At 36.0% G+C, this 70,491-nt stretch overlaps 2 protein-coding genes across 4 annotated transcripts; both read right to left on the reverse strand.

The window, feature by feature from the left end:
* Positions 1 to 455: 455 nt before the first annotated feature.
* Positions 456 to 1,547, reverse strand: LOC131860300 (dirigent protein 15-like). The gene is made up of 3 exons (XM_059214692.1): positions 1,503 to 1,547; positions 1,088 to 1,352; positions 456 to 817 (listed from the first exon to the last, which is right to left on the reverse strand). The coding sequence occupies exons 1-3, from the start codon at positions 1,545 to 1,547 to the stop codon at positions 456 to 458; spliced, it is 672 nt and encodes a 223-aa protein (XP_059070675.1).
* A 6,548-nt stretch (positions 1,548 to 8,095) lies between these two features.
* On the reverse strand, positions 8,096 to 60,164 carry LOC131066463 (serine/arginine-rich splicing factor SC35). 3 transcript variants are annotated; one of them, XM_058001220.2, is made up of 8 exons: positions 59,988 to 60,164; positions 30,602 to 30,680; positions 30,417 to 30,496; positions 9,669 to 9,735; positions 9,234 to 9,305; positions 8,900 to 9,112; positions 8,657 to 8,802; positions 8,096 to 8,476 (listed from the first exon to the last, which is right to left on the reverse strand). In XM_058001220.2, exons 1-8 carry the CDS (start codon positions 60,061 to 60,063, stop codon positions 8,472 to 8,474), a joined length of 738 nt encoding a protein of 245 aa, XP_057857203.2. In that variant the 5' UTR covers positions 60,064 to 60,164; the 3' UTR covers positions 8,096 to 8,471. The 3 variants fall into 3 exon arrangements, with proteins under 3 accessions (XP_057857203.2, XP_057857202.2, XP_057857201.2); XM_058001219.2 differs by having other exon boundaries at positions 8,636 to 8,802; XM_058001218.2 differs by having other exon boundaries at positions 8,096 to 8,802.
* Between the last annotated feature and the right edge of the window lie 10,327 nt (positions 60,165 to 70,491).

The raw sequence follows: 70,491 nt of genomic DNA on the forward strand, positions 1-70,491 counted from the left end.
AAATCTTTATTTATTAAATTAAATACCATCCTCTTATTAATTTTTTAAAAACAAATATCAATTTGCCATTCTCAACTTTATTTTGTAACTCAATGTTGATTTTGTGCATTTATTTAATCAGCTTATCTCAGAGGAAACCTCATTTTCCATAAACTAAAAGGGAATAACAATTGCATTTTTTGAAAATCATTTTGAATGTACACTTTCTCAAGGCTGGATTAGAAACATATGATTTAGCAAATTAGCATAGTACAAACAAAAGGGAGATCAAAATCCATCTCACATCAAGCAAATGAAGATATTTTTTTATCAAGTCTTGGATAGTGAAACTTACAACACACATAGGACGTACTGTTGTTGACAATGAAAATAGCCATTAAATAGAAGAAGATAAGCACGAAATGAAAGAAACATGGAGCAACAGAGTAGGAGAATTAACTTAGTGGAGGATAACTTCATTTGTAGGTAAGAGTAGCGGTGAGCTTGAGCATTGTCTCATCGACTGTGTGAGAAACAGTCTCGATGAGAGCATGGCCTTGAGCATTGTGGAACACACCACTGCCTCCCACCACTGTGATCTCCCTCTGTGGTAATGCGATGTTGTCTTTGCCTGAGAATTCAATGCTGCTACCTTCATATTCAGAACCTTTGAATCTGACAGTGAAGGCGAGCAAGAGTGTTTCGGGATCTTCGTCTTCAGCAAGGCTGGGCAAGTGAAAATAATATCCCTCCCCCTTTCCAAGCACAGCAGATGAGTGGAGATCAGGCCCTTCTGTCAGGGTGTCCTCGATCACAACCACATTAGTCAGCAGGATACCTGAGGCCCCGCCAAGAGGATTCTAGGGATTTAGACCTCCATTAATGATATTTGTGTTGGGAAAAGAGTTCTGAAGGCCCAAGCCAGGTGCATTAAATCCAAGGCCAGGAATGAGTGAGCCGACGCCCTGCACTCCTCCGTTGGGGATGAGGCCGAGGCCAGTGGTGGAAGAGATGGGCAGTTGGCCAAAGAATGGAGAATCGTTGATGGCTCCACTTGGAATGGTCAATAGGAGAGGACCATTCCCATTCCCATTCTAATTCCCAATGCCATTGAAGTTGATATCATTTCCAAGCTGGTTTGGCAGGCCAGAGATGCCATTGCTAGTGCCTTGAAGTCCTCCAAGTCCAAGTCCAGGATTGGCAGTTGGGTTGGGTCCTCCAGTTAGATGGTGCATAAAGAAGGTGATGGTCTTTGGACTTGAAGACCCTTCCTCTTCTACTTTTGGGCTATCTGTCAATAATTTTCTATTTGCACTCGCATAACTTCTCCAGACAATGAGAAGCATCAGAAAAAAAAAGCTCTTTAGTCCTCGCTGCCATTCTCTTCTCCAAATTAAGAATTCTTTCAACAAACTGAATGAAGTGAGATGCGAATGAAGTGATGGATATGAATGCATACATAGAGTCTGTATATGTAGAGGTGCCATAGGTCCACAGTCCAATTAGTTAGATATTAAATTTACCTGCTTTCCATAGACAATGCAAATGCCCACCACGGTTTTCGTCATCGCTCCACTGATCCACATAGAGGGTTAGTTTTATTTGCAGGGTGACATCATTTTTTAATATGGTTTTGGTTACCTGGCACGGTATCTTCCCTTCACCTGATCGCTGCAAACCTAATTTCCCATTCGTAATAATCATGACCTTTCGTATGCAAATTATTTTAGTTTATGACTCTTGCATCTCTAAATCATTCGTCTTTAAATGATATTTAACCCAGATTAGGTAGTTAGGGGTTGGCTCATCCTTCTGGTTCGGGAGTAAACTTAGTTTAATTTTGATATTATCTTATTTTCATGGATTAGTTGAGATATAAATTTAAGTTATTTTTGTGTGAATTTGGGATGTTTTATTATTAAGCTATCAATTGACTCTTCATCTTTCATGGATAGTTTATGGTGTGGTTGTTTTGAAGGAACTAATATTTCATACTCATAAATGATTAACAATATATTAAAATAATTCAGTAGTCTTATAAAGAAGAGTGTTCTTGTTACTAGTTTTCTTTATTGAGTAAAAAATAAACCTTTGATCATTTGTGTTTCATAAGGTTACAAGTTGATGGATAGTTTATGGTGTGGTTGTTTTGAAGGAACTAATATTTCATACTCATAAATGATTAACAATATATTAAAATAATTCAATAGTCTTATAAAGAAGAGTGTTCTTGTTACTAGTTTTCTTTATTGAGTAAAAAATAAACCTTTGATCATTTGTGTTTCATAAGGTTACAAGTTAGCTAAGTTATCATCATGCCATCAACTTAATAACTATATTGGGACATGTGTAGCTAACTTACATAATCTTTTTATGCATTCAATTCGGTCAAGGTGGTATAATTAGGTACCCAAATTGGCCTGGGTGACATCCAAAACATAAATAGGGTATACATAAGAAGAGCTGAGTTTTATTTGATCATCGTCTTATGAATTTTTTCTACTTAGATACTTTTAGAGGTTTCCCCCATAGAAATGGCTTACTATTATCAAGTAGTTACAACACGTTTCCTATTAAGCCCATTTCTTATGTAAGTTATTTCATTACAAGTGACATTCTAGAACATTATATCAAGATAATTAAAGACTGAAAATAAGAATAAAAATTCTCAAGAGGTCAAATTGTGAAGCACATTCTCTCTCAAATTGGAATTTTTTTCCTAATTTATAAATTAAAAATTAGGTCTATATTGAACCTACTATAATCCAAATTTAATGTTATTTGGAGCATATTTATAGGACATTATAAAATTGGATTTTCCTCTAGATTTTCTCTCAAGGTGACAAATTTCTCAAAGAAATTTACAAAATGTGAGATCTAGGCCCTAGTAAGTTACATTAAAAAAATATTAATTATTTTAATTTTTGAGTAATTTACTGTGAAAACTACTTTGTTGTCACTATGGTAATGCCTGCAACAAGAGGAAAATAAGAATTTTTTCACAATAAATTTCCAGTTAGTGATGACATGGGAATTAAGGAGAGTGGTCCTAAAGATAATGAATTTACAAGGAAGAAAACAACAAATAGAATCAAGTATGAAACCAACAAAATGAAGAAAAAAAATATTTTAAAAATGAAAATAGAGATGGAAAGTATTAAATTGAAGGTTGACCAAATAATTTGTACCCAAGGTTCTAGATATTTCCAACACATGGATCCTCAGAACAAAAGTTTCATCTTTAAAACTCTTTTGTCAAGATGCTTACTATAAGTAAAAAGCTAATTCTTGAATGCTCTATGATTTCTATGCATTATCTTTAAGAATTTCAAAATTGAAGAAAAATTGAGAGGAAAAATAGTGCAACAAGGGAACTATGTTGCAAAAGTGGAATGAAATATTGAATCTAGTTATGGATGAGTAGAACACACTCATGAGCCTCCACAATATGAAGTCTAATTAGTTCATTGTGTCTTTTCCTATTTTTTTTAACATTCAAATTACTATTTTTATTAATTTGGAATTGTATTGGTGCATCAATTAGTTATGTATTTTTCTATTTCGTTGTTAGAACTTTAGGTGTGTGACCCTTTTTCTACCCTATCTAATCAAAAATAAAAGTTAGGAAGAAGACTATTTTCCTATGGGGTATGCTACTTTTAGGTTTGAATCAACTCTTAAGAGGATCATCACAAAAAAACTATATGGCTAGACACTTTGCACCTTGGATAGATATACTCAAGTTTCATGGCAAAAATCCAACCAATTGGCCTACCAAACGGAACAATTATTTGTTCTCCATCATGTTTCATATCAATAAAAGGTTGCAATGGCATCTTTATACATGGAACCATATTAATATATTTGGTATTATTAGCTAAATAAAGATAAGAAAAAGAGGGGATGTGTTGTCACATGAATGGGTTATTTTGTTAGGTAATTATCATTAACAAGATCGGTAAATTTTCTAATAAAATCTCTGTCTAATGAGGTTTATGAGTATCATGGTTGGTGTATTTATTCAAATTCATCATCTCTTGTGTGGATGTGAGTCAACTCTTACTCCTTGATGACAAATTAGGATATACATACCAGATTTTAGTAGGATTTTGTTGGTGATTAAATCTCATCCAAATACTTTGTAATGTGAAGCAAAAAAAAATTAGTGGGATTTTGCTTGTGATCGGGTTATCATTCAAATAATTAGTCATATATGTAGAAAAAACATGAGTCAAATTTAAAGCAAAATGCCCAAATGAGAATTCGTAGGGGCATTACTTATGATTTTAATTCATGAGTTCAATTATTCTTCAAATTTCTCAACTATTATTCAAATTGTTCAACCTTTATCATGCAAAAAAATTCTAACTTCCCATGATGGCCATCTATGATAAAACCTTCATTTGAGAATGAACCTAAGTACATAGCTTCTATTACCCAAACTATTTATACAAATGACCATGAGACAAGTTCCAATTTAAGGGTTCTTCAATTACGTGTTTTATAGACTTTTAATGAGTAGGCTTACATTTTCCACAATATATTAAGGGATGACATGGAACACCCATCTTATTGGATCCCTTTAGGTTACTTGAGCATGTAGCTTGCCCATAAGTTATCTACTACGTATAAATGTTAGTAAACCTATATGTGTAACTTGCATTTGTTACCATGTTGGCACTCATGCCCAAACGAGACATTAAAAATTACAAGCAATAATTATCCTCCTTTTCATTCAAACAATTGTAATCGTTTATATTTCTATCATCTCTTCATGCATCCACATCCTAATTTCTTTCTTGTACCCTCCTTTAGGTTACTAGAGCGTGTGGCTTGCCAATGAGTTATCTACTACTTATATATGTTAATAAACCTAGATTTGTGACTTGTGTGTTACCATGTTGGAGTTGATACCTGAATGAGTCATTAATGATTAAAGGCAATTAATCACCCTCGTTTTCATTCAAACAATCAAACATTTAAACAATTGTAATCTTCTACTTATATTTTTGTCATCTCTTCATGCATCCTCATCTTAATTTATTTCTTGTACTTTGTGGATTCAATTAGAGACATTTCATTACTAATTCAATTATACACTTTGTATTTGCACACCTTGCATGTTTGCATGTATGCATTCAATGGATAATATCACACCACTAAAAAACAAGTTTAAAATATGTAAAACTTGTGATAGTGATAATAACATTGAGCCATTTATTATTTGATATAGCTTTCAAAACTAACCTTTGAATAAAATGTCAAAAATGCATACATAATACATAAAACCACATTTTCTTCATATTTCTAGCCGTTGTTTTAAATGCCATAAAATATTGCAATCTAATTAGCTTGAAATGAAAATTTCAACCTCGACTTAAAATGAAATTTTGGACTTCAAAGCTTGAAAAATAATTTTGGAATTAAAAAGCTTGATATAAGATTTTGCACTTCAATAAAATTATCCATACTAATGAATTTGTTGAGTAAAGTGATTTTGAATGACAAAATAGTTGTCAATACAAGGCACCTAATTAATGGTTTCTAATTGACAATAGTGGTCAATAAAATGTGCCCAATTATTGGTCTCTAATTGGCAATAGTGCACATATGATTCCATTTAATCATTTAAATAGTCTAGAGTGCATAATTCAATCATCTCCCTAGCGCCCATTAGTGTATGATTTGAGATATACCATTTTCCACATAACCTTATTGATATCAAACTTTAAATTGTGTTCCAACATGAAGCTTAATTTCTCCATCCATATGATTAATTGCTTACCATGAATTACTTGCCTCAACATTGACATCCCAAAAGAAAATGTGTATGCACAACAAAGAAATAGAGAACAATGCCTTCAAGAAAGACACCCACTAGTTATAATATATATGATTGCTTGCTTGCTTCTCACAATTTAAGTGCTTCAAATTTGTTAACTAAAAAATGAAACAATGAAGAAATAGAGAACGACGCCTTAGAAACAAAGTCACCCACTTGTTATAATACATATGATTCCTAGATATGATTCCTTGCTTCTCACAATTTAAAATTGTTATTCAAAAAGGATATGTAATTTATACAAAACCAAGAATTAATAAGTAATACTTTACAAATGAAGATGTGCACTTGTTATAATCCATATGATCGCTTGCCTACTCTGATTTAAATGCTTAACAATATTATCCCAAAAGAAAATAATTTATACATTAAAAACAAAAAAAAATGATGAGCAATACCTTTCAAAGGAAGGTAATTGTTATAGTCAATAAAAGGCCATCATGTTTTTGTTAGAACATAGATCTTTTTATATGGTCTATACACCCAAAAAAAAATAGAGAACAACGCATTTGAAATGGAGGTAATTGTTATAGTCAATAAAAGCCCATCATGTTTTTGTTAGGACATATATCTTTTCTCCTAATAGTTCGTAGCCACTATGCCTGGTGTTATGAGATGAAAAACATGCAATAAAAAACACAGTACTTTCTGCGAAAAACTTCACTAAAACTCTCAATACCACTTAAGTGACTTGTGACAAGGACAAAAAAAAAATTGCATTAGAAATTTGTACATCAAAATTTTCATTGCATAAATTAAAAGTTATTTTGGTGTGATTCTTAACGATGCCCATTGAATGATTCCATTGACATAATACAGCCCATTAAAAATCATGTAAAACATAAATATCTACTCAATTACTTAACAATAATTTGCATATTCCAATTTACTTTTCACTTTATGCATACATCTCTTGAAGGGAAACCAAAAATTCCCAAACATGTTGTGTAGGTCTCCAATGTAGACATCAGCATCAAAGTCTTTGATATAGACATGATTATCATCATTTATTTTTCTAGTTCTAACTCCTTTGGTGGGGAATTAAACCAGGGGAGGTTGGATCCACTGACTAATCAATTACTAATAGTGAGATTCGATCAGATAACCAGCCATGTCAAAGTCGCACTGAGCTATTGCAGGGGAAGACATCATTGGTATCATTAACATCAAGTTCAACAAACTGGAAAGGAAAAAAATTAAACTCACCGAGGTGATTAACTAGAATTTACTAAATCAGAAAAAATTGTTCAATTAATTATTTCTAGTGAGAAAAATTATCATAATACCCTATCAAAACTTTAAAATGAGTCCTACTGTTTTAATATAATACACCAGATATTTTATATATTGAGCAATCCAAGCTATTCTTCCAGGTCTTAACCGAGCACTTTAGGGCAACAAGGTTATTAAGATCTACCCTGCAGGAAACCGACAAAACCCTTCAAACAAGAAGCCCCCAGGTTTCAATACGGACAGACGTTAGAAATAACATGTTAGCAAATAGATATTTACAAATTTTAGCTTTTTGAGAAAAGGCCAACACCAAACAACATTTCACCTTGATAGGGAATTCTTGGTTTTCAAGAGGACGGTTCTAATAATAGAACCCCACGTAAATCCATGGCCTTTCTCCAAATTAGATCATCTCATGGTCACATAATACAAGCTCAAATAATGGCTGAATGGAGATCAGTAAGATCACTCGCACCAAAAGGATTACAGAACTAGAGGCTAACAAAGCAGAAATATAAATACAAGCTCTGAAGTGATTCACAAGCAATGCATGCAGGTAATGATATTTCATTGTGATGAAGAATTGAGGCAATGAAATGCTAACGAGAAAACACAAACTCCAGGCAGTCATAAACTAATTTCAAGGAAGCAGTATGATATTCAGAGAAATAAATAAAAGAAAGAACAGAAACGCCTATAAGGTTACAACAAAATTTTAAAAGTTTCCATGTCAGACCCAAGCATTAAAAGTTGTCTGAGAGAACCATACCAAATTCAAAGTTCACAATGAAACCACTCTCTTAAGCGCTTCATTCCACCATTGTTGAACATCATCATTTTAAGGGCAGAATCAAAATCAACAGGAAAACTTGGAAGCATATCTATCTTGTCAGCTATAAACAGCATCACCAAGACATCAGAAGAAATGACCCGAACCCATCATCCTGATGGTCACAGCAAACAGCAGTGTTTCCTCAACCCCATATAACAACTATCACATCCCATCATAGGAACAGTTAAAACCACTAAAACTAACTAGAATTCAATAAACACAGATTGGAATATATATCTCGAAAATTGAGAAAGCAAAAAAATAAAATGAGGTAAACTTGTTACTTCCAGTTAATAAATGATCAGCCTATAGGGAAGCATGATGAATTTTGTCATAAGCCATCAATTTGCACCCCCTCAAGTAAGCAACCCAGCAATGCCGAACAATTATAACCCATATACGTTAGAAAATCCAAGAAATCAATTATCCATCCGACAATAAAAACTCCTCAAACATCAAACACATAATGTGTCGCTTATTCACACAAGAGGATGTCATCAAGACATTGAGAATAAAATTTAACACGCATTAATACTCCGCTGGTATATGAGCCTACCTTGATCTACAACAGTTTTAACTAGATGACTATCCTGCACAGGAAAAATAAATTAATTTCAACATAAAGCCAGAATTCAATGTGTAATATTAAAATTCAACATTTGTACAGAGCAACAAACTCCATTCTGCAGTAGCATGGAGTCATTTAAGCACCAACTCCATTCTGCAGTAGCATGAAGTTATTTAAGCACCTGAATTGCTAGGAGACATACTTGGTGGTTTTGGAGATTTATTCCGTGCATTCGGTGACAAACTTGCAGGTGCAGGGGACCTAACTGTCGAAGGGCTAGATTTATCTGGAACGTGACGCTGCGGTGTGAGACTCCTATGAGATCGACTGTGCCGAACTGGGGAACGACTGGAGGCATTCCAAATTCAGTTAAAATACCCTATGAATAACATGCAAGTCCCATCGTATCACAGTTCATATTTCTTAGGTTCACAAAACAGCATACCTGTCCACAGAACGACTTCGGGACCGTTTCGTTCTGCCATCATTTGTGTCCCTACTTCGACTTCTACTCAGGCTGCGAGGACTAGCACTGTGGCTCAGACTCCGACGGCGATATTCTCGTTCTTTTTCCTGATACCTGTGATTGTCATGTCTATCACGACTTCTACTTCGCCTCCTATAATCTCGATATCTATAGTCGTCATTGACTCTTTTGCTGCAAAATTAAAAACAAGGTAAAAATCTTGTTTAATACATGAAACAAAGTCAAAAAATAGAAACAATTGCAAGTACCATTGTTACCAACAAATTACAAAGTATTTAACACAAGTCCCAACCTGGACCGCCGCGGACTGCGACTTCTGTGCCTCTTAGAGGTAGGAGGTTCCTCAGTTAGCCTTCCTTTACGACTGTAACGGAGAAGCATTTGCATTAGCAAATCAATGAGAATTTATATTCTATTCCACACAATGAAACCAATAAAAGCTACTGTCCGCTAAAATGTTGACAGCTTGACTAAAAGTTCTAATTTAATATCTGAATTATTATTTTAATTTTGCAAAACAGTGCTGATAAATTAGCTTCAAAAGCTTAGAATTGCAATAGTATGTTTTCTATTTGCTCGATGAAAATGATTTGTCTTTGCAGATTCAATTAATCTTTTGTTTGATCGTATTCTCAAGTTTTGAATGTCAAATTCTTAGTCATTTGTCTAGGAAACTGAATATTATTGTTTACTCGTCAAAAGTAGAAGAATATAAATAAGAACTTACATTACTTCTGCATTTGGCCCATATTTTGCGAACTGCACAACAATATCCCTCCCATCAACATTCCTTCCTGCAGTGAAAAATAATATCAGCTATATTAAAGAATGTTCTGTGAAAAATGATATCAGCTATATTCACTGAGTGAAAGAATGTTCCATTCATAATTATCCATGCCAAAATATATTGAACAACTTCACCCATTTTATGCACATGATTTCTTTCATTGGCCTCGTTAAGAAAACATCATCATTGAGAGATATATTAAGTGCAACCACCACCAAATTGGCAACCTGCCTTGCCAATGACATTTTGACTTCACCATTCTTGTTCGATACTTCAAAGATAGAGTTGACATTAGTGCAAATGATAACTACCAAAGGTCTAGAAGTCATAATGGTTTTGCAAGTTACATACAGGTAACTATGCTCGCTTGAAAAACAAGACAACTAATTTAGACATGTTAGATTGCTTGGATCAACACTCCACACTTCAGAAGCCAAAAGGAAAAACTTGTGCATGGAAAGAATGAAAAGCAAAAACTGTGTTTTGCGAGTTACATACAGGTAACTATGCTCGCTTGAAAAACAAGACAACTAATTTAGACATGTTAGATTGTTTGGATCAACACTCCACACTTCAGAAGCCAAAAGGAAAAACTTGTGCATGGAAAGAATGAAAAGAAAAAAGTTTTTCCCGAATAGGGCATTGGGAAGAGAGGAAACAAAGAACTGTTCTATGCAAATGCGACAGATTTTTAAACCTGTGCAAGAATTTGAAACACATGTAAAAGAGAATTTAGAAAACAGCAAATCCTCACATTTCAGCAATGGGAATCCAACAGGTAACTATTTCTTGTAAATGTTTCACTTGAAGCTCAACTTGGTCCAGTAAATCAACCTCTGAAGATTGCAAATACGAGATTATGCAGAAAAAATGGTAGTACTTTCAATTTGTTGGATGGGTTGGTTGGTTTTTCCTACATAGTACCCTAAAGCATCAGAAATCTAAAACTGTGAAAACGGTTAAGTGCACAGTTTCATTGCAAAGATCTTGATTCTACAGGGTGTACGGTTATATTATAAGAAACTAATGTGTCGATGTAAACATTATTAATAAAAGTATTGATCTGATGTAACCCGTAATTCACCTGATGTTCAGGTAGCTGTTGTTCACAACAAACCAAGGACAAACTACAAATACAATTTCATTAGACAATCAGCAAAAATAGGCTATACTAAGCACTGCCAATATTCCTCTTTGTACAAACAACCAAAAGGATATACGGTAGCCAAACTAGGTCACTGAGGTTGTTGTTCAGTCAATTTATTGTGCATCTTTGTGTAGATGGTATCAAACAAACTCCAGTTATGCTCACTCTACAAAGTAGATACAAATTTTAGAGGGCTAGTTTTTGGAGATTTGGGGGTATTTCCTCCCCAATCTTCTCACCAAGAACCTACAAATAAGATATTCAAGACTTTGTAAACAAACCATATTTTATTAATAACTATAATTTTTTGGTATAAGATATAAAACTTCATTATTTCTTACCTGGTACCTAGGTGGATCTTCCTCGAATAACTAGTGGCAAAGACAAGACCCTCCCTCTAGCTTGCTTATAATTCTGCAACTCTGAAATGGTGAAACCTCTCACCTCAATGTCAAGTGTTACCTCTCAATACATGTTAAGAAGCCCTCCATAATGTCCCCATTAAAATCTGTGAAACTATCAGAAAAGAAAAACTTGAGGTTGAGGAAGTACCCTGTTGCATGAATGGGTTGGTGGAGTTGAATATTCCACCTCCAATCAATGGTCTCCCAAATGGGGGCAAATCTACTTGCCTCCCCCCTCTAATAGTTTTGGATGCCATTTTTGACCTTATACATGGCCTCATAACTGTATCCCATTAGATTTTACACCCCATCCACCAAGCAAAAAACTCTCAATAGTAACTCTATTACCTACAAAGTACAAACAAATTAAAATTACAATTAAACTAAATATTTTTAAAATTTAAAATAAAAACAGATTCAATTCGAAATTTAAATTAATTTTTTAAGTTTTCTTAACAATATATATAGCTCTCTTAGCAAAGACATCATCAAAAATTGTTTTTGCCGTACTCTCTCCATCAACCTTCTTTTACTATGTCGAGTCTAGCCATGCTTGTGACTCACAAACATCTGCTTCAAGGATATCAATAAACTAGAAATGCTTTGCCACATTAAAAAAATTATTTGGCAAACCTTATGACACCTAATCACACAGGATCTTTCCCCTTGGTGTGATTGCTCATCAAGTTAAAAAAATTACTTGGCAAACCTTGTGACACCTAATCACACAGGATCTTTCCCCTTGGTGTGATTGCTCATCAAGTTGAGAACCCAAGGCTGATTATAAATATATTTGGTTATGTTATTTGCATCTTCTACAATCAATCTCACCCAATCATTTTACCTATGTCTTCCCAATGAATGTCAAGGCAATGGATTGCACAAGAGGTCCAAAAGAGTGTCAGTTGCCTCTCTTGAAGCAATCTTCCAGTTGCCACATGCCACTGCATTGTCAATAATAACAAATTGCACAACATTTTGTATGCCCATCTCTAAAACAACCTCCTCCAACATCAAGCTTAAAGTTTTTGCATTATTTATTTTGTATAAGGTGTTAACTGACTCCAAGAAAATCAGCTCACCATTTGAAACCACTAAAAAATTAATGGCAATGTAGTTCCTTCCTCTGACCACCCATTTTGAAAGAATCATGCATCCAAACTTTGGCCACTACTTTTGATCTTCTAAAACTGTTTTTGCATATACAATAGCATCTTGGAACAATCTCCCAATTTAACTCTTTTGAAGAGGGCACCTTGTACCCTTGCTCTACAACTATCAATGTTGTCACCAAATACTGTTAATATCAACTCTTTGCCATGTTTATGGGAAAGTAGTTGTAATACCAAAAATTTGTGCATGTTTTATCTTCTTTGTGTACTTGCTTGTTCCACCCAATCCCTTGCAATGATGGTTGTGCTCTCAATATGTTTCTAGGCACAAAAAAAACCCTATGATTGAGCTATACTAAAGCTAGATGAAGTGGATGTGTAATATATATGTGAACCACGACTAGAGCCTGCAATGCATATGGTACCTACATCAAGTTCTATTGGCAAATGTCTACTTCTATGGCTGGATGTGCCCTAGACCTCTCATCTACTAATGGAAAAAATGCTACCATTTCTTATTTCACCTCTCTAGGGCTTCTGGACACGCCTTCGAATTGTGATTACGAATGCCTGCAGGATGGTGTTTGAGGCAATTGATGCCTTCAATAAGCTTCTTCATGCAATAGGTACAAATCACACTCCTCATAATGGTCCCATTGTAGCATGTTTTCAAGCGGTGTCATAGTTTCCATTGAATGTCAACTTCCAAGGGGTTTAGGTCCAACAAGTCAGCTTCCACTTGTTCAGTTTGAACCTTATGTAAAGCCACATGCCATTGTATATTTACCTACAACATTAATAAAAACGATAAAATAGCATTTAAAAATATAGCAATTTGAACACAATTTTTTTAAATAATGTAAAATTTAAATGCATTTAAAATTTTGAAATGTAATATGGTAACACGGTAATTGAATTAATAAATTTGACAAACATTACATGTTTTAACCCTAAAATGTAAATCCTATATTTAGAAAAAATTGAAAAATTAAAAAATTTTGATTCAAATAAAATTATGCAACTATAAATCAACAAAATAATTACATAAATAGAATTCAACGCAATAAAATTTGTAAATTTTACATGCTTAAAAAATTCTTTAATTTACTCTAGAATGCTCTAATGTTGTTGCGTGTGTTCAACGGGGCCAACTAGGCTTATAAAGGCAAAAATCTGCATTTTTTCTACATTTTTTGTGCGCTTCAAACACAGTATGAGTCATTAACTCTAAGTATCCAACGAATACTCATTGTGAAAACCCTACAAGTTAACTATACAAAAACTCACCACAGCAATTTTTTGCTAGTACTCGTTGAGTTTGCTAACCATGTGTGGTAGGACCCTAATGAAGGTATACAATGGAATTTGTAGCTCTCATATGCCTTTGGATTGATCACATGAGGAGTGCAATTGGATTGCTTAATGCTACTTAGGTTCTACATGGAGATATCATGTCCCCTTTTTCAAATTGGCATCATTGAGAAGACCTCTAGCCTATTCTCTTTCCCATAAGCTAAAGGATTTAGTAAGGGAAAGGAAATTATAATACTATTTTTAAGTTGGGCCCAATAATTCTTTATTTACAAAGGCAACTCAACATGATATTATAATTCAAAAAGTATTTGAAGCATTTAGTTATTAATAAAAAGTTTTTTTAATACTTGGAGGGAAATATAGATCCAAGGTCCTGGTTTGAAAAGGTATATGAAGGAAGCCCCTAACTCCATTTCAAGATCACAACTTCATTTCGTATTCTTCATATTGAGCTTGAGTTCAATTTTGCATTCAAGGACAAAAACCCTTGGCTGCAATTCTGTGATCCGAGAGGACAAAAACTCTCTTGGGTCTCTCTTGAGAGATGAGAATGAAAACTCTTGCCTCCTGCTTGGCAATTCTACACAATGTTTGTAAGGTGCTCTAAAATTGAAGGTTTGTACAAAATACCAGGTGTAAGAAATCAAGATTAGCAAGAAAAGATGAGTAATTGACCGATCAATTGGAACACCAATATTTGAGGATTTCAACATACATGCTATTCACTGTTTGGCAGATCATTTCATTCCCAACGGATTGCAACCATTATTCAGCATCACAGAGATCAGAGGGACAGATGTGAGGGTTATATCATTATACAGGGTTTTTGGACATTTTAGGAGGTTGCAGCCTACATAGACTTTCATCATTGGAGAGTGCCAGCACTGCTAAAGGTTTGTGAGACAAATATACAGCTCATAGCATACAAAGAAGTACAGTCACACATCATTACAAGGGATCAATAGAAGTGATTGCAGAGAGTGGAAAGGAGCTCCAAGTCCATATCAGCTGATTGCCAATTTGCAACATCAACATTTAGTTGATATCAGCTGCAGGGCAAAGTATCAAGTGCATAGCACCATATATTAGCTGCCACAGGCATACCAAGACTGTTCTCGCATTGCATGGTTAGTCCATTTGCTGCCATCACTTCTGGAGGTGCCATCTGAAGGAATCAGATTCAAGTGCTGACAATAAGACTCCAATCCATGATAGTTACAAGACTGCTGTAGGATAACCTGAGTGCATACTTGTTCTGAAATATTGATTTTCAGCTGACATATCAATAGTTGTTAGTTCGAGGTTTGGGGTTCCAAACTAAGGGTGCTGTGCTATATGAACAATGGATTGTGATAAGAAGACTGTAACCTGTCTGCAGTTGGTGAAATATTATTACCCATCATTTAAGTGACTAGTCAATTTGCTGAATATCATCGTTTCAGCTGTATGTATGACATTGTCTTTCTGAATATTATGTTATGATGAGTTCCAAATTACTGTAGCGGATATAGATATTTGAGTTTATACTCATTTCAGTTTAAAATATCCATAAACTACAAAGAACAATTATTGGGGACATTAAATGAGAACTAATTATTGGGGACATTACATGAGAACTATGTAACTTGTAAGTGAATTATAATCTCATTCTTGAGATTATACATTGAGTTTGTGGTGTTTTGGAGGCTGGGTTTTTTCCGAAAGGATTTTCCCAAGGTACATCCGGTGTTATCCTTGGTTTATGCTTTGTTATGTTGATGGATAGCGTCAGTCGGATCCTACAAAACCCGACTTTACCATCAAATGTGTGAAGGACCTTTTGGCCTTACACATTTAATGTTCGACCTTTTTACATTTCCGATTTTCTTATTTAATGAAACAGTTTGTTTAAAATAAAAGATAACTAATATATATGTCCGCCACCTTAGAAGATGTTCCCATTATATTATAACTGATTTCTAATATAGACAAAGACAAGTGATGGTTTACAAGAAGACGACTATTGGAATAATTGTGTTGCTTGGATGATCACTTAATACAGGTATAAGGTTCGGTTCACTTCTGACTTCCAAGGAGATTTGAAAAATAGATAATTTCATCAGATCAGATTATCATCCTTCAGCAGTTTCAATATAATTCTTCAGCAGTTTGTGTTCTTCTTCTTCAGATCATCTCCTTGTGCTGCAGTGTGCTCTCATCCTTAAGACATATAAATTGATATTGAAATCAGATTGATCTAGATAGATCATTTATCAGCATTAATACTGCACTGTGATTTGTATACAGCAGTCTAGGAGAATCTATATCATCATATAGCTTCAAAGAGTGGAGCAGATTTATTGTAACAACATCCTGTCTATCAATATATATAAAAGAACGTTTTTGCTGGGTTTTTCACCTTCAAGAGGAAGGTTTTCCCAGGGTAAATTCTGAGCATTTGTTTTTTGACTTACTGTCTCTTTATCTGATCATTAAATTTAACATGATATCAGAGCCACGGTGAAAGAAGATCGTGATTAGATTCTATACAACTTATAAGAATTCTCTCCTCTCTCTCTCCGTCGAGCAGTATCTCTAAGTCTCAAAAATGGTGAACGGTCTTAAAGTCGAAGATAGGCTTGAAAGCGCATCTAACTTCACCTCATGGAAATTTAGAGTGCTTATTGCACTTGAAGAAAATGATCTTCTTCAATTCATAGAGAAAAAGGATTTATCCGAACCTGAAGATCATGAGGAGAAACTTCAATTCAAGAAAAATGCCGTCAAAGCAAAGAAGATATTAATCGACTCCATGAGGGATCACTTGGTGCCACTCATCTCCAAGATGACAACTACAAGAGACATGTTCAATTCCTTGGAAGATTTATATGAGATTAACAATGTAAGTAGGGCTCTTGCCCTAAGGCAGCAACTCCACCAAGTGAAGATGGCAAAAGGAGATTCAGTCATCACCTACTTCATGAAAATTTCAGAAATGAGAGATCAACTAAGCGCAATTGGGGATCAAGTGATTGATAAAGACCTTGTCATGCTAGCCTTGAATGGTCTGCCTCATTCATGGGAGCCATTTATCCAAAGCATAAGTGGAAGATCCAAATTACCTAAGTTTGATCAACTACGTGCAGATTGTATTCAAGAAGAATCAAGATTGACCGCTAGAGGAATTATCAAGAGTTCTCAAAATGAAGATACTCATGTTCTTGCCACTCAATCTACCAAGAAACGTAAGTATTGGAAGAAGGGCAACTTCAAAAAGAATAGAGATTTCAAATCAGATTTTGCACCTGATTCTAGGAAGAGGAAGAAAGATCTCTCTCGCATCCAGTGTTTTAGGCGTGACAAGTTTGGTCACTTTGCAAAGGATTGTTTGACAAGACCTAATCATCAAGGAGCAAACATAAATGAAGTCTCATCTCAGAAAGAGGTTGAAGATAACTCCAATGGTTTTCTTTTCATATTTGCATTATCAAGCAATGTTCCTACGGACAGTGATACATGGTTAATTGATAGTGGAGCATCTCGCCATATCACCGGTCATCGGGAGCACCTTTCTGATCTAGTGGAGAAAGAGTCACATCTCCGAGTTATTATTGGGGATGATGCACGCTATGTTGTAAAAGGAGTTGGTGCTACATCTCTAAAACTTGAATCTGGAGTTTCTCCACACCTAAGTGATGTATTGTTCGTTGTAGGGATCAAGAGAAACCTTGTGTCTATTTCAGCCTTGGAGGATAAGGGCTATCAAATTGCATTTTCTGAAGGAAGAGTTCTTGCTTGGCCTAAGAACTCCAACATCAAGACTGCTCGTGTGATCGGAAATCGACATGAGAGTTTATACAAACTCTCCACTCTCCCTATTCAAGCTCTTATTCATGATTCTTCCAGTTCCAGCGAACTCTGGCACAGAAGACTTGGACATCTTCACTTCAGGGCTCTTCCATCGTTGGAGAAGATGGTACAAGGTATCCCTAAACTCATTCATGTAAATGATGGTACTTGTAAAGGTTGTGCTATGGGCAAAAATACTAAAAGTCCTTTTCATAGCAGTGAAAGTAAGTCTAAAGAAATACTAGATCTTGTAAATTCAGATTTATGTGGTCCAATGTCAATTCCATCCCTAAGTGGATGTTTGTATTATGTAACTTTTATAGATGACTACTCTAGGAAGACTTGGATTTATTTCTTAAGGTCTAAAGAGTCTAATGAAGTCCTAGGTAGGTTTAAAGAGTTAAAAGCTCATGTAGAAAACATCTCTAGAAACAAAATTAAAATTCTAAGGTCTGATAATGGAGGTGAATACACCTCGGGTACCTTTCGTGAATTCTGTATTGAGACAGGGATCAAGAGGGAGTTTTGTGTTCCTTACAACCCTCAACAAAATGGGGTTTGCTGAAAGGAAGAACAGATCTATAGTTGAAGCTGCAAAAGCTATGATTCATGATCAAGACCTTCAATTTTTTCTATGGGCAGACGCCTCTAGAACAGCAGTGTATGTTCAGAATAGAGATCCTCATCGGATATTACAAAATATGACTCCTGAAGAAGCCTTTTCAGGTATCAAGCCTGATATCAGCCACCTGAGAATATTTGGTTGTCCTGTGTACGTTCATATTCCCAAGGACAAGAGAACCAAGTTGGAGCCTTCTTGCAAGCGAGGAATATTTGTGGGCTCCAGTGAAACCTCCAAAGCCTACCGTATTTACATTCTTGGTCAGAAGCAAATAGAAGTTAGCAGGGATGTCACATTTGAGGAAGATGTTGCATTCAGGAAATCAAAGGGCTCATGCATGGAGATAGATGATGAGACCCCTCAAGACATGGATGTTGATCATGCTCCTGAGATTCAAAGGGAGACTACAGAACCTGATATGAGTGATGACCCAATTGAACCTTTAGATCCCACTGATGGGCCTACAGATATTGTTGTCTTGAAAGAGACCTCTTTGGGCGCGAAACACTATGCAGGAAGCAGAACAGTTTGCCGCTCCTAGAGGAACATTCAGAGAAAGCAAAAGACCACAAAGATTTTCTAGTTATGTTGCATTTATGTGTAATCTTATTGAGTCTGAACCTTCCAGTGTAGAGGAAGCCGCAAAACAACAAGTTTGGAAAGATGCAATGGATGATGAGTATCAATCCATTCTCAAGAACAATGTGTGGGATATTGTGCCTAGACCAAAAGGGAAGTCTGTTGTATCTTCCAAGTGATTGTACAAGATAAAACATGTAGCTGATGGCAGCATTGAAAAGTACAAGGCTAGATTTGTGGCTCGTGGCTTCTCTCAACAAGAGGGAATAGACTACGAAGAAACATTTGCTCCTGTTGCTCGCTATACTTCCATTAGAACCAACATTGCCATTGCAGTAGCTAAGGGATCGAAGATGCATCAAATGGATGTGAAGACTGTCTTTCTCAATGGTGTGATTGAAGAAGAAGTCTACATCGAGCAACCTGAGGGGTTCGTGATTCATGGGAAAGAGTCTCATGTGTGCAAATTGAAGAAAGGCCTATATGGTCTTAAACAGGCTCCTCGGGCTTGGTATGAAAGAATTGACAAATACTTAGTGGGTTTGGGTTTCTGCAAGAATGATGCTGATCCAAACCTTTACTTCAAGGTATTCAATGGTGATATGTTGATCTTGGTACTTTATGTTGATGACCTATTTGTTACCGGAGAAGATCATCTCATTGATAGATGTAAGGAGTTGACTTATGAATTCGAGATGGACTTAGGACTCATGCACTTCTTTCTAGGGTTGGAAGTTTGGCAGAGGCCCAATGGGATTATCGTAAGTCAAGGAAAATACACCATCGATATCTTGAAGAGATTTGAAATGACAGATTGTAAATCTATGTCCACACCAATGGAAACTAACTTGAAGAAATTAAGGGAAGCTGCAACTAGTTCAGATCTTGTGGACCCTATGTACAGGCAATTGATTAGGTCCTTGATGTATCTAGTTAACACTAGACCAGATATTTGTTATGCAGTGAGTGCACTTAGCCAGTTCATGAGTGAACCTAGACAGATACATCTAGTTGCATTCAAGCATATCTTGAGATACTTGCGTGGCACAGTTGGATATGGCTTGAAATACTCTTCCAATGTGGACCTGATTCTTGAAGGACATTCTGATTATGATTGATGTTACTGATCAGAAGAGCACCTCTGGTTGTTGTTTTAGCTTGGGATCTGTTGTGATTTCCTGGTGTAGCAGGAAGCAATCTTCAGTAGCTCTAAGCACTGCAGAGGCAGAATACATTGCAGCATGTGTGGCAACTCACGAAGCAATGTGGGCTTCGTAAGCTTCTTGCAGGAATGTTTGGACAAACATTGGAGCCTACTACCATACATTGTGATAACCAAAGTTGTGTGAAGCTTTCATTCAATCCAATATTTCATGACAGAACGAAGCATGTAGAGATTCAATACCACTATATCAGAGATATGGTACAAAGGAATGTTGTTTAGTTGAGATACATTTGTATTGAGGAACAGACGGCTAACATTTTCACCAAGCCTCTTGCGAAAGTAAAATTTGTGCATTTTCGAGACAAACTTGGAATTGTGGAAAATGAAGCCCTTGCTGAGAGGGAGTCTCAGCATCAGTGATTACTTGATATGTATTATAATGCATTCTTCTCTGTGAGAGAAGTTTGAGGTATCAACCCTTGTTGAGCATTCTTCTCTATGAGAGAAGTTTGAGGTATTAGCCCTTGTTGAGCATTCTTCTCTGTGAGAGAAGTTTGAGGTAGCAGCCCTTGTTATGAATTCTTCTCTGTGAGATAAGTTTGAGGTATCAGCCCTTGATTCTTCTTTGTGAGAGAACTTTGAGGTTCCAACCCTTGTTCCACCCTCTACGAGTAGGTATGGTGGATCCACCCTCTGCGAGTGGGTATGGTGGATATCATGACTTTGCACTTGTGCGTATTTATTCTCTGGGAATAGCCATGGTGGATGTGACTATGTAACTCAGATGTCGAGAAGGATTCCTCACTAGCTAAGAGGGAGTGTTGATGGATAGCGTCGGTCGGATCCTACAAAACCCGACTTTGCCATCAAATGTGTGAAGGGCCTTTTGGCCTTACACATTTACTGTTCGACTTTTATACATTTCCGATTTTCTTATTTAATGAAACGGTTTGTTTAAAATAAAAGATAACTAATATATATATTCCGCCACCTTAGAAGATGTTCCCATTATATTATAACCGATTTCTAATATAGACAAAGAGACCTGATGGTTTACAAGAAGACGACTATTGGAATAATCGCGTTGCTTGGATGATCACTTAATACGGGTATAAGGTTCAGTTCACTTCTGACTTCCAAGGCGATTTGAAAAATAGATAATTTCATCAGATCAAATTATCATCCTTCAGCAGTTTCGATATAATTCTTCAGCAGTTCGTGTTCTTCTTCTTCAGATCGACTCCTTGTGCTGCAGTGTGCTCTCATCCTGAAGACATATAAATTGATATTGAAATCAGATTGATCTAGATAGATCATCTATCGGCATTAATACTGCACTGTGATTTGTATACAGCAGTCTAGGAGAATCTATCTATATCATCATATAGCTTCAAAGAGTGGAGCAGATTTATTGTAACCAAATCTTGTCTATCAATATATATAAAAGAACTTCTTTGCTGGGTTTTTCACCTTCAAGAGGAAGGTTTTCCCAGGGTAAATTCTGAGCATTTGTTTTTTGATTTACTGTCTCTTAATCTGATCATTAAATTTAACATGTTATTCTGTTGCATTATGGATTTTGCATACTATTCTACCATAGCTTCTCTCATAAAGGTTGTGGAATCAACTTTTGTGACTCAAAATTGCTAACATTTAGTATCAGAGATCAATTTTGGGTTATAAGAGGGGATGCTCTCCTTCAGCTTTTGACCTCTTGTTGGGTCAGAGTTGAGCATAGGTGAATCCAGAGTTGTGTTAGAAAATGAAGGCATACATTTTGATGATGAAGATCCCAGATGTGTCCTCATATGTTCCCAATTTATGTGTTCCATTGTTCCAGTTTGCAGATCCGTTATTTTTCAGACTGTAGGTTTTCTAGATGTTTGAACATATTCATATTTATGCCTTGGCATGCATGGTTTTGAGCTATTGATTTGGTGGTAGTAAAGATCTGTGGTTCTGTGGTTTTGGATCTAAATGTTTAGGTGCCACTGATATTGCTTGGCAAGTACAATTTCAGATCTCAAGGTGTCAAGCTCATTTGTAAGCCTGTGAGAATGACAAGACAACGGGTGGTGCCCTTGGAGGCCAATTGAGCCCACTTGGGCAAGAAGCTTCAGAGTTGCATATATTTTGTATGCCATTATGCAGGTGTGACGTTTATTAGTACTGTGCAGGCATATTTAAAAAAACTCCAAATCAGTATTTCATTTAAGGGTGCCATTATGGCACAGGGAGATGCCATTAATGGCACAAATAGCTTGGAGAGGAGTGTGGTCATGTGAAAATGGCATCTGGAGCAGCTCATTGGCAGCATTGCAGGTCGTGCCTGGTGTGAATGGGCAAAATTGGAAGCTGAGCATTGAAAGGCAGTGCAAAAACCTGTTCACAAAAGATGCAGTCTGTGCCAAATCCAAAGCAAAAGAAAAATAATTTAAAATAAATAAACAGAATTTACCATCAGAAGGGGCCTCATACAAAGTAGGTGTTGCATATCACAGAAGTTACAGACTAGAAAACAAAAAAAATGAAGCCTGCGAGTGGAAATAGATGGGACAGAGGCATTGTGGAAATGTTGCAAGTCGCAGTGCAAAGGTGGAACGATGCCCTAAAACATAGTATGTTTTCCTTTCATATTGCTTTAAGGGGAAAAAAACAGATTAATATCTTCCATATTGCTTAAAAGTGTGCTACCATTTCATTTTTTAAAACATAGCATAAGGGACTTCAAATTTTTCAATATTTAGCACTTATCTTTTTCTCTCCCACATGGAATTTTCTTTAAATGATAACTATGATGCAGAAGTCAAAAATGGGGATGGACAAATAAAAGAAAATCCCACTTACGACATTTTTAATTAAACCGTTTCTCTCACCTTTTGAGTGGACCTCTCCAAGTTTTAAAAACATGGTCACATGGTAGATATAGGAGGAAAGTGCTTATGTGGTCAGCCCTGGTTACATTGATGTGAAAGTCATTTTTTAGCTGCTTGATCACATGAACAACTCTTGAGGGCATACAACTTTACCTAATTATCTGTATCAGAGGCATTTTTTCGGAGTGTGGTATCTTGGTCATTTGGAGGAGCTTTTCAACAAAAAAGATTTGAAAGTGCATGTTTTTATGAGACACACATAATGGTGTAGCGGAAGACAAGTTTTTATGCCTCTTGATATATTTTTACATGTGTTTTCAGCAAGTGACAAATATAATGCAAACAGATGTCTGGATGTATTTTGCTTTGAGGAAATGACCTATTCAAACATGAGAAATTTCAGATCATGGTTCAATGAGAGTTTTATGCAAGTATAGTCAATAGTGACAAATTGACTTAAGGATTGAAGGTTGTGATCATGGTGTCATGGAAGTTCTTGCATGCATTTGGGAGCTTTAGCACGACATAGTCAAGTATACGAATATGTCACAGAGTTGTCATCTTTTGGTTTGGAGATCATGGTTTTACTTTGCCCTTTGTGAGCCCCTAGTATTGCAATTGAGTTTTTTGATTGTGCGAGGGCCATTGGTAATCTTCACTTAGAAGATACTTTATCACAACGCCATGAGTTACTTAGGATCACTTTCAATGGGAGCTTTGGTAGTCATGAGGATATGTTGATTTATAGATTACCCTTGGTTTAAAGGATAGGTGTTACTGTGCCTTGGTGGATTCTTGATTTCCAGTTGAAATTTTGGCATGGTACATTGGAGACGTGTAATCTATTGAGGAGATGTCAATCACGATGTCATGGTAAATTTCTGGATTTTGCTAAGGGAGCTTTGGTAGCGATTTGAGGTAGTCTTCTAGTGTTGAGTACAATGGTCTTTTTTCATTGCAAGCTTTTGGATATTGCAATGATGTAGTTTGAGTTCAGTTGGCATGGGATGGTTGGTTAGGGGATCATTAATGCTAGATAGACTTGGGTTCAGGCTAGGGATTTCTAGCATTTGGAGATCACGTGTAGAATAGTGACCCCTGATAAGGTTTCAACAAAAAGACCAAGCAGTCTTCACTTTGAGCTAGGCGTGAGTTCAGCATGGACCTAATGAGAAGATTGTTCATTGAGACAGTCAATGTCACTCGATGCATCTTAGGAGGTGCAATCTCATTCCTACTCTTGGTCCACTTGGCAAGACATCATCAGATAGGTAGTGCCTGCCTTGTTTTTTGATGCATTTTGTTTCATGCTTTGTCTTCTCATGAGAGTGAGTCTTGCGTGGTGGATGTCAAATTTTAAAGAGCTAATTTGAGGAGTACTTTGCATGTTTTATTTTTCACTGTCTCCATATGTAAATGAGTTTGTTATGAGGGCAGGTTTGAGGAGTGTAGGTGAAGGTTTTCAACATATTCCCTAGTTTGGGGAATGTGTCAGTTTAATCTTAGGTTTTTTGGCACATGTCTGTGTGTTTGTTACCAAAGAGGACTTCATTGTGGAGGACAATGTATATACAAGGACTTGAGATTGCGAATTGGGCTAGATATGGGATAAAAGGTCTACCAGTGGATGTGTTTACCCTATTTGTGGTGCAGATAGTTAGATGCGTGCACAACATGTTGTGGTCATTGTTCTAGCAATATGTAGGGGAGTACTTGCCATCTACTCAAAATTATTTGTTACTGTTTGGATTTGGTTTTTGTGTCCGCAACATCAAGTTGAAGCAAGATATAGTGATGGAGCACATGAGCATAAGAAAGTTCGAATAGTGCAGATTGGCTATGGAGATCGTTCCCTAGATGTGAATTTATTTTTGACCCCTTATCCAATGTATACAAGAAGTGGGAGAATGTTAGGAAAGGTATGTTGTACACCTTGCATAATAATGTAATATTCTTATTTTGTTTTTGTGCATCTAGGATTTGCATACCACACTAGAATAGGCATTCTTGGGGACACTTGTATGAGACATTGGACATGTATTTAATTTTGGGGTCATGCTTTTGTGAGGACAGTTTTGGATTCATGATTTATGTAATAGCACAGTAATTTTGTGCAAGATTGTCCTATAAAAGAAAGTACATGGGTAGTTGTTTGAGGTATGCAATGGAAGCATGTAATGGAGGTTGCATATTTGGTAGGACCCTGACGAAGGCATGGAGTGGGATGTGTGGCTTTATGCTTTTGGATTGATCACATGAGTACAATTGGGTTGCCTAATGTTGCTAAAGTTCTACATGGAGAACTCTATAAGTGTACTGTAATCTCATTCTTGAGATAATACATTAAATTTGTGGTGCTTTAGAGGCTGTGTTTTTTCCAAAAGCTTTTTTCCCATAGAACATCTAGTGTTTTCTATTACGATAATAGATAGTTTCTATTTATTGTTAATGGTTATCTACTGTAATATTCTGTAAATACTTAGTTAGCTGTTAGCTAGAATAGAATGTTTCTATTCTTCACAATTGTTTCCTAAGGAAACATCGTCTTTCTTCTTGTATATAAAGATCTATTGATCTCTGTTAATATTAAGCAAATATTTACCAATTACTTCGTAATATGGTATCAGAGCCTGAATAAAATATTTGTGAATTCTTTTCTGAGATTTTTCGGGCCTCTTGGTTTTGCTGCAGATTTTCGGAAATTTTTTGGTTTCAAAATTTTTTCAAGCAAAAATTTGTGAAGAATTTTTTCCGTTTTTTATTAAATCTTCTTTTTTTCGAGGTTGTTAAGGACTGTGTTCATTTCGTGCAACGGGATCTTTCTTGTTTGCGTCTGTCTGGCGAGGGTTTTCGGCATTTTTCGATGCAATACAAACCCGCCATTTTTTCTGCAACCTGCAACTTGGTCAAACCCACGTTTTCTGACTTTCGGCTAGGGTTTTGACCCTCCAGATTCAATCGAAAAAAAATTCTGAGCACAAATTTGTGGTGGGTTTTTTGAGAGCTCAACTGGACTATCGTCCGTTTTTTCTGGGTGCCTAAATTTTCAAGCCAACAGATCCAGATTCCAACAGCATATTCTTTCTGGCTTTTTCAAGCTCTCTTCTAGGTGCCTCTTCATTTTTTCTAGGTCCTCCGACATTTTGCCTCGAAGTACATGCCTTCTCAGTTTTTTCACGTTTTTAACAGAAATTCGTGCCATGGCATCTCTGACGAATATTTTGCTCGAGGGAAACCAAAAGTTCAATGGTCAGAACTATAGCACGTGGAAGCAGCAGATGCTAACCATCTTCGAATATCACGGTAGCAATCAAGTGGTTCTAGGTACTACCCAGCGTCCGACTACAGCTAGTCCTGATCAGGTTGCATATGACCGGCATAATCGGGAGGCAGTGATGCTTCTCAAATTATCTGTAGCTGATGATCAGCTCCCTCAGATTCTATCCGGCAAAACACCTGCCGAGATATGGGCGCATCTCAAAACCCTACATGAGACTTCTGATAAAAGCAGGGCCTTCTTTCTCAAGAACTCTTTGTTTTCTCTTGTCATAGATGAGCGGAAATCGCTCCAGGATCACCTGAATAAGATTCAGGAAATCCGTGATCAGTTGCTTGCCACTGGACGCAAGATGGAGGAAGAGGACATTGTTGTAATCACCCTTATAAGTTTACCCAAGTCCTACGCGCATTTTATCGAAACTCTCAGCATCACTTCTACTGGTGTTGATTTGAAGTTCATAGATCTTTGCACACTTTTGCTTCAGAAAGATCGGTGGACTCAGCAGTTCAGTAGCAGTTCCAACTCCACCTCCACAGAACAAGCCTTTGTTGCTAATTCTTTTCACAAGGATAAGGGCAAGTCTCATTCTCAACAGTGTTCTCGGCAAAAACCCTCTGCTCCTGCATCAAAACGCTCCAAGAAAAAGAACATTCAATGCAACTACTGCCACAAGTATGGTCACATGAAGATTGAATGTCGAAAGCGCTTAGCTGCCCAAGCTAAGCAATCTAGTTCGCAGCCCAAAGCAAACCGTGCAGAGCACACTGAGCAGACAGAATCTGCCTTTTACGCCTTCATGGCTAAAAGACCCGCAGATCATGTCAAATCATTTGCCTGGTATATTGATTCAGGTGCCTCTCGTCATTTCACCCACCGTCGAGACTGGTTCACTGACTACCACCCTTATTCAGAATTTGTAATATTTGGTGGCAGGGAAGAATACACGATTGTCGGCAAAGGAAACATTCAGATTCAGTCTGCTGGGAGGAATCTCATTTTCCTCAATGTTTTCCACATTCCAAGGATGGAACTCAATCTACTCTTAGTCAGTCAGATGCTGTGACACTCTCCATGGTTGGATGTCACCTTCAGTTCACATTAGTGCACCATCACTGATCGAGAGACTCAGTCAGTTGTTGCAGTTGGTCTTGAGGATCATGGTCTTTTCAGACTTGCAGATTCTGGTGTTTCTCAAGACCTCACTATGGCTGCTCGGCAGTCTTCTCTCAGTACACTTTGGCATCAGCGATATGGGCACTTAAATGTGCGCTATCTTGCTCAGCTTGCTCAGGACGCGCTTGTCCTCGGATTGCCAGAGATTCAAACTCAGCAGCTTGGAGTTTGTGATGCATGTCAGGCTGGGAAGCAACATCGCACACCCTTCAAAAGTGGCGATTCATGGCAGTCTTCTCAGGTACTTCAGCTTGTTCATGTTGATATCTGCGGCCCTATGACTACTCCTTTTGTTCTTGGGTCCAGGTATTTTTTGTTGTTTGTTGATGATTTCAGTAGAAAAATGTGGGTCTATTTTCTTGCAAAGAAATCAGAAGCGTTTACTGTATTTCAGAAGTTTAAACCTCTAGTTGAAAAAGAGTCTGGGAAATCTATTATTGCTCTTAGATCAAATAATGGGGGGGAATTTTGTTCTAATGAATTCTCTAGCTTCTGTGATATTCATGGCATTAAACGCCAGTTAACCACACCCCAACAGAACAGTGTAGTTGAACGTCAGAACAAAACAATCACTGAGATGGCTAGATCCATGCTCAACCACAGACATGTTCCGAAGCAGTTTTGGGCAGAAGCAGTTAACACTGCAATCTACCTTTTGAACCGGTCACCCACTGTGGCGGTCAAAGGCAAGACTTCGGAAGAGGCTTGGTCAGGTCGCAAGCCCAAAATCAGTCATCTGAAGGTTTTCGGCTCCCTTGCTTATGTTTGGATCCCTGATGCTTCACGCACCAAGTTGGATGCCAAGAGCCAGAAACTTATGCTTACTGGATACAGTAGTCTTCACAAAGCCTACCGCTTGATCGACATTGAGACATCTCGTCTCCTGTATAGTCGTGATGTAGTCTTTGATGAGCAGCGAGGACCCTTCATGCCTGTCTCTCTTGTTCATGATTCAGCAGACCAGCCTATGAAGGCTCGTGATTTGGGAGTTAGACTTCCATTAGGTCTACCTGATGGGAGGGATCCTCCAGCTCTAGTAGCTCCAGTTATCCCGGTGTAGTGGATAGATTAACCATTAAGGGAAGGTATTACGATAACAGATAGTTTCTATTTATTGTTAATGGTTATCTACTGTAATATTTTGTAAATACTTAGTTAGTTGTTAGCTAGAATAGAATGTTTCTATTCTTCACGATCGTTTCCTAAGGAAACATCGTCTTTCTTCTTGTATATAAAGATATATTGATCTTTGTTAATATTAAGCAAATATTTACCAATTACTTCGTAATATTTTCTTTGTGTTTATACTTCGCTATTCTTTTGCATGCTATTGTACCATAATTTCTCTCATAAAGGTTATGAGTAATTTGCTTGTGGCTTGAAATTCCTAACATAAAAAAGTAATAACTCCAAATTGGGGAAATGGCAATGAAGATAAGGAAAAGGTAGGAGGGTCAAGGTAAAAAAATTAACCTAATGTAAGACTTGTCAAGAGCTAAGAGGCAAAAAAGAACCTAGCTCAATTGTGTGTAATATCATTAGATATAACTAAGTCTAATAGGTCCAAACATTCAATTGATCCACGCACCCAATTGGTCCACATTTATATTCTTCTAAGCCCATTACCAATTGCAGTCCAAATTCACCAAAGGCTATATCAATCAATCTATCAATGGCTATTTTTAGTCAATCACCTAACATGCACAAGTTAGAGCAAAATTGAATAGTGTCATTCAACATGATTTTTTTTTAAACCTCTCAAATTATGTATATTTATTTCTCCTAATCATGTCAACTACAATTTAAAATATGCTATTTATCAAATGACTCGGAGAAGATAAAACCAATGTAAATAGTCCTTATTTGATTGGAAGGGCTTCCACCAAGTTATTCATTGTCATTACAATCCATTAAAGAAAACCACAACCTATCTATAATTATCCTAAATTTTGCTCATCTAAAGTTACCCTTACGTCCTAACCTTGTATTATTGCAATGGGCACAATTATCATAGCTTAGTCATTTAGTTAATTTTACATTGTGTGGATTTATCCCCCATTCATTACAAGATTTGTCATAGCATAATGGGTTCAATGAAAAGTATGGATTTATCCCACACAACTTGTGTACCTCATAAATCACTTTTGTGATGCTTACATAGTAGTGTTGTAGTAAAGAGAAGACCATCTTAGAATCATGTTTTCTCTTAAGGAGGTTATCCTCTTGAAGAGGCCTGTAATACTTGTTCTAGATTCCAAAATATAAGCATATTTGCAAGTATTTTCCACACATTGTGTTCTTTTCACATGTTATCGCTTCTGTTTGATGATATTTTGTAGGTAAGTTCATACCACCTAGAAGCCCGCTTCCATGTTCAATACAAAAAGGGAGCTTTCCAAAGGATCTAATCTTCAAGTAATTTTGGAGATTGATATGCATCATTCTCAAGGAACTCTGATCAAGCTCCAAAGTGTGATCAAGCTCCAAAGTGGGTCAAGGTTAAACAGCCAGCAATTTGTCTATTATTTGAAGTGTTAGGTTTTGATCATGCTCCAAAGTGGGTGAAGCTTAAAAGATGGCACTTTGTTTTTTGTTTGGCCCTTGAAAATGAGGGGTCTCGATCTCCAAGATTACTTGACAATGAGATCCACTAGGAAAGACCAATAAATCCTCTTTTCATATTGAACACAAATAAGAGCATCTAAGGGTAACCCAAAACAAGCTAAATTGAAACAGCATGCCCGCTATTTACTTTTGGGTGTTGTAATAGCTTTCATTTCTAATGCTATCCAACCTTCTTTATTTTTTCAGATCCTCACTCTTAACCTAGATAGAGAGTAACTAGATTTTCACTTTTATGCAGTCACAAGTCCATTGAAGCTATGCATTCCTCAAAGTGAGGCTATAAACCATGTTCCAACTCAGGTTTAAGGACTAAGGATCATAAGCATACCTAGGTTATTCCTCTCAAACTTCTCTAGTGAATTAATGTGTCAAGAACTGAAATGTATCCCAAGCAAGGTGAATAATCTTTTTCATCATTTAAGACTTACCCATAAACATTTCTAGTAATCAAGAACTGCATTGCTAGTAATCACAACTAAAATATCAAATCACCCATTGTAAATGACAGATCCATTTATGGGAGGTTTTTCTCTGTAATATAAAATTTCAGAGCATTTGCTTACCATCAAGCCTTTCAATTGCCTTTTCAGCCTCATCTGCATATTTATAACGAACAAAAGCAAATCCTCTAGAATCCCCAGTCCTGCATATGAGGCAAAAGATTGTTACTAGATTTAGCAAACAAAATTTTAAAAAGTGAATGATACTTGTACCAGAAAAACCAACTGTGTGTCTTAACATTTTGTACCTCCTGTCTCTTGGAATAAAAATGTCCACAACCTTTCCATATCGGTCAAACAGAGGATAGAGATCGTCTGCAGTTGTACCTACAATAGACAAAATCTGATTTATTGCTGAAGCAGCACTCTGAAATAGAACGGCAATAACTCAAACTATTGTGTTTGTGCATAGAATATAATAAGAGCATAAGCCAAAGGACATTGAAAATTATACAATAAGATTATTATATGCCAAAGGTTAATAAAAAAAATTAATTGTAAGAGTTAAAAAATTAATCAGGCCCCATGGAGTTATCAGTATTTGAGGTACAGCTTGGAATTGATGGTGGCATGGTAGACTATAGAATCGCATTCTTCTCTACACGTTATTAGGACTATGTGCATAGATTAAGAGGTTTCTCACACCTATAACCATACATTTTGTCACCTTCATTCTTTCTAATTTTGTTGAGTAGATTGTGTTCTGAGGTTCCTTGGGGGATTTCAGCCTGCATCTCTGGTGTCCTTGGGTATGATTTATTCAGTGTATACCATTGTTCCACGACCATTGGGGAGGGAGAGACGGGGGGACGGGGGGACGGGCTTTGGGGACGGGGGGACAAAGGGAAAAAGTTTGGGGGACGAGTTTCGGGGACGGGGGGACTTGGGTCTGAGGGGAGGGAAACGCGTTTCCGTGGAACACTGGTGTATACATATCCATTTCCCTCAATCATGGGATCTTGCACTTAATGCTCAAACAATACCAGAGCCCCCCTTAAGGTTTTGTCCTTTGCAACCACTTCATTGTGAAGGCATGGCAGCATCACATGATGGTGTTTAGTCCTGTTTTGGCACTCTGTTGGAGGATTTTTTCTAAAGAGAAGTAATTCAGCAAAAAATATTTTCCAGATGAAACTTTCTATGGATATATCTCTAATTCTTATCAACTTCGAATGTGGATAGTGCTCATATTCCAGATCTGATAACAAGTTTGGATTACCATAAAAATTTGTCCAGAGTCATTTATCTAAATATAGTTAGATTCCACCATTTATGGCCTAACGAATTAGGTTAAATTTAGCATGCATTTGACTGACATTTTGATATTCGATATTTTGGAAGTCATAACATTGTCATGCAAACTTTATTTCACTCCGTTTTCAAAGCAATGAAAAGACATTTCAGAGATCTATGCATTGACATTGTTATTTTAGCTATGCTCCCCTAAGTTTCTAGGATGGAGACGGCAGGGGACAGAGGGATGCATTTTTTAAAGATTTTTTTTAAGGCTGCTTTAGGGGATGGCTATTAAAAAATTGAAAACAAATGAAGTATAAATAAATTTCAAATATTCATATGATAACATTGATCAAGCATTCATCATAGACATTACAGAACCTTTGTAAACATGGGTAATTGAATAGAAATATATGTATATGAGCATGACTTAATAAAGACATGCCTAACTGGTGTGTATATTCAAGTGGGATTTATGATAGAAGTTTTCATGAAGCCTTCAAGACAGCACTGTATGTTGTCAAACTAATTAACAAAGAGGAACAATTAAGTAAAACCTGAAAGAGCTGATTATATTCCAATTTGCTCTCAACTAGGATACTAGTAGATACCATAGTAGCATTGATAGTTTGGGGAATTAATCGGCAAACCAAAAGTATAAGATTTTTTGAAAAAATCGGATTTATAAAAAATCGTAAATAATTGCGGAAAAGCAATCAAAAACTACTTTTTTTAAATATTTAAGGGCATTTCCATAGCATAGAGATATTTTAGGCAAATAAAATAGAGACTTCGATACATTTATTCATATCACTGATTAAATTTCACAAAACATACAACAACATAAATAATAACTAGATGGTAACATTTGTCAAATTGTCAATTACAATATAGTTTGTGACTTCGTACAAATTCCAAAATATAAACAATTTATTGATATTAATTAAGAATTTATATATTTTTTAATTTATTTAATGTCTTTTATAGATCGTTATAAAAAAATAACTCATTTTTTGTGTTATTATAACAAAAAAACAATATTTAATATTTAAGTTGAGATTCAATACATTTCACATATATTTTTTAAATAATAATTTTTTATTCTTACCATTAAAAACATTTGTTTCAAATAATAAAAATAAAACAATCATTAAATTTTTATTTAACAAAACATTAAAACATCTATGTAATTATTTTATTTTTACCTCTAAAAACAAGATAAAAATACTAAATTATATTTTTAACGTTAAAAACAAAATAAAAACACTTAACTTTAATTTTAAAAGTATAAAATCAAACTATATTAATTTTTTATTTCAATTTTAAAAAACAAAATAAAAATACATTTATATTCAAAGCCCGCAATTTTAAAAAGTCATTTTAATATTAACAAATGAAATTTATAGCAGGCGGCTAAGTCATCGCGTTCAAATTCGCCAACAATAAAATTCGGATGAAATTCGGCAAGAGGAAAAAAATTCGAAAAAGAATTCGTCATTAAAATCGCTTTATATAAATTTGCTTTTTTAGAAAAATATAAATAATGTATCTAAAAAATATCAGAATAAACAATATTAAATTAATTTTATTTTATTTCTATATTTTAATTTAAATTTGTCAAATTTTATATATAAATAATTAAAATTTGAATTATTCTAAAATATTTAATTTTAAATATATTAAATTTTAAATCTCACAACTTATATAGTAAATGTTAATATATTAGTATATCGAGCAACAACATTATTTAGGGCAACAATATTGTATTGGGTGACAACATTATTTCAGGCAACAATATTATATCGGGTAAATGTTTAATATCAATTAACATTTATCCCTCGTCTCTCGGCCCTACCGACAGCACAAGCAGAGCGTCGACTTGCGGCAGTTTCGTGGCCCTCATACCTGTTGATGGCAACATTGAACTTGTTATCAACCAACAAAAAAAACTTTACCTATTATCTTATGAATTATCTACAAATTTTTGAAAATGGAAGTGTGTTGCGAATTTCATATGATTTTAATACATTGCCAAATTTTGAATTAGGGTTCGCGGTTTTTTCCCCTAGCTAATCAGGCATTTTTTTGTTGAAAAAATCATGGACCGTCTTTGACCAATTAAATCCAATTTTTGGGGGGGAAAAATCAACAAGCTTCCTGAATGTTGATTAATCATGTATAATCGCAATGTTTTGCAGATGTTTGCTACTATGGACAAGATACGACCGTTTTATCAGTTGTCTATGAAGCGCATGATTGATACATTTTAATTTTTGCATTATGAATGTGGCATTTCCTGCTAACTATGACTTAACTCGTATTCAGCAATATAATAACTATAGAATGCCAACTTTGTCTATGGCAATCCTTGTATACTAAACAAAACTGTCCAATGTATGAAACAAGATAATCCTTGATTGTGACTTTATCTAGTGGGGTCAAGAGGCAACGCCCCTCATAAGGTTCTAGGGGCAATGCTTCTAGTGGGGTCAAGGGGCAGCACCGTAGCACGCAAGCCCAAATGAAGACCTTCAAAACCACACAAACCTTCATGGCGCACCCATCCTTTTTTTTAAAACGAATTTGTGATTTTTTTAAATAGTACCAAAAAAGTGCTTTGGCCATAGGGGATGGCTAGCTATCCCCAAGATGGTTTGGACATCCCCCAAACATCCCTTGTTTTTTAAGGTCGTCTTGGGGAAGTTTCCTACTTTTTCAAAAAAAGGGGGCAAGGAGGAAACATTTCCTAACCATCCCTGCATCCCTGAAACATCCCTTATAAGGGATGGGGGGCATTTAGGGCAAGGGAAACATCCCCAAGGAGCACCAAATTTTAGGCATTCTTGGCCTTGTCCTTGATTCAGCTAAAGATAGAGTAAACTCCAGCTATTCCATTCATGGTAGGGTTCTTATTTTAGGCATTCGAAGATTTTTTTTCTATCCTTGATTTAGCTGAAGATGGAGTCAATTACAAAGACTCTATGTGGGTCACAACTTTCAAGTGTGGAAACTGGCAATAAAGTTGAATTTAATGGTTATGTGAGCATTTGGCTCTCAACATTAATGGATTCTCCATTGAATTTGATGGATGTGTAGCTTTGTGAGCATGTGACACTACATGAAGTCAGTATTATAATATTGGTTTCTTTTTGCTCCCTACAGTTAGTATGGGAGAACGTTGGTGGTCGTATATCAAAGAGAATTGGCTTCATTGTTCTACCAAAGGTTGTGTGTAAAAAGATGATTGGCTTATCATACAACATACCTACATGCAAAAGAAGGCAAAACTACACAAAAGATAAAACCAATGGGGCACCTACATACCCAAAATGTGGCATTGAACTTACAAATCGAAAAGCTAGAGGAAATACTTATCCAAGTAATATGAAAAAGTTTCTCGCAAAGTTTTAAAACTCGGACTTGCCACGGACTCAGCAAACCAAAACATTGGACTCGGACTCGGACTTGTGAAAGACTCGCGAAAGACTCGGCAAAAAAAAAAAACATAGTTTTACAAAAAAACATAAAGAAATTAATGCATTTAGAGAACATAAGAGCCATAATTGAAACATTACACATGTCATATGATCTCCAAACACTCAATATTTGAAATTTCATCATTCATACTCGTAGTTTCAAACTTTAAAATGTATAATAGAAGCATAGGTTTATAAATGTTTACAAAATTACATATAATGATAGGTCTAGATCTTGAGGGAGAGAGGAGAGACTGAGATAGAGAGTGGTAGAGAGAGGGGATAGAGGAAGAGTGATAGGGAGATAGATAGGTCTAAAATTCGAGGCTAATAAAGTGAGTGAGATAGAGAAGGTGAGAGAATGCTAATAGGAGCCTACCGATTACTGAAATTTGACTAAGTCTGAAAAATTTAAAAGATCTAAAACCTAGAATTTGCATTATAATTCCTAGAGATCCGAAACCACTCTCAAACATCTTGCCAATATATATATGAAATATAACTTAAAGTATAAGCACTTATACTTAAATGTTATATTTCATGTATATATTCTGATGAAGGGAATGAGACTGGCTTGAAAAAAGGATTTCAATAATTTTTTGATGTGTGCTCTGGGTTGCACGAGTCTAGTCAAAAGACTCAGGAGTCCAAGTGAAAGACTTGCGCGAGTCAATTAGAAAGACTTGCGCGAGTCAATTAGATAGACTCGCGAGTCTCTCAAAAAGACTCGCTAGGACTCGCCTCGCGAGTCCATGGCGAGTCGACTCATCGCGCCACTGGACTTGCAAGTTCGTGGCGAGTCCACGAGTCTTAAAACTATGGTTTTTCATACTTGTATTCATAAGAAAATATATGGATTACAAAATCTAGATACATTTCCTAAAACCAAAATGGTATTCTACCAATGGTATTACAGCGTAGTATTCACTTACCACCAATAACTAGAATATTTCAAGATGTAGCTTGGGGAGAAAGCTACTAGCTAGAACCTCAAATTTCTCGATACATTGAAGGTAGTTGTGATGCAAGTTACTTAAACCTAAAGTTGTATAAAACATGACCTTGTTAGCTTGGTGATATTTGCAAAATCATAGGGAAGACCCAATTTCAGGTGTTCATGGAAAATCTTGTGGATGGCAATTTTGGGTGCTTGGCTTCAAATTTTGGCATGGGTCATCAAATCATGCTAGATGGGAGCTCATGCACATGGCTAGGGATCATTTGGTAATTTATTAGGTGGTTGGGTCACAATTGACTTCAATAATTTGGACATCACCGTCAACTCTATGGATGGCACATTCTCGGTACTTTACTTCATGTTTTGGGCACACATCTTTTAGTTGTGCAAACTTAGGAGCTCATGTACTTAGCTAGAAGCATCTAGTAATCAATTGTTGGTCAAGTCACTTTTGACTTCAAGATATTTTGCATCATCCTCTTTAAGACTTCCTCAAATAGATAATTCAAGGATTGTATGGTTGTAGACTCGCAATTGGAATGACTTGAGCATATCCTGCAACTAGGCACATTTTGTGATCAGCATAACATCAATTCCATGGATGGCATGTTCTCACGCTTTACTTCATGTCTTAGTTGTGTGCCTTTTGGTTGAGCAAGCGTAGGAGCTCATGTACTTGGTTGGGAGCATACATTGATTTGTCCATGGCTAAATCACATTTGACTTGAAAATTAGCATCATCTCCTTGAAGACTCACTTAAATGGACAATTCAAGGGTTGTAATGTTGCGAACCATAATTGAAATGGCTCATGCATATCATGTAACTAGAAGCATTTCATGAATAATATATTTTGGATCATGATTGGCTTTACCATTCAGCTCCTTGTCATTTTTGGATTGCAAAAGTTGTCATCAAATAGGAGGGACAAAAGGATGGAATGTTAGAGCTGTAAAAACATCTTACCTAGTCCATAGGGTTACTAGCATTTGTTATATAACATAGAGATGTTGGCATAGCAAGCCATGTAGTGTTGGATCAACTTTTAAATAAAGGGATTTACTACACTTATAATAACCCATCGTATCTTATTCATTTTGCTTGATTTTTTTGTATATATTGTTTCCTCGAGTTCCTTAGGCAAATCCACCCAATTACTCTACTATTCTAGAATATTATCTATTGAATGTATTGTTGTTGTGACGTTTTCACACATTGCCCCATTGCAAATAGGGACCCATGTTTTTTGCTTTTTAGGGTTTGTTTTCTAGGTCTTTTAGGGTTTTGTCAGTTGGCTTTTGCATTTTTGAGTGCTATCGGGGAGATCAATAGGATAGCAAGTCCTGCTTGAGTGATGTCCTGATCCTGAAAATTTGGCTAAGTCTGAAAGTCCTGATCCTAAAATTTGACTAAGTCTGGAAACTGAAAAACCTCAAAAAACTAGATTTTGCAATATAACTCCTGGAGGTCTGAAACCACTCTCAAACATCCTGAAAGTATATATGGAATATAACTTAAAGTATAAGAAGGAAGAAAGATAGAAGGAAATGTTTCCTTCTATCTTTCTTCCTTCTTATACTTAAATGTTATATTCCATAAAAATTATCTTGATGGAGAGTTCAAAAAGTCAAATTTCGCTCCTGTCCTTCACTGAGGATCCGGAGCAAAAAGCACTCCTGTCCCTCTCCAAGGGTCCAAGGTGAATCGCTCATGTCCCTCACCAAGGGTCCAGAGCGAAAAAGCTTAGTGGAGTCATTCCTGACCTTGTTTGGACAAATTGAGACATCAAAGGCATGAAGGAGGACGTAATCAACCCATTGAAGATAGTTTTGAAAGTTAACAAGGCATAAATGAGCTCATAAAGGCCAGGGCGCTCCTATCCCTCTCCAAGGGACCAGAGCGATTTTCCCTCAAGACAAGTTTTTGGCAAAAGGAAGGCAAGTTTCGCGTTTGAGGTGGGTGAAGGAAGACGCAATCGATCCGTTGAAGATAATTTTCGAAGCTAGCAAAACACAAGTGAGCTTATAAATGCAAAATCGCTCCTGTCCCTCTCCCAGGGACCAGGGCGAAAAACACATTAGCTAACCTTCCTCTCCAAATTCGGACGAATCCAAGTCAAGACGCAAGGTCAAAATGATGTTTAAAAGGTTTCACGGAGGAATGAAGTAACAAAGGCCATCAAGTTGATGAAAAATGGCTAGGGCGCTCCTGTCCCTCACCAAGGGACCTGAGCGAAATTTTCAAAATACTTAATTACCTAGCATTGTGAAATACTATTTCTTGCTTCCAGGACTCAAGATGAAGGGGGGAATGATATTCTACGTCTAGAAAGTGATTCAAGGTTGATACGATAAAGAATTTGTGCAATAAAGTGTAAAGGCGCTCCTGTCCTTCAGTCAAGGACCAAGGCGATATTCATTAAAACAATCATTTCCTTCCAAGACCACGCCAAGGCAAGGTTGTGCAAAGTCAGAAATGCCTTTAAGAAGATGATGAACAAAGAAATTACCCCAAGAATCAATAATCTTAGGCTCAAATACAAAAATCGCTCCTGTCCTTCACTGGAGGACCAGGGCGAAAATCCTTAGAAGAGCTCGTTTTGTCTTGAGAGGGCGAATTGAACATGCATAGGACGAACAATAATGACCATTGCCTACCTCACAACTCGATTTGGCGACTTAGAAGATAAAGACCAAGGGCAAAAAAGCAAAGATCGCTCCTGTCCCTCACCAAGGGACCAGGGCGAAAATCTCTAGAATATCAAGTTTGCCTTACAAGGGACAAGTTAAGCATGTATGGAATGGATGGAGGAAGATCATCGATTGCCTTGCAACATGAATTGGCGGTTTGAAAAAAACAAGAACCAAGGCTAAGTGTGGGATCGCTCCTGTCCCTCTCCAAGGGACCAGGGCGAAAATATCCCAAGGTTCGCCCCTTCCAAAGATCACATGAATCAAGCTCAAGGTTCCCAAGCAAAATGCTATTTTGGACATCCAAGATGGGACTTTGAACGTGAAAAACAAGAATTGCAAGGCTAAAGTGTAAGGGCGCTCCTGTCCCTCTCCCAGGGACCAGAGTGATCTTGTTGATGTCCATTATCTTGCCATACCTAGGCGCCAATATCATCTATGACACATTAAATGCCAATTTCGATAAAACCTTGAAATATTTTTGAAATTAAATTGATATTTAATAAGTGCGCAAAACATTTAATAATTAATTTACGCCTTTAAAAAATCAAAATTTTAATTATAAAGGCATTTAAAATTAAAGTTGGGGCGCTTGGGGTATTATTTAATGATTTTATAAAGTCGGCCTCTTCTTTTATTAAAATTTTTATTTATTTTTGGCCTATTTTCCAAGTCGGCCTATGGGAAATTGCAATGGTAAGCGCCTATATAGTGGGGGTATCTTGAGCGATGTTAATCCATCATTCACTCATTCACTCAAGTGCGATTTGGAGAAGAGCAACAAGGTGCGAAATTTGGTCTAGGAAGGAGCGATTTTTGTTGAAGGCTAGAGGTGGAGCGAATTTTCCTCAAGGCGTTGAAGGCTAGAGGTGGTGAAGTTGATAGAAGAAGCACATTTTGAAGACTTCGATCCACATTTTGCCTAGCAAACTTGCTTAATTTTGCATCTTTTCTTAGATTTAGTTCTCAAGTGGAGGTATGGCGAGATTCTCCTAGTCTCAATTTTGAATTTTCAATTTTCAATTTCAAGTGGCTTAGTTAAATTTAGGAAATGATAATTCAAAGATTTATCATGAGGTTTCCTAATTTAAAACTTAAATCCTCTTTCTAGTCTATATTTCCACGTTGCAAAACATGTTACTAATTTTGAAATGTTGTGTAGGTATCAAGATGGCGACTCCCAAACTCGAAGGATCTACAAGTCGGAAGGCTCTCATCAAGGAAAATCAAGCCAGATCAAGGACGGTCTCCTCCAGGACGATCAAGCAAGGACAAGGGCAACCTCCTCCAGCCTAGCATCGACAAGGATGGCCTTCTTTGGACTAACATCATCAAGATAAGGGCGACCTTCTCCAATCCAGTATTCCAAGGCGAGGTACATCAATCATCCTGCACATCAAGGACACAAGAAGTTAGAACAAGGGTTCGTTGAAGAAGCAGATAGTTCCAGATGAATTAATTAAAGCTAGCTTCTCAACAACATCAAGTTGAATATCTACCAAGTTACAAGTGTCAGATGAGGTGGCATCCCAGTCATCACTTCTCCAGTCAGTGTGGTCCACCTCAGCATTTCCAGATTCAATGTACCTAACTCATGGAAGGTGGCACAAACTCCGATGTACCTACCCTAGCTATCCATTGGTGGAATTTTCTAGAGAGGACATGTGTCCAAGCAATACAATTTTATCATTGGTCAAGCATTAAATGTTATGTAATGGTTGTAACAAACCCTAATTAGGGTTTTCGTTGTTGAATCTTGGCCATTGATCTCGAATTGTATTGAGGGCACTATATAAGCCCTGGCATTTCATTTTGTAAAGAGATAGTTAGGAAATAGTTAGGAATAGTTGGAAGCAGTTAGAAGATAGAAATAGAATAGTAATTAGAGTAGAGTAGAGAGAGAAGGCAAAGATTGTTGCCAAGATGTTGTTGTAAAAGACTTGTAACTTCATTGAAGAAATGGTGAAATTTATGGGTCGATTCGACAATTTGCATGGTCTTTATACTTCTCATATTTGATTTCATGTTATTAGATGAATGGAAAAAATGTGCTTGATTGATGGTGCAATTCATATATCCATACTACTAGCAGTTTGTTGATTGCAGACTTGCCTTGCGTAGTCAACTGGAATCATTCAGCTTAAGCTTAACTTCAATTGTCGCTTCTTCATTGATATGCATCAACCTGATGGTGTCTATGCCTGCAGTGATGATTTGAACATCATAAAGCTTTCCTTCGAAGATCGCACTAGCCTTGTGGAGATGGTCCTGCGATGTCAAAACAAGACTTACTTAGAATTTCATCAAAGATCAATCATTGCTCTTACATTCTTAGTGTTAGGATTAGATCCTTTCCTCGCCCTCATCTTTTTTCTTTTTTTCAAGTTAAAGCTAGTAAGAGCCTGTGTTCCAGCAATATTCAAAGCAGATCAGACGTTCAATCATCAAATGTAAGTCCCCTTGTGATTCCAGCAAATCACATCATACCACAGAGAGCTTATCCACACGTAGAGACCCTACATACAAGAACCTTGAAGTCATCCCGATTGATCCTTTTTGCGACATCTTCAGCATTCGGAGGCTTTACTCAAGAGAGGATAAGGTACCTTTAGGTATTTTATTCTGTGTTTGATAGTGTACAAAATACACGTCAACAATTGCATATCTCTTTTTTGTGAATTATGGGATTCTCAAACTAAAAAAGAAGTGAAGTACAACAAAATACTAAAACAACACTCAAAAGTAGTGTGGAAATAACTCAGGAAATAATGCATTTGGCATAGAATACAAAAGCATTACTAACAAAATTTAAAATAGTATACAATTAAAATATTAATATACCAAAAAATATTCAAACCAATATTAATAAAATAGTAAACCCCACCCACACGCCTACATAGATATATCATAGTAAACAACTTCTTATATATCAAAACAACTACTACGCTCACCACAAATGCAACTAAACAAATGTTAAAGAATATAAACAAGTGAGTGTGTGTGTAAGGAAGCAAAGGTAGTGAAACAACTTCCTACACTAATCTCGAGAAGTTGGTTATAAAAAACTTTTCAAATCTTTACAACAGTTATGGAAACTAAACATAAATAACATTCATACCACAACACGGTGATTTACATGAGGAAACCCCTTTTGATAGAAAAAACCCATAATCCAAAAGCCACCCAATATATTATTCAAAATATCAATAAGATTACAATATACTTGCAAAGGAAGCTTTCACAAGAGTATAACCAACCAATGATTTGGAGACAACTTAACAGCTATCAAACTCTCACACAATATAACAATGCATAGTCATAATACAATGCCCTCATAAAAATAGAGTTACCTTCTAGGGCAAGACAAGCCAACATAATCTCTACCATCAAATCTATAATCTAATAATGAACAGTTAATATTTACAATGCAAATATATATATATATATATAATGTGGTTTTTGAGGGCACTCCCCCCTACCAAGGGGGTCATCCCCCCTAAACCATCCAAAGGGGGTACATCCCCTACCCCCTTCAACCCTCTACACTCAATATATTAACCTATTATGGTTGAGACACCATTTTCCTAACATTCTCCCACTTGTCAAATGCCTTGCAAGAGCGGCGGGAATTTCATCCCGATGATTTAATTGTTAGGGGTTGAAAGGCCCATAGACTCCAAACATCATATGAAACTCTTTGTGCTCACAGGGTTAATTAAAGTATCTGCAACATTCATCAATGTCTCTACCTTAACTAGCTTCACCATATCATACTTGACTATATATCTATGAATATGATATTGTACATCAATATGATTGATCCTAGCATGAAATATCAAGTTCTTAGCTAGGCAAATTGCACTCTGACTATCACAATAAACTGTCACTACACCTTGTTTTATTTCAATATTTGAACACAGTTTCTTAAATCAAATGACTTCTTTACAAACAAGAGTAGTTGAGTCATATACTTAGCTTCAGTAGTGGACAAAGCAACCAAAGAACTTGTTGCTTACTCATCCAACTGATTGCACCACCAAATAAAGTAATCACATAAGCACTAGTTAATCATCTACTATCAACATCACCTATCCAATCTAAATCCACATAACCATGAATCTCAAGGGAAATCTCGTCTCCTATCAAACTCACCATGATAACACAAGGAATACTATGAGGTTCCCCACACAAATAATTGAAGACTCTTTTAACTGCATCCCAATGAACTCTACTAGGATTAGATATATATCTGGCAAGAACTATCACTGCTTGGGTATGTCTAGTCTAGTGCAGACCATAGCATACATCCACTTTCAACGGCACTATGCTTGTGTCTTCCATCTCTGATTGGGATGTTGGATAATCTAGATTAGATAACTTTATTTCAATTATAAAAAGAACACACGATGGTCTACAATCCTAAATGTTAAATCTTTGTACAATTAAATTGACATACTTTGGCCAAGCCATAGCTTTTTGTTCACTTTTGTGATGTCCCAACCTAAATACTGTGATGGTGTGGATTCCCGTTGGGCGTATACCGAAGACTAGGACCCACCCACGATCGGGCAACCACATGTCAACGAGGGGGCTGGCTTGCACTAGCACTCTGGTGGGACGGAAAACCCCACTCTTAATGCCATTGGGCACCATTCACCACTAGACATATATGATACATTGATATAGATTAAATGGCCTATGACATAATATGATAATACTGAAATTTTAAACTATCAATTAGCATTTGGCATTGATCAATGATGAAGTATCATATTATCAAATGTATTTAGTTTTATAATTATATATATATATATATATATATAATTTTTTGTATATTGTTTGTGCGCATGTGTGTGCATGTGCATGCATGCGTGTGTGCGCGTGAGTGTGCGTGTGCGTGTGTGTGTGCATGCATGCAAGTGCATGTGTGTGTGCGTGTGTATGTGTGCGTGTGTGCGCGCGTGTGTATGTGTGCGCATGTGTGTGTGCGTGTGTGCATGTGTGTGCATCCGTGCGTGTGCGTGTGCGTGTGTGGACGAACCAAAGGGCAAGAAAAGTTGTGTGCGTGTGTACGGACAAACCAAAGGGCAAGAAAAGTTGTGTGCGTGTGTACAGACAAACCAAAGGGCAAAAAAAGTTGTGTATGGACGAACCAAGGGCCAAAAACGTTTTGCAACCGAGTTCGCATACCCAAACCCGAACCAACAACTTAGACTTTAACTAATATGTAATATCAAAGAAAGGATAAATCTTGTGTGTGTGTATATACACTGCCATCTCCTACCATTCCCTGTAATCCCTAAAAAATGGCCTGGATTGCCGACCTTTGCTGTCCTTGCTCTGGAAATCTCATGGAATACAGATAAAAATATATATGCTTTCCTCCCTTGTATATTCTAGTCTATGTGCCTTCTCTTGATTTGGGCTCTAAAGACTTTGCATTTTAGGTTTATTTTCTCTTGCTTTGTTTCTTAATTATTTGCTTTCACTTTTGTGTTTTTTACTTTTTGCATTAAGTTTCTTTCATACCCAGGCCTTTTTCTCATAATTTTTCTCTGTTCTAGTTCGTTCTATTTTCAAGTCTCATTGACCTCCTTTGGTCATTTGTTGTAATGGCCCTGACCCATGTTTTTGAGATATTTGAAAAAAAAATTGCAATTTCTAGCCATGAATACACAATAAACAATACAACCAAACCCTAACTGCCAACCAATCTAGATATACAAATCACTGATAAATTCTTCAAATGACACTGTAAATTTGCAATCTGAGAGATGGAAACAGCTACAGTATGCTAACATTGACCACCAGAATTTAGGGCACATTATTAGTAGTAATATACTAGTTCTATGCAAAACTTATCAGCTAAAAGTATAACAAACATTAGATTGGTTCATGATAAACAAACAGTTTCCAGGTATACCAATATAGTGCTGGTATGCAGAAACAAAATCCACTCAACAATGCAAATATGAGATACAGTTGACCATGTAATTAGAATTGTACCCTAATGAAGATGAAATAGTTGTTGGGAAGCCTGAAGATTGCTGCAGCAAGGATAGATGTGCCTTTATAACTCCTGATAGGCTGCTGAATGGTACCAAATCCTCCAAGACCTAGTGCAGCACTGACTTTGGCTGGTACAGCCTGCTGGGAGGGTATGGCTGACTCTTTGAAACTTGGACCTAACCGATATCCTAATTGTGCTGATGTATGTTGGCTGGATAAGATCTGAAGCAGCACTGGTAAAGCCTGATGATGTTTGTTGGGGATCATTCCTATGGCAACTAGATATATAAAGATATCGCCAGCTTCAAACCATGAAACGCTTTTGGTCCTAATTCACCCTCAAGATGGTACATGTCCGTGGTAGAGGTGTATGCCGACTCTTAATAATCAAGCTTGCTATGATAATGGTGATTCCCCAATGTGAGGTGCCATAATGAAATGTGCCAACGATGTTAAACAGGTCCAATGATCTTAATTTACTTTTAAATTTTGAACCTGTAAGATTGCACAAACTGCAATTTTAGTCCACCTTGCAATCCTTGTGTAGAATTGCAAGCAAGAGATCAAGGACCTTCATCCTAATCTCTCAATGTGTGCAGCAAAGGTTTTTTGTCCTTGAGTGCAAATTGAGTTGAAACTCGAAGTGAAGAATTGCTCTCCACAAAACTGGATCCTCCAAATGAAGCTGGGTGCTTTCTTTAAATACCGTTTTCAACTTGGGCCCTAGGACCTAAAATTTCCTCCAAAATGCTTTTATTTGAATTTAATTTAATTTTGTCTTATTATTATTTATTATTATATTATTTGCCTCCTTAAAAGAAGATGAGTAGTGTGCTTAAGTACCAGAATAATATGGGTCCCAAGGACCCAAAAGTTACTGCCACATTCACAAATTTAAATTTATTTTCTTGTTATTAATGGACCCTTTTATAGTCCACAATACTTGGTGATCTATTTTGGGTCTACAAATGGCTTATAGTAATATAGGACTAACCCGTACTCCATGTAGGAGGCACCTAACTATGCTACAAACGAGGCGTACATACCTTACTCCCTGTAGAATTTGAACTTGTGACCTCTCTTTCAAGAGAACAAGTTTTCCACCATTAGGCCAACTCAAGTACTAATAATAATATCATTATTATTATTTATTATTGTGCTAAGGAAACACTTTTAAAATATTAATAATAGAACTAACTTTCCCTTTGAGGAGAGGGGACATGACATTTGTAAACATTGATATAATTTCATTATTTCTACCATTGTTTCCTTTTGGTCTTTCCACAATATTCTTCCCTTCCTAATATAGACAAGATTGGGGCGTCTTATCAAACTGCCCAATCTTGTAGCCTTAAAATATCATCCAACCCACTATATGAAAACAAAACTGAAACATATTTTGATTGAAACTTTCATTTGTACATTTATACAACAAATGCCTCAAGATCAATAACATACATTGAAGATTTTAACAAGAAACAAAATTCAGAAATTTTACAAACTTTTTAGACGCGTCCTGCCTACAAATCTTCAAATCCTCATGTTTTCATACCTTCTTGGCTTGAAATCTGATTTTTTCCTTCTTTCTACAACTCTCATGGCTACCTTGAACACCACAAACACACTTGCAAATTTTTCTCTCTTCTATCTTTCTCCTCTAAGCAAGCTATATGCCTACACTCTTCCTTATGCAATTCTTTGTAGCAACCTGCAAGTTCTTTCTCTAACCTTCTTGTTGTTGATTGCTGCTTTGTAACATGATTAAATGTTGCATTTTATAGAGATTATAACCCTTGTGAGACACTCAAAAGAGGCACCAGAATCTGCTCTTTCATTTCCCTCAACTTGACTTTTGGAATAAAATATAGTTTTTATCCAAAAATGTGGCATAAATGTTGCTACTCCATATTGAATGCGTTGCTGTTGTAGGTGTCTTTGAAAAATGAATAAAATCATGAACAAAATCGTGCTCCTTTGCAATTTGAAGAGTCATTAATTTATTTATTTTAAAATCACTAGTTTTTCCCTCCATTTTGCACCCGAATTGAAAGAATTAGACAAGAATGGAATGTCAAAAGTCATTTGTATTATGAATACTTATATAGGCATCAAAATTTATAAAATAGACCTGTTAATGGATCTCAAAGAGTTGATCCTTGCCAATTGTGGGAAAAGGTGTCTCAATGGTGCCCCCAGGAGCTGGGCTGGATAAAAATCAATTTTGATGGTGCGGCACGTGGAAATCTGGGACCTTCCTGTTGATTTTAAGGTAGTGCTCGTTAACCACAGGCAAACATCAAATCTGTTGCCTTCCCAACCATAGACGATAAGCTCTTATCATCACCCCCGAGCATGCTACATAAATTTCTCACCATCAATTGATCTGCTTGTACATGAATTCAATCTACCTGATTATGATCGAACTTTTTGTCTTATCTCGGATCCAAAGAGGGAAGACCACATCCATATATATCCGTCGAAAGGAGATATCCAAGAGTCGGCTCTCATCAAGGAGGCATGACCTTCATGAAGCATCGCATGCCTTCAAATGAGGGGTGGCGGACTTTAACCAAAAGTCGGCCCCTTTGAAACAAATCCGATAAGTCAAACTCAATAATGTATGTTAAATCATTAACCCTGATAATGCATATGTGACTTAATAAAGATATTAAAGGATTAATATAAGTTGATAGATTCATCAAATGTGTAAGGCCAATAGGCCATTCACACATTTGATCTTGCTGAGTCGGCCTGTAGGATTTCTATCGATGCTATATCATCAACACTTCCTCTTAGCTAGGGAGGAATCCTTCTTAATCTCTACAAGTCACATCACCTCATCATGATGACTAACATAATGACTACACTCATGTGAATGAAAGAAACTTATCACCTCATTGTGATAGCATATCACCTAATCGTGATGTTTGACCAGAATGGCTACTCTCAAAGGGTGAATACACACAAATGCTAAGTCATGGAGTCTCTCACATGACATCCACCATACCTACTCGCAAAGGGTAGAACAAGGGCTGGAACCTCAAACTTCTCTCACAAAGAAGAAAGCAAAACAAGGGCTGATACCTCAAACTTCTCTCACAGAGAAGAATGCAAAACAAGGGCTAATACCTCAAACTTCTCTCACAGAGAAGAATGCATAACAAGGGCTGAAACCTCAAACTTCTCTCATAGAGAAGAATGCACAACAAGGGTTGATGCCTCAAACTTCTCTCACAGAGAAGAATGCATAACAAGGGTTGAAACCTCAAACTTCTCTCACAGAGAAAAATGCATCTCCACCATGCCTACTCGCAGAGGGTGGATCAAGGGCTTTCACCTCAAACTTCTCCCAGAGAATAACTAATTAACAAGGGATTTCACCTCGAACTTCTCTCTCTTAGAGAAGAACTCTGTGAGATTTTGCCAAGATCAAGAGCTCAATGAATTGTACAAATAGAGAGACAAAATATAGGACAAGAATAAACTGTATTCTCATCAATAGATGAATGATCAATAGTTACATACAATGTAGATGAGCCTGCTTATATAGGCAAGGCTATATGGATATGTGAGCACACAATCATGACATGTGGCTCAATAAGAAACAAGGGTAGGTAGGAAATAGGTGTGGTAGGTAGGAAAAACAATAAAATATTCCACATGAGGTGGATCACCCGCCGAAGGTGGAATTATCACTCCACAATAAGTGAATATGATAGATTAGTAACAAGATCAACACCATAAAAGGTGGAAATTCTCCTACACACTATCCCAATGTGGCACAAACACCCAAGTGTCTCATACCCAAACTACTATGAAATGCATTATCCTAAGTAAACTTAAGTAAGGTGTAATAATATCCAACATGAATAAATATTTACACCAACAAACTCGTTAACAAGGGATTGCACCTCGAACTTCTCTCTCACAGAGAAGAACTCATTAACAAGGGATTGCACCTCGAAATTTTCTCTCTCAGAGAAGAACTCATTAACAAGGGCTTTCACCTCAAATTTCTCCATCACAGAGAAAAATGCATTAACCAAATCTTCATGATGACGTGGCTCCCTCTGAAGATGAAATGTTAGGCTCCCTCTGAAGCTGAAATGTTAGGCTCCCTTTTAAGCTGAAAAACAAGCTCCCTCTGAAGCAAATATCAACCTTCTAACCTCTTCGTCCAAGGTTACTTTTGACGATATGTCAGACTCCCTCTGAATGATGATTCTTCCTCTGCGAAGAAATGCAAGCAAGCTTCCTTCCTTGAATAGAGATTCGTCAGTGCCTACGCCTTGGGTAGAGGGACCGCTAATGAAAAGCATAATTCTGGCAGCAGTGCCAGGCACACAAGCCCCAACCAGCCCCGCGGCCACGCTAAGAGCGATGTCAATGCAACATGCAGCTCTTACATCTGTCTGCGCCGCCCACGGATCCTTCTGCGATGCTCTAAGCAGAGAGGTTGTCCTTGCATTGATTACATTGTCAGCAAACTTGCAGATAGCGTCAAGCGTTCTATCAATCTGCTGCCGCAAATTAGGATTGGGAGCAATACTAGACTTACTGAACCAATAATGCCCGACCATGTAGCCCTCGTCCGGATTGGCAATCGAACTAGCCTCAAGCTCTTCCAAGGCCTTAAAAGCACTTTGAAACTTGGGTTCCATCGCCTCCACGAATTCATCCGTAAACCCCATTTGGCTGACATCGATATACAATCCGAGCTCCTTGTGCTGATAAAGCCAATCCAAGTATCGATTCCATAGGGTTGCGGGCTTCGTCTCCAGCCCTTTCTTCTACTTCAAAGAATTTGTATCGAGCACAGAAACCTCTCCAACCACAGCAACCGGAGTTCGAGTCACAAGCCGACATCTTTCAACGCTGACAATGCCGAGCTTTGAAATCTTGGGTGAAATCCTATGACTAGGCAGCAAACAACTTTTTGCATAGGATTTGTCTGCATTTCCCTACGGAACTTCAAACTCAAAGGATTTTGGGCCATCATACTTGTTCTCGAGGCCTGGGGAGACTAGATCCCCTAATTGCCACCTAATTTGTTTAGACGCCTGACCGACGCCACTGTGAAGGGCGGAGGTCAGCAAGTGAAATCGCTGCATTATCCTCTGTAGTTGTCTTCCGATCTAGAAGAGATCTTAAATTGCAATTGTTTGTGATTGAATTTCCCTTAAGAGCACAGGATCTACCTTCAAGCAGTTAGGCTCTATAGAAGGAACCCGCTCTAATACCATGTTGATTTTAAGGTAGTGCTCGTTAACCACAGGCAAACATCAGATCTGTTGCCTTCCCAACCATAGATGATAAGCTCTTATCGTCACCCCCGAGCACGCTACATAAATTTCTCACCATCAATTGATCTGCTTGTACATGAATTCGATCTGCCTGATTATGATCGAACTTGTTGTTTTATCTCGGTTCCAAAGAGGGAAGATCACGTCCATATATATCCGTCGAAAGGAGATATCCAAGAGTCGGCTCTCATGAAGGAGGCACGACCTTCATGAAGCATTGCATGCCTTCAAATGAGGGGTGGCGGACTTTAACCAAAAGTTGGCCCCTTTGAAACAAATCCGATAAGTCAAACTCGATAATGTATGTTTAATCATTAAACCTGATAATGCATATGTGACTTAATAAAGATATTAAAGGATTAATATAAGTTGATAGATTCATCAAATGTGTAAGGCCAATAGGCCATTCACACATTTGATCTTGCTAAGTCGGCCTGTAGGATTTCTACCGACGCTATATCATCAACACTTCCAGTGTTGGATGTGTGGCCAAGGATAGTAACAGAGTAGTCATTGCTAGATGTAAACAACGATTGGTCCCGGGGACCAATAATGAAGCCGAAGTAAAAGAAGCTCTCTTGGCGATACAATTGGCCAAACGATAAGTGTGGAGAGACTTCATCTGGAAGGAGATTCTCAAATTATAATGCAAGCCATTATCAAGGGTGAAGCTCAAAATTGGAAAATTGATAGAGATATCCGGTGTATTAAAAATCATCTTAGTTATTTTCATAGCTTTAAAGTATCTCATGTGCTTAGAGAAGGAAATATGGATGCTGATGTATGTGCCAATCAAGCTTTCAAACTGCAGGTTGGCAAATTAACTTTAGATACCTACCTCCCCAACGGTTATACATTGGAAGGATTTGAATTAGCTTGGGCGGTGTAACCCACCATTGGAATGGAGAAGTCGCAAGATAGCAAGTGGATAATTACTGTTTTAATGCTCGTCAAAACTAGTACGGTGACAAGCTACAATGGGCGCGCGGAAGAAGGTAAATCTCCTCCAAATCTCTCGAGCAGTATGGAGAAATTGAATGTTTGGCCACAAATTCCCATGCCAACAATGCACTCGGTACCACCTACGTGCAAGATAAAACAATATCATATCTATCAAACACGGCCACTCTGAAAGGCTGCATGCATTAATGACCCCCAACTAAGGTCAGAGATTTTTGGGCGGGATGTTTGTTTCTTACAACACAAGCTATAAACGAGCGAAGTTGCAATGAGAAGGAAACTTTCCATTACTCATTTTCATTGTGACTCAAAGCTTTCAATGGCAGCATTATGGGGACAAATTACCGACGAAAGGCTAGCGAATGTGTTTTTCTTTGACGAGAAAGCTTTCCTCACCCGAGTGAAAATTGTTCTCGGTGAGGAGTACCTGCAGGCTCAGTTCAAATATCGCACCAATGCCGACATTGCATCCATGTTTGCGGCTTGGTGCTTCAAGGAGAAGGTGGAATGGATTGTGTGTGGCTGCATTCGTGAGGAATGGTGCGGAGGTCTCAACAGCTTCTTGAAGATGACATGTGATGGAGTTGTAAATGATGTTCAATTTACATTCAATAAGCAAGTTATATTCTATTTGATACTATCTTGTTTTATGTATTACTGATTTAAAATATAAATCTGGCTATCTTCTTTTGTATAGCAGGTGAGAGGAGCATTTATAAATTTCGATGTCCCTTCTCACAAATGCCATTTGATATATATATAGCAAGTTGGGTACGATCAAGCAATGCCTTGATCGGTCATGGCTGATCAAGACATTACTTGATCGTGCCCCTTTGCTAATTATATTAATAAGAAACAGTGCATGTTAACAATCGATGCCAACCGGTATATGTTATACCTTAACAACCGATAACTATCGGTGTATGCTTAACCTTAACAGCCCGACGGTAATCGGTGCTTCTTTATCATGCCACCCGATATTAATCGGTGCACATATAACCCAATATCAATCGGTGTTGGTAGATATTAACACCCGATACTAATCGGTGTTTGGTTAATTCGATTAATCATTTGTTTACTATTAATTATGTTAACCAATATAAATCGGAATGCGTTAGCATGATTTAGTAATCGGTGAACATAAATAATGATATAGGATGATTATCGACATTAAGCATTTGATCAAACTGAATAGATTAATTATATGCAAATGAAGAATGGTTATCAAATGAAGGATTAATTGCTTGAAGGTTTTCATCATAATTATCGATATGATAAATGATTGAATGAGAGACTTCATTTACCTCTCATTCAATCATTTATCTTACCGAAGCTTTCATGCATTAACAGGAGCAAGTTTTTTTTGCCCGAATGGCTCTTGGCTCCATGTCAACGAATTTCGACCTCCCCTGCGTCCATATTTACTATGGAGCCCAAATTGTAATAAAGAGGTTCGTCAAGCCTCTGCCTAGATAGGAATGCATGGGGTCAAGGAGTATCTGATGGTGTGGGAGAGGCAGGAGCTTAGCCGGGAGTTGGAGATATGGCGGCTAAACGAGAAGAAATCTCTACACCCAGGTGCAGCTTCATCATCCAAACGCAAATGCAATCGCCCACGGGGCTCGAAGAAGATGAAGACGCAGTGAACAATACTGATTGGTTTTCCGCCTGAAGACGACGACGACATTGATGACCTCAAAGAACAGTTGGAGGGTGGCGAGGAGGCAAGTGGGAAAGGCAAGGAAATAGTCGACGCGGATTATTATGGCCTAGTTTTATTCTAGTTTCAGCATTCAATCAATTTTTTGTATTTTCAATCGAATAATCTTGGATGTCATGAACTTTGTTTTGTTGTGCTAGAGATGTAGATTTTGCTATTATCAATAAAATAGTACCATTAACCAATCAAAAAAATTGATAAAATAAATATCAATTCTTCCTTATAAGTTCCCTTAACATGCCAATGGAACCCTTCAAACCTTGAAAAAGTGTAATATAATCACATTAAACAACCTAGTTGCCTTTGATTTTTAAATTGGAAGCCAAGTCTTGATGAATGGAATTTTTATCATTGCAACACTTTGAAAGATACTCTTGAGGCTCAAAACTACACCAAAAATGTAAAATATGAACATAAAAGAGAAAATAATTTTTTTATGATGCAGGATTGTTTGTGAGCCCGAATGCTCCTGCATCAAATGCGCTAGGTAAGAAGTTTGAGAGCATAGCTCACAAATGGAGCTGAATGGTTGAAACATCCTTTCAAATTGCAAATGATCTACAACAAACCCCATCACTATAATAGGTACCTCAAATTATTATTATTTTCTCCTTTTACAGCACCTAGCCAAAACAAGCATCATCCTCCAACAACTCTGCTCTTTACACTTTTCCCCTCTCATGAAAATTATTCCACCATGAATCAACATCCTCCACCAATTGCAACTCTTATTCTTCTCTAATCTTGTGGGATCCAACCCACCGTATTCCGGCCACCTTCACCAATATGCATCTACACTATCCTTTGCAACATCATACAATTTTTCTCTACATAAAAATGAACACTAACAAAATCCATTTGTACCATCTCTTCTACATTCACTAACTCTTCTTCTACACTCATTATCTCAACATGCAAATCATCTTTCTTTGATTTAAGAGGGTATAGCTTTACCTCTTCCACCTGTTCCTCTACTACAACACTATTCTTTGTCTCAATAATTCTACTTTCATTACACTTTCTTTAATCGAATATTTTTTTATCTTTTCCATAGGTGATTAATTGCATCTTTACAAAATTTTGAAAAATAATTACTTACTTGAGACCATGGAAGCATGACTTGGACTTAGTGCAAACTCGGCAAGGGTAACTCAACTCGGGACTCGAGTCTTGGCAAGTGAAAAAACCAAGAAATTTAGAGATTTTTAAGGATTTTAAACTTGTTTCATGCACCCTTCATTAAATAAACCATTAAAACACAATAACATCATCAAGTAGAAGCTAATTTGGTCACATACACAGATATACATTGATCACATATTATAAATGCAAATTATAGTTGAAGGAAATAGCACACTTACATATTTATAGATATTTAAATGTTGTCAAATGTATACAAAACTCATAGAATATGAAATCCATGACATCAAATGTTCCAAACAAATATCAAAACAATAACTAGAAGTCTATGGCTCAAAGGAGTCTACATCCCTCCTATGAAGGCATCTAAGGTAGTCCCCACTAAATAGTGGAGTTTGGTAGTGGAGACGCTAATGGGTTTGAGGGTAGCAATGATAAGCTGCATGAGGTAATACATGTGAGAAAAACCCAACGATAAAAGGAGTGTGGGGAAACGCACTTGGGTTTCCTTGCAAGCTAGAAGTGGGGGTTTGCGGGCTATGCCCCTGAGAGAGAGAGAGAGAGAGAGCAAAATGATGCTTTTAGGGACGAGCCCAAGTTCAGGCCCCTAGTACTCGCCCAGGGTCACTCGGCTCAAGACTCACCGAGTCCAGCCGAGTCTTGGCAAGTCCCAAAACTATGCTTGAGACACCCTTGTTGTTGTTGCAATCTAAACTCTTCATCTCTATCTTTTCATCATTTTCTTCTTTATCCTCTAGCATGAGGATTTCTTCTTTTTTAGTGCCATCTACATGACACTCTACTCCCTCTTTGATTTCTTCTATCATTTTAGCTTCAAATAATCTTTCTATTCTTCTCATCTCCTCTTTCAGCACGAGATTATCCTCAACTTCATCAACTCCTGCATCAAATTTAAGACTCTCTAGGTCCATTTTCTAAACTTTTTTATAATCATTTTCTGCACACAAAACATCACTTGAAAACATATTATCATAAAAAGAACAATGGGACTCAACTTCACCCATTTTCTGATCTTCTTCATCCTTCTCTTTCTCATTCATTTGTATATTTTTTTCCAACCCATTTCCAAGGGCATCCAATCTTGCTTCAGTTTTCTTCAATTCTTCTTTGAGCCTTCTATTTCTCTCTTCTTCCCAATATTGTTCCCAAAATACAATTCTTACAAGTCTTTTCAAATTGACCTTCTTCATCCTCTTTTTCAAAGAGATCTTCTTCAATGCTTCTGCAATCTCTCTAAGAGACTCACAAGCCCCTTCCAGTCACAAAATATCTAGGGTATTAACCCTCTATAGTTACAAGTCCTCCCTACAAAAATCACTTCACACTACCCTCTACCCAACAAAGATGCACCTCTTAAAACCCCCTCTATCCACTCTCCCTTAATGGAGGAAGTTGTATACCTTCTACCCACCTTTATCTCTATTGGAGGATAGAAATTACAGACCCTTTCTCATGCCTGCAACAATAAACTCTCTCACATCTCTTTCTTTTTCAACTCTTCAACAAGAAAAAAACCTAGCAAGCAACCATGCTCTAATACCATTTGATTCAGACAAAATTGGGAGGTCCTATCAAACTGCCCAATCTTACAGCCTTAACACATCATCCAATCCACTATATGAAAACAAAATTGAAACATATCTTGATTGAAACTTTCATTTTTCCATTTATACAACAAAATACCTCAAGAACAATTACATATATTGAATATTTCAACATGAAACAAAATTCAGAAATTTTATAATCTTTTTTAGACACATCCTGCCTGCAAATCTTCAAATCCTCATATCTTCACACCTTCTTGGCTTCACTCATCTTTTGAAATCTGATTTTTTTCTTCATTCTACAGCTCCCATGGCTGCCTTGAACACCACAAACACACTCACAATTTTTTCTCTCTAATTCTATCTTTTTCCCCTACGCAAGCTAATTGCCTACACTATTTCTCATGCAATTCTCTAGAGCAACCTACAAGTTCTTTCTCCAACCTACTTGTTGATTGTTGCTTCTTAACATGATTAAATGCTGCATTTTATAGAGATTATAACCATTGTGAGACACCCAAAAGAAGCACCCAAATCTACTCTTTAATTTCCCTCAACTTGACCTTTGAAATTCCTTAAATAACATGAAATAAAATAGAGTTTTTGCTTCAAAAATATGGCATAAATGTTGCTAAACCATAATCAACATCTTGCTGTTGTAGATGCTTTTGGAAAATGAATAAAATCATGAACCAAGTCATGCGCTTTTGGAATTTGAACAGTCGTTAATTTATTTATTTTAAATTCATTAATTTCTCCCTCCATTTTGACACACGAATTGAAAGAATTAGACAAGAACGGAATGCCAAAAAGTCATTTGTCTTATGAACATCTAATTCAAACCTTGAAATTGTGTAATATAATCACATTAAACAGCCTAGTTGCCTTTGATTTTTAAAATTGAAGCCAAGTCTTCAATGAGATTTTATCATTGCAATACTTCAAAAGATACTCTTGAGGCTCAAACCTACACCAAAAATGCAAAACATAAACTTAAAAAAGAAAATATATTTTTGGTGATGCAGAATTGGTTGTGAGCACAGATGCTCCTACATCACTTCCACTAAAATGCAGTCTATTCTTGCTCATTTTGAACATTATATATTATCGTCCCTTCATTAACCTGAACTTTTGTACCCTTTCTAAGTCATTTCTATCTGTTTAAATATATTAATCATCAGGGGTTCTTCCTGATAGTTTATTTTTCTATTTAGTTTATTTTTCAGTTTCTTTAAGGTAGTTTGTTCCAACAGTTTAACTGTCCGCTATGCCTTTAAATATAATTTTACTTTGTGAATAATGAAGAATAGTATTTTGGTCTTGTGTTGTTCAATTATAAGTCCTGAGCCTAGCAGTGGTATCAGAGTTGCCCAAGATTGATAGTTGAAGACTCCTCATATTGACCACTAAAGTTTGGTCATTTTTTCATATGGCAGCATGAACAAAACAGGACCCAATTTGAGACCCGTTAAAGCAACAGGCTCATTATCAAAATTTGAGACCCATCAAAGCAACAGGCTCAATTATAAAAGTTTGAACCCTATCAAGGTAACAGCATCTAAGATTTGTCATACTAACAGACTTTCTCAATAAGCTTCAGATCAGCCAGCAACTGTTTCCATCAAAGTGCTAGGCCGAGAGAAGTTTGAGCAGTTCAAAATACAGCATGATGTCATGATAACCCCTTCAGATTAAGGGGGGCTGTTAATGTATTAATCATCGAGGTTCTTCCTATTTAGTTTATTTTTCTGTTTAGTTTATTTTTCAATTTCTTTGAGGCAGTTTTGTTCTAACAGTTTAACTGACCGCTATGCCTTTAAAAGTAATTTTTCTTTGTGAATAATGAAGAACGGTATTTTGGTCTTCTACTATTCAATTATAATTCCTTGGTCTAACACTATCAACCTGCATCACCGTTCTACACCTGATTAGCCAAAATCATATACCGTTTTCCAGTACCTATCATTTTTTCTTATATGCATTAACTCTCCCATCTGTCCTGAAAAAAATACAAAATTTATAATCTCTAAAAAGACTAGACTTCAGCATATCCTACACAACCACCTGTCTTGTACAGTATTTATTCCTGGGCTCAACTTCTTAGAAGAAAAACTATCACTCACGGACGGTCCACTCTGGTCAATCACTCCTACCATTCTTATTATAAATCTACCTCCGAATTGGGCAGCAGTCCCTAAATCTCTGTTTCGGTAATCGATCACTTTTTGGGCATTCAAAGCAAAGTGAGGAACCATAACAAAAATAAATTGTATTTCTAAAGTAAAACCTTCAATCAGCTTTGCCATCTACAAAATCCAGCCTCCCATATAAATAAATATTGTTCTGCCATACTTCTATTTGAATGATTTCCCTGTTTCCTATGCTATTCAACATTCCTTTGAATTTCAGCTTTGACTTGACTTTCACCAACTCCTATCTGTTATTGCTGTTATTCCAATATATATTATCATTGCCTAAACTGTTAAGCATATCTACATTGGCACAATAAGAACCAGCTCACACAATATTACACTCTAAGAATAGAATACAAAGAACCATAAGAAAAACCTTGAAATTTTTACAGAAATATATATTGTACAACAGAAACAAGATCTTGGGCACACAAACTATCTTTGCCAGGGTCATTAATGACCACCGATTATGACAGTAAATCAAAGACAGAGAATTTCCAGTCTGCAATGATTAGGAAAAGTTATTTCTGGATTCTATCGTGTAAGATTTGTTTGGCATCAACATTTTGAATCATAATCTATGATCCATCATCTAGATGGTAAAAAGCTGCAGGAGAGAAGTGATTATTTGGAGACCAGGACAAAATGAAAAAGGAGAAAAAGGGAAGGTGGCACAAGATTCAAAGTTTAGATTTAAAAAATGACATATTATAAGATATAAATATAAATAACAATTAAAATTTTATAAATGCATATTGTATTATATTAGGGGATAGATATATCAAGTAAACAAGAGTTATAAAATGCATAATCGTCTTATATATCTGCACATATGCATAATCTTGAATGTACATAGCTTTATAGGAATATGAATATAACAAAACATAAGAAGTATATGTATATGGCCTATTAATATGATTAAGGTATATGTTTAAATTAAATATACCAGGCATATCATTTAAGGTGTATATGCTTTATACAAGACATTTGTGTATTTATATAAAGGCATACGATCAACATATATGAAGGTAAATAGGAAAGACAAAATTAGATGTTCAAACATGTGCATTTAGAAATTACATGAGTATCACGACATCGTGCATATCAGCCATGGAAACACTAGTAGTGTTGTGGTGGAGTCTTATCGCATCACCTGTCCAAATAGAGCAAAATTTGGCAAACTTGAGGCTTCTATACATTCTTAATTTCACTCTGTCTTTTGAAAACGAGAAAAATTGAGCGACCTCAAAAGCTGTAGTTTAACATCAATTATTTTCATTCTCACATTGCACTCCTCAAGTATTAGAGAGTTCAATCTCTAGACTAAGCCCAGGGGGTTGTGTTGTAATGTTAAAAGAGGACACAGTTAAGAAAGCCACCCAGATTCAAATAAGTGTGAGCAGGCATGTAGCAAGGTTATGTTATAATGATTATGAGGTGCATTGTGAGATTGACCTTCATTAGAGGTCTTAAGAACATAATCGAAGAATACCAATGTTATAGGCTAACACACAGTTCCAGATATGTGTGTCAAAATGTTTACCAATCAAAATCTCAAAGTTTTAATGGTACAACCCTGATTAACTTCAACAAAATAGATCTTACAATTTTAAATAAAAGATTTTCCAAAGAAAGACATCTGCCAAAGCTCTTCAGATGACTCGCATAATGTTTCTAAGTGAGCTATCTCGTCCATAATCAGATTAATGTGATTCGACAATGTCATTTATGAAAAAATGAACTGCCCCGTGGACTCTGGTAGGTTGGTAATTCCTAAGGAATTTACCATCGCTAGCAAAGATTCGATACATCGCCTGCCTCGGCCTGACTGACTCAAAGGCAGGCTTAAGAATCTGCAAGTTGAACAATCGCCTAAATCACCACAACATAAGCAGTAATAAGAATAATAACTGATACTACAATCCTCCTGAAGAGAAGCACTAACTTTCTTCCCCTTTCTCGCAGGAATGCATCTCTCCCACAGCAAAGATAAACCCTTTCCTGTCGCTCACAAAACTACTAGAAATTACATTGCCCCACGTGAACTACAAAGCACAAAATCGAAAAAGAAATAAGAATTACTTTTGAAAAAACGCCAAAACTCCACTGGCAGAGGCGGTTACAACTCTTGGCATTTCTCAGAGACAACTTTTGTCACAGAAATTGCTCCTACCACAAGGTTAACAGTTTTACTCCCACAGTCGAAAATTTAAAAGGCCGTCAAATCTAAGTAACTAAAATAATCAAACCTTCAGGAAAAAAGGGCATACATACCATGGATTAATTCAACATCTTATTTACTCTGAAATTTCGAATACAAAACAATAAAACACGAGCACAGTTGCAGAGGTGTGGATAATAATAACGCAGACTTGTAAAATCTTACGAAAAGTGATGTTGAGAACGAGCAAAGAATAACTGTCTTTAATGTCGGGAGGTCCTGCTCGGCCAAAGTGAGCCATGATCAGAAGAGATGCAGACTTCGGGTTAGGGGTTCTTGCAATTCCCTCTACCTGATTTTATTTTAGCCAAAACAACTTAGAAGCTTCTTAGGAAACCACCAGGCTTGTTGAATTTGTTGTGGTTCGGGGAGAGGGGTCGACGGTAGTGGGGGCTATGTTTGACCTGGCCATCACAGGTATGGAATTTGACGGTTACCCCTGCCTGTCATATGAAATTTGTATGACGGTTACCCCTGCCTGTCATATGAAATTTGTATGACGGTTTGGTTATTTCAATGTCTTTCATTTGACGTTTTAAAAAAATATTAGTTGTCAAAAAAATATTTAATTAATAATATATACAGTATTTTCTAATATAAATTCAAATTGGCTTTTTCAAATAAAATAAATAATTAAATAAAATTTTAATGTCCATATTCATAAAATTGTCCCAATAAAATTCATAATAAAATAAATGTAAATAATAAAAAATATTTCAAAAGCATTAAATAATCATTAAGAAATTAAAAGTCATATCAACATTAAATAAATTAAAAATTGAATTTAAATTCTTCAAAAGTTTAAATTTAATCTCAACAATCATCCATACGTCCAATTGGGCAAATACTAATTAAAATGAATACTCATAAGACATATTTCACAACTAAATATTAAATCAACTCAACAATAATAAAATATTAATGCATATTAAATGATGACAAATCACCAAAGACTGACTATGCACAAACAATCGTTACAAGTCTTACACAATTATGCATTAGGGTCACTCGACTTTACCAAAATGGTATCAAGGGTGTGAACACATATAATTAGGCAAATCGTTCAAATTAGGAACAATGGCTTGGGCTTGGTGACATTAATGACTAGTGTTATCTCTTGTAGCCATCGTTGGAGATATGGGCACGCTTAGACCTGTGGAGTCAAGTGGATATTCACAAGTTTTAAAGTATATATTTTAATTCATTATCTTATAATATATTGGTAGAGGTAGTTGATTTTCTTCTATAATATTTCATAATTTATTTTGTAATAAAAAAAATATTATTATAACTTTGACAACACCACAAATATAAAATGAGTAGTTTCCACTCATTTTTTTAATCACTTCTATTTTTGTTAAATAAAGTATTTGTGTGTTACTCTTGAAGAATTTAGAAATATTTTGAGTGTGTGAAGTTCATTCTCAAATTGATAGGTGATGGTTTCAAGATCAATTTATTTCTCAATGAGCATAGTCTCTAGTGGTTACCCATAATTATATCATGACTTCTAAAGAAGATCAAAGCTCTATGACTTTTCTAGAAAGGCATTCATACCATGAGAGATCTCTCTTCCAAAATTGGACCTCTTGGCTAGTTTTGTAACAAAATTTTTATCCTGCTAACTCTAATTTGTCATATTTACTAAGAATTCAAGACCTCATAATTGATATCATGTTACACAAGCTTGGGTTCCATACCTCACATGGTTGGTGGAAACTCAACTAGCCATAGAGTTGTGATACAAACCCAAGACATTTTTCTCTTGTTTTGTTGTACACAATACTTAGTCCTTTTTCTCTAATGCCTATTAAATTCAACTTGCATCGGGGTCTTTGTTCATGTCTATGCTTGTGTTATTTTAGATTTCAAATAAATTGTAAGTTAAGATTAATTTTAATATTGTCTTCTTAATGTGTTTGTACTATTAGCAATTACCTTTAGGCAAAAAAATAGTTCATCTTAGAAAACTTTAGGTAGATTTCTCATGTGTTCCATAATTGAGATTTTAAAGCACACTTCATGCATTTGTCTCGTGCCTATTTTTCCTAGTGATAGATTCATAATTTGTTCGTATATTTTATTTTTATTTTTTTCTATTGAAAAGTTGTATTTTTTGGATATGTCTTATGGTCTAGCTCATATTGCTATAATTTAGAATTTCTTTATATTTTCTATTCTCTTTCAAATTTGCAAGACTATAAACAAAGCTATTTATTGCTATAAGTATGAAAATGAGCATGGTTTCCTTTTTTTATTTTTAAATTGAGGTACAAGCAAAGAAAGTATGGCTTTTGATTTTCATCACTTGTAGGACCTAATTAAACATTGGGAGAGTGCCTCATGTATTATAAGTTAAATTACTCTTGATGGTGCTATTCACACCATGGTAGGGATCCTCCAGCTACTCATAGTTACATCACTCTAATTGTTGGAGCCTTCTTTCTTCATCACTTGTTCAATGAGCATGATCTACATCCCTTGTGATAAAGCATGTGTCTCTTGACAAGGTGCATGGTGATGAACTTTCCAACAGTTATGAATCTATTAATTATTATTATATTGGTTGATTATGAATCCTTTGCTTGGTTGGGGTGTGTTGGTCCCTCCAGCGATGGAGAAGCAAATTATTAATAAGGATGAGAGGGTGAAATTGGACTCTTTGATAAGCACTCTTAATTTGTGGTGTTTAGGAGTAATGATTTTCTTCTACCATCCCTTGTTATAGCTGCCTATGATTTCTTGGTAAGAAGTAATGATCCTCTTCTACCATCCCTTGTTTTGGCTACCTAACCTTATATATGTGTGTATGCATGTATGTATGTATTATATGTATATATGTATATACATACATACACATAATCATATGTAAATATAGCTATACATATACACATACACACATACACATATACATGCATACATACATATGGTTGAATTTAAGTTGTATCACAAACTTAGATCATTTTAGTAGCTTGTTGGTATTGGGAGCACAAGACTAAGTTTCATGACTAATCAACTTTTTTTAAGCTTAGAGCTAGACTGAGGGGTGTCTACTCCATCAAATTTACTCGTCATAATCCTACTCTTATCATTTATATATAATTGCATCTCTAAAGAATTTGGACTACAATGAATAGCATAATCAATGAACATAACATCACTCCCATCAACTATATTTAACCAATTATTATACAACCCTTTCATTATATATAATTTTAACTAACAATATTTTTAAATCTTGTTCTATCATATAGAATTTTTACTTTAAAAATAATAAAATATGAATAGGAAGTAATTCATAATTGATAATTTTTATGCAAAAATGTACAATAAGAGGAGAAAGTTTAAACAACACACTTTACGCTTTGACTTGTTTAAGTAGCTCATCTAAAATCACATTATTTCTTCATATAACTCACCTATTAATGTGATTTGAAATGAACCACCTAAACAAATCAAAACTAAAGTGTGCTCTTTAAGATAAGTCTCAAAACTTAACCATCATTCTTTGTGTGCTCACACTTCTAACATTTGAAAGTTATTCCACACTCAAATCAAAGTAGTAGAAACTATAGTTCTATTCAAGCGACATGAGCAAAGCTTTCCTGATCTTCATAGTTCCAAAGTAACTTGGTGAAACCTCTCAATGTGGGTCCTATTTCTCCAATAGAGCTCACATATTAATATGATTGAGATCAACCACCTTAACAAATCAAACTTAGAGCTAAAGAGATCTGGTGAAAAAACTATAGCTATTCAACACGAGTTGGGCTTTAATGTAAACTTTGTATATGGGTTCTATTTCTCAAATACAACCCACCTATTAGTGTGATCAGAGATCAACCACCTAAACAAATCAAAACTTAGAAGTAAAGAACTCTAATGAAACCACTGGATATAGAGGGGAGCAAACTACATCTACACGTGGGACACATCGAGTGCCTCGCAAGCCATGTGTCGATGCAGCTGGGGTGAAACCCGTGGTTGCAGGCAGGCAACACTCTCACCGTTTCTCCCTCCACAAAATCGTCCAAGCAAATGGGGCAATCGATTCCGAAACCGGGGAGCTTCGAATCCGCGCCGCCATAGACGCAGGTAGAGATGTGGCGGAAACACTTTCTCCTCACCACGTTCGTGTCAAGTTGCATGGCCAACTCTTCCGCCGCCGCCCGCCGCCCGCCGCCGTATTCTCGTCAAAATGGAGCTCAGCCACAGCGCAGAAATCACACTGCAGAACAGAGCCGCCGCCACTATAAGTATGCTGCTCTCCCTGAAATACAGACTCTCACTGCTGCTTGCATTTGCATTTGAGTAAAAGGCGCCTTCTGGTGCTCTCAACTCTTCCCTCATAACCATTTTTTCTACCCCACAATTCACAGATGGGCTGGACTGTTTACTGTGTGATTTCTTATAAACGATTTGTTCTATCTCACAAAGGAAAGGTCATGTCTTGAGCAGGTTTTAAACAATTTTTTTTCTCTCTTTTTCTTTTGTGTCACAGTGCCGAAGTGGGTTTGTTGTGGACACGACGATAGCCACCCAAAGTTCATCCTTTTGCCCCACTCATGATTTTGCTATAGATTTTGCCCTCGTGTTCCATCTCTAAACCGACCATGATAAAGATTATCTAAGCTCTTCACTGGAAGTGAGTTGGGTATCAGCATTGATCTCAACTGTCTCTGGCAAGTGGCCAAACTGTTGCAGATACATTGGATTTTGGGGGCATTTATTATTCTCCTTTTTCTTTTAGAAACTGCTCTAGTATAGATATTTTGAAGTTTTCGTATGATTTGCTTACTGTGTATTTTGTCATTGTCTTTGTCTTTGTTATCAATCATGTTGTAGATTTCTTTCAAACCTTTTAGTTAATTAATTTCCATCAACATGATCCAATTGTATGTGCGATTCACAGCTGTCTCAACTACTCAATAAGCTCCTGTGGATTTACAGTTATCCCAACAACTGTTGAAGTTGAAGATGAGAGTTATTTCTTTGAGAAATGACTGGTTTTTTTCCCAAATACAATCGATAATTGGACTAGTTTTTGAATTTGAGAGTTTGTTTTGAAGGTTTGATTACTTATTCCAAACTTATGTTGATGTCCATTAAGAACTATAATGGTTTAATGGGATGTAAAGCAAATTCTATTTTAAATGTAACCGTAGGTTGTTTTTATTGTAATGATTAGTATTTGGGTATAAGAAATGATAAATAATATGATTTATATTTGGTTAATTTTTTATATATATTATATATTCAAATTTGACTTTCGATTAATCTATTTTTTCATATAGATCAAGTTTACAATTGTGGAATTGAACTAATTCAATTTTGTAGATGTGGTTCAATGACCACAAAATTTTCAAGGCACTTGTTAGTTCCTTTGAACTAGCTATTATGAACCAACAAAAGTGTGGACATTACTAACTTGTGTGTTATGATATTATGCTAAGGACATACCCTAATTCATTTCAAATCCATCCAAGTATGAGCATTCAAAATATATCCTTAGCATAATTAAAACATCATGACAACTTCATCTATTTACATCAATATTCAAGAATCATTTCATGTAACTTGCATGTTATTTGCAATCTTTGTTCTACATCGTTGACTTGGGACATGAGTTTGATCAAGAGATAATCCTCCTGTTAAACAAACTCCTAAACAATGTCTATCAACGCCACTCTTTTATAAATACAAGTTGAAGATACTAAGGTAGGCATGATTATGATAGATAGGTCAACATAGTTCAAATATGCACTATTGGATCTATCAATTCTATTCATAGAAGAGAACCAACATGTCTCATAAAGAATTGTCAAATTTAGAAAGTTAATAATTTAACATGATATAAGGCTCTATTAAATTGATAAATTGGTTCCTAACATGTGACACAATATTATCTTTATCAAAATTTGAGCATAGTGCCATTGTTTCATTTTATTTTGTGCATTTATTTTAGTTCTATAATCAATCCCAACTCTTTAAGCTATGACTTATTTTTCATTATACTAGTTTATTTGTATATGGCATGTTATTTTCCTATATATTTATTATTGAACCTGGATTTAAGCTTAGACTCCATTAGATCATGGTCTTGGTTTTTATTTAGATTTATGATTTCTTTTTTAGATCTAGGAGACTTTTTAATTTTTATATTAGTACTCTTTTCATTTATTATTTCACTCAGCTTGTAGAGTTTGTGTATTGAGTTTAGGCCAACGCATCATTATAATCCTCATCTTTCTTCGAAAATATGTCCTTAATATTAATATGACTTCTCATCATGTTGGTCATGAAATCCTCAATGGTTTTATAGAGAATTCTCATAACGAGGAAGAGGGTTTTGATCATGATTTACACAAGTGGATAACAAAATATTTCTCTCACTACAAAATTACTCTTTTCAAGAGTTTTTTAATGCTACTTCTCTTACATAGTTGGTTGAGTGTCTTTAGAAATTTCTACTTAAGGTGACTTTTGGTTCAAAGACTTTATGTTGGCAGTGGCACTATTATTAGTTCTTTACCCTCTTTGCATGGTTCATCAGGCTCTCCTCTTACATGCATCCCTCTTCCTCCATGGTCTCTCCACTCTCCATTTTTACAATTGAGATCCATATTGCCAACTCCATAGGTTTTCATATTCCTTCTTATACTATGACTCCTACCCATCAAGTTCCTTCCTCTAATATCATGCATATATCCTCTTCCATTAATTTTCCCCTTACTTCTTGCCAAGTACTAGTTTCGTTTATTCCTCTTTTCTTATTAGTTTTATATTCATGGTATGCTACTAGTGTCATTATTTCCTCTCATCCTACTAGTACCACACCTTTTTACTTGCCCTATAGTGTTTCCCCTTCTCTTCTTTCTAGTGCCATATGTTTTTCTAGGATACCTCACTTTTTTACAATCTATCCTTTATTTTTCATGTTCCTACCACCACTATCCCACTACCACCCTTGGCACATTAATACAAAACCTTCATATATGTTGGAGTCTAAAGTGGATACCATGCCTAATTCATAGGATAAGGATGACTATGTTGAGATATAAAAATGTATCCCATTTTCTTTTGAGACTATTTTCAATCCTCTAGAGTGAATTTTGTGGCATTTCACTTTGATCTATATATTAGAAAAGGTGATCCTTATAGATATTAGTAGTAATTAACAACTACATGTTTAGTTTTGTGTCTAAAGAAATTATTGTCCAAGATAGTATCTTACACATTGAAGGATTAAGCTATGTGATGGTTCTTTTACTACCTTTTGGATCCACCGCTCCTATTAGATATAACTTCTAATTTATTCAAGTGTACCCAAGAGTCTAACGAGAGAATTAATGATTATATAATTAGATTTTCTTGTGTACATCAAAATGAAACATCATCTTCCTAATGATGAATTTCAAAACATTTCTACTCAAATATTGTAGCCACAAATTTAGGATGACACATATTTCAACATTTATTTTCTTTTATGGATTGTGTTCTCATGCATGAGGAATATAGGATTAATTTTTTTGGCTTGTAATACATTGAAATATGGGTCTTCTCTAGAGTTCATTTTAGTACTAAATTCTCATCAACCAAAAATTATTTAATTCAAAAAACCCATTTTTAGAAAATGTATTTGAACACAATGAGAGAAAAATCAATGTGATTCTACCAAATTTTAGTCTAATGGTTATTAAATCGCCTCCTTAGTTTTGTGAATCATTTATAATATAATAATTTCTTCATGGTAAAATATGAATGGTTGATGAATAATCACCTATAGTTTTTGACACGTGTTCTTGGTTATATATCATATTAAACCATTACAATTAAAAATATACCCTACTTTTAGAGTCATATTCACCATTATCATTAAAATATACCCTAATATTAGGGCAATATTCACTTTGAAATCACCAACCATGCTTTTCATCAAGTAGTTCTAATTACCCAACATTTACATGTGTTATTTTATAATATGGTGGGATTTTATCACATTTGATTCTTGTCAAAATAATTTATACTCTCAAATTATTCTTTTATAGATTTCATTTTACTCTTGCTTAATTTTGTGCTTTCTTTGGATTTTTAATGCTTAATGCATGCTTCCTACTTGGAATTTTATTTTTAGCCATTTGTTATAATATAAATTATGCAATCATCAATATTATCTCAATCAGAATAGTTATACAATGGTCATTATTGCAAGCTAAATCCTAGAATTATCTTGAAGATTCTTAATAATATGATTGATACAACAAGTTATTATAGGTAATCAACTATAAGAACTAGTAAATTAACAATAGGCAAGTGATCTTTTATATATATATGATTCCTTTAATTGGTTTATTTATTTCATTTTATTCTTGGAGATATGAAATGTTGTGGAAATGGATTCTTAAACTAGAAATTTATAATTTCCAATCTTGGGAGATATCATTTCATTAGGGAACAATCAGTTAGGTTCAGCTTCAATCCTCTAGAAAAGTTGAACACTTTGATAAATTATTCCCATTTATATTTGGACATGCTTATATGTGATTGTGATGAAATCTAACTAAAATGATGCAAAATTGATAATATTTAGCATAAATAGATAGATACGAAACTAAAAGTCAACTCAAAAGTACAAATCTGGAAATGGGATGTAGAGAAGAACCTATAACTAAAATCAAAAGCTAAACATGTCGGTCCATGAAGATAGGTGCCTTGGACTTGAATGTGTTTCCATCTACTAAGGTTTCAGATTTTAGATCAATGTGCCTTATAGATCTCTCCCTCTGAAATTCAGCCAAAAAGTTTCAGACCATGGAGCTAATCGACATAGTCCCAGGTTTTTTATTTGTTTAAAGTCTAAAACTTTGTCTCAGTTTGTTCAACATAATTTAATCACTTTTAGTAGTTGAATTTGTAACCTACACATAGAGAAAAGGGAAAGTATTATGTTGTATAAATGTTTGCCTAAGTCAAACCCCATGTTGGTGTTTCCAACTTCACTACAATAATATTGGATGATAGAGAGATTACTCGTGGTAGGGAAGAGGCTAAAAAACTTAAAGGAAATGCTTGAATTGACAAATGATACTTTGATATGAACTTCTTGCCTTGAAGCCTCACACAGAGCTTGATATTTCTTGATAGGTATTAATGGATGTCTTCATCATGGAGGAAAATATAACTTGATCATGATTGTTGAACTTGAATGCTTGAATGCTTGATTGTAGACATATCATCAATTTCCTTGAATATGCTTCATTGAAAGCTCAATTGGAGTGATAGAAATGTTAACTTGAAAGAATGTAGATAAGATAGGAGTTCAAAAGAGGGAGGGAGTTGTATTTATACACAACTTACACATTTTTCAGGTTTAATTTCTAAATAAGTTTGACATCAAGGAGAACTTTCTTGCTACTTGCAAAGCTAACCATTATGATTTCAAATTTGGGGCCAAAATGGTTGGACTATGGTGCTAGGCGCCATAGTCCAAGAGGTCTATGGTGCTAGGCGCCATGACATTCTGGGATGAAATCAAGGTCAATGAGCATAATATTGCACATGCTAAGTTATAGACCTGGTCATGAGATAAGCACAATCAATCATGAATAAAGGACATGAGGAACAACCACCAAAGTAAGCCCGAATTGAGTGTGAAATTATAGAGGGATACAATTTATGACATGATATTTATCCCCCACTCTAGGAATAGAAATATAGAGAAGGTAAATATGAACCAATCTAGCAGTGGTTCTTGGAATCCTTCAAGGATGAATATAATCCTAAATATTTTTATGTTGATCACTAACATGAATATCTATATCCTAGTCAATATTATACATGCAATAACCTTGTCACATAAGAACTTAGCTAAGATAGAGAAATTATTCTAATGATAGATGTTGTGAAAGGGTAGCGACTGGGATTCGTAATTAATGTTAGTAGCATGAAGATTATAGTCTATTTAAAAAACATTGAGAGGTAACCATGCTTCATCTATATCCCTACAAATGAATATAGATGAAATCTTACAATGCTTGAGGTAAATGTGTCACTCTCCAATGTTTCTTCTCATGCATGGGTATGTGCACCAAGATGGGGGACCAAAAGGGGGTCTTAAGATGCCAAGTTATTACTTTGAAATCAACATAGTCTGAACTTTGATGATAAATTAATATAGCTACACCCAAAATTTGAAAATGCAACAAGAATAAGAGTTATAGTGCTCCAAATTTACTTTCTAAAATACTATTTTTTTAAAATGTGGAGATTAAGGGTTTCAAAAAGGGGGGTCACACAAAACTTGGTCCTATTTTTATCACAAAAACATAACATAGTGTGTGTTATGGCCTCGTAAAATGTTAACATTTTTATAGAATTTTGAAAATTGCTTCGTTGAGAAACTAGCTAACACAATGTAATTTATTCTAGATTTTTTGACTAAATTTTTAATGAGTATATGATTTTTTTACTAATTTTTGAAGTAGACACATCCTAAAAACAAAAATTTGAGTGTGCTCCCTCATAAAAAAATTTTAAACTAATCAAGAATCAATTTTTTTCAAAACTTTTAGAGTGGATTCTAGTTTATAAAAATGCAATTTGTTTCAAAATACGATGATCGAGGGAAAAACTATGTCCAAAATAGCACGTTGTTTTTTGACAAAAAAAG

The sequence above is a fragment of the Cryptomeria japonica genome, chromosome 11 (assembly GCF_030272615.1).
Source record: "Cryptomeria japonica chromosome 11, Sugi_1.0, whole genome shotgun sequence".
Classification (NCBI taxonomy): Eukaryota; Viridiplantae; Streptophyta; class Pinopsida; order Cupressales; family Cupressaceae; genus Cryptomeria; species Cryptomeria japonica.

Coding starts and splice junctions, on each gene's coding strand:
- LOC131860300 (XM_059214692.1), bottom strand. CDS start 1,547: ATGACGAAAACCGTGGTGGGCATTTGCATTGTCTATGGAAAGCAG. Junction 1,353..1,502: donor GCATTGTCTATGGAAAGCAG/GTAAATTTAATA, acceptor AGAGAATGGCAG/CGAGGACTAAAGAGCTTTTT. Junction 818..1,087: donor AAATGATATCAACTTCAATG/GCATTGGGAATT, acceptor GCGGGGCCTCAG/GTATCCTGCTGACTAATGTG.
- LOC131066463 (XM_058001218.2), bottom strand. CDS start 60,063: ATGGCTCACTTTGGCCGAGCAGGACCTCCCGACATTAAAGACAGTTAT. Junction 30,681..59,987: donor CGTTCTCAACATCACTTTTC/GTAAGATTTTAC, acceptor TGTCTATTGTAG/GTACAACTGCAGACGATCTC. Junction 9,113..9,233: donor CGCAGTCCGCGGCGGTCCAG/GTTGGGACTTGT, acceptor TTAATTTTGCAG/CAAAAGAGTCAATGACGACT.